The 72,089-nt window shown below is 33.4% G+C and overlaps 1 protein-coding gene and 2 pseudogenes across 1 annotated transcript; 2 read left to right on the top strand and 1 right to left on the bottom strand.

Moving 5' to 3' along the window:
• The first annotated feature begins 46,942 nt into the window (after nt 1-46,942).
• LOC120172814 (inositol 1,3,4-trisphosphate 5/6-kinase 4-like) lies at nt 46,943-53,344 on the top strand. Its single transcript, XM_039180177.1, has 12 exons — nt 46,943-47,294; nt 47,389-47,424; nt 47,741-47,934; nt 48,141-48,219; nt 49,245-49,313; nt 49,514-49,716; nt 49,970-50,123; nt 51,032-51,145; nt 51,403-51,465; nt 52,037-52,182; nt 52,301-52,433; nt 53,129-53,344. Exons 1-12 carry the CDS (start codon nt 47,157-47,159, stop codon nt 53,267-53,269), a joined length of 1,470 nt encoding a protein of 489 aa, XP_039036108.1. The 5' UTR covers nt 46,943-47,156; the 3' UTR covers nt 53,270-53,344.
• A 1,419-nt stretch (nt 53,345-54,763) lies between these two features.
• On the bottom strand, nt 54,764-55,948 carry LOC120172808 (annotated as a pseudogene).
• A 6,836-nt stretch (nt 55,949-62,784) lies between these two features.
• On the top strand, nt 62,785-66,455 carry LOC120172842 (annotated as a pseudogene).
• Nucleotides 66,456-72,089: the final 5,634 nt, after the last annotated feature.

Here is a 72,089-nt window from a genome sequence, read left to right as displayed (position 1 = left end):
TATACATCAGTAGTTTCATCATATCAATATGTCTTTACAAACTTCTTAGCCAACTTACAGGGTCAATTCTTATCCTTATTACAATATAAGGGTATTTTTGTAATTTTACCTAATCGAAGTATTCTCATAATTTATCACTTAAACCGTATTCGATTCGAGTCCATCCATAAACAAACATGCATAATAGTCCAATCATATACATCCATGCATTTTTCCATTTTCAACATGTTCTATAAAGCACAAAGAGGTAGTAATGTATTACTTTGACCATAAAAATTCCATTTGAACGCCCTCAATCTTTAATTCAACTTCCAATAATTCCTCAAATACATAACAATAGAAATTTCATAAAACAACGGAGCTTAATTTCCTAAAAACGGATCGAATCAGTGATAAATCAACTTACAAGGTTCGAATTTAGCGAAACGGACCCCAAAAATAGATTTAAAACATCAAAAAACATAATATACAACTTTTCAAGAAATTTGACTTTTTTGGATAAAGTCAACGGTCAACGGTAAATATTGGTCGACAGTCAACGATTTTACACAAATATCACCCTAACAGAAATTAATTACAAATTAGGCATCATTCAAAAAATATTTACAAACTAGCACTCGAGTTTTTACACAATATCACCCTGCGGCTAGGACTTTCCCACGCTTAAGGGGCAGCACGTGGGGCGCGTGCGGCGTCGTGGAGTGTCAAAAAATTCCCAGAAAAATTTTTAAAAATTATTTTCAGGCATTTTGAGACACTTACCAAGCTCGAATCACAATTTTGAATACTGGAGAGCTCGATTCCAAAATGTTGGAAACTTTAACTTTCTCACCCCTCCACGCGCCAGCGACGACGGAGAAACGGAGAACAACGATGGACTCGGAATAATGCAAGGAACACGATGGCGAAGGAGGTGTCGAAAATGGATGACCGACGTGTGAATCGACTAAAAACCAACGAAAATTGAGTTAAAACCGACAATACTTTCGTCTGAAATTACGACAAACAATAAATTCACGATGAAAGGTTTGAGGGTTTTTATTTATCGCGACAACGAACACGATGGTGGTTTCGTTCGTCAAACGGAGGTCAAACGGTGAGTAAATCGGAGTTGAAAGGTGGGTTGAAGGGGGAGAGAAACTGGGAAAAAATGAAATCTGCAACATGGGGAAAGAGTTTATAATTCTCTCCTAACAAAAATGGGCAAATCAAGAGTTTAACCACTAAATTTCCTGCACTTTATTAAATGGTCTGCCAACTTTACGATTTTACAATTTAATCCCCAATTTCTTCAAAATACCAATTAAATCCAATACTTTAAAATTCCTAAAATTTAGCCCCTAAATTGGGGTTACAATTCTTCCCTCCTTAAAATAATTTCGTCCTCAAAATTCATTCATGTCACATAATTGCAAAAATGAAAATTCCATCAATTCTTCATATCTTCAAGTAGATTTTAGAAGTACGAGTCCTCTACAATCTTTACCAGCTGATTTTACATTCTTATCAGAACTCTCCCTCAGTCCAATAAAAATTAGAACAAATTTATCCTTGAGGAAACAATTCAGCCTTGTTTACGAAAATAGGCTCATAGAGCAGTAATATATCTCAATTTCATTTCTGGAGTCGGGTCAGAATTTCTTAGATGAGTAACTCTCACATGGCTCATGAGGCACTTACAGAATTTAGATAAACATTTTCTGGTATTCCTTTATGCATAAGTAGAGCCTTAACGGATAAAACTTAGGTTTACCCATTACAGATAGGGACTCAACCTTGGAGTTCCGGTTAAGAGAGGTACGATTGTAGTCTGGGTATGTACTGATAGACATCTTTTGACATTCGATCGGCCGGTCTATCTTGAAAAATTTGACTCAAATATAAGCTCTGATACCATTAAATGTAACCCTCAGATCGATGTGGTTAACCCGATCCGATCTGGAGTGTCACATTAGGGTCACCAGAGCAACCCACTGTAAAATATCAGAAAATTTAAAACTTTTTATCAGAACATGTAAACTCATACATCATTATTAGTATTCAGAAATAAAATAGATTTCATACTCGTATTTAAACAAAATACGATTACATGCCCCCTAATCACATGTACCATACTTTGCAAACAACGCCGGAAGAACTCCCTTACTGAAGTCGATAGTTACACTGGTACAATTCTTTTAACCTGCAATGGTGAGTAATAGAGAGCTTCGGAAAACTAAGTAATACAGAACTACCAGATGATGCTTCATGACATGCAAATAAATGGGAAGCCATATTTCCTTATTGAATCAGACGTATACCAGTTGGCGGAATAATATGGGTTCCATAGAAGTTCATCGAGTCAAAACCATGAATATTATAGTTCATAGGAAGCATTCATAGTAACACGCTTTCATAAGGTCAAATAGGATGTCTAGTGTGTTCCAATCAAAACCAATGAAAATATATAAATCTTTTAAAACCATAGCGAAACCCTCCAACCAAACTCCATTATGCAGTTCTCATAACTGCGTCTGTGGGGCTTACTCTAAGCACACAGCAGAGAGAGCCAACCTAAGGATATGCCTTGGGGCCCATAGACCTACCCAAGGGTATCCTTAGGTCCGTAATGTCTTATCAGTTGGATCAAGGCTGTGCCTCCATACTCCAAAATCCTATCCACATAAAAATCCGGTATAAATTAGTTTTAGCCATAAAACGTAATACCTGGACCGTTATCCAGTAATATGTCATAATCGTAATAATGAAATAAATCGTATTACTGATTCCACCTGTACACCATAAGTAGGCCAATGATTAACCTAAAGGAGCACCTTGGGGCCTGAGAGCCTACCCAAGGATTACCTTAGGTCCGTAAGAAATTTTCAGCTTGATCAGAGATGTATCTCCAATCTACCCATATAATATCCTAATAAAACAGTTCCATAAGTAACCAGTATATTTCATGGTCCATAAATCAATAATAATTTATAGTTTTCGATGAAAATCGAAATCAGATATCACATACCATGTTTCCATGGTTCATAAACCAGTAAATCAATAATTTTGTTAAAACTCATTTCAAAACATATAAAATTGTCATGTAGTACATGTGGAACAAACTAGAATATCCAAGTATTTTTCATAGGCATTTTATAGTTATCAGTATGAATAACATGAAGCTTGTGCAATTTGATCGAATTACATGACGAGGTTCTATTGGAGAGAATGATTACTAACCGATCTAATCGGACACTTAAAGTTGATACTTAAATCCCACTATGTTTCATGTGCATCAGTGATTTGAGTTGATAAAAAGAAATGAAGATTCAGGACATTTACCATTATAATAATCGATCGAATTATCAAACAACTCTCAGAACTAGTGCTTGTCGATAGCTCAATCATTATCCTTCTATGGCGTTAACTCTTAATAACAAAATGCATATACATTGATCATCTCCAAAATCATCGTTGAATATCCTCCAATAGTCTCTATTTCATTTCCACGTTTCAACAGTATCAAGAAATACTGATGTATTTGATTTATGGTTCGTTACCATAATAACAATACATTATGCAAGTTCATTAGCGTTCTCATACTCACCCAAATCACTTATTTAAGTCATAAAAGATTACTTAATTCCTTTAGCAGTCAAGTTATCTCGGTTACTTCAGAGTTTTCCAAAGTAATTCGGACGTTTCTAAATTTCGGATACATATAATACTTCCGTTCAGTTCAATATGGTTTCTTGGTAGATTTGTCTAACGAATATCCACTTCTTAGTATCGAATGCGCTGTAGAGTTGAGATGGGCTAAGTACTTACAGAATTATCATCGATCCAAACTTGAGAAGACCAACACACATTCAAGTGATATATATGTCATTCAAGTACTTATATAGTATTATGTTGATCGACCCGCGTAAGGTGTTTTCCATAACCTTTTTAAGGCAATGCCACATCCATACTTATTTGAATTCCATAATGAATCCAAAACATTTACTTATTCTTGGTCATAAGGGTATTTTGGTCCTTTTAGTGCTCAATGTTTTTCCATTCATTTCAAAGCTTGAGGATATGCATTAATTCCTGGGCTTGGTGATATTCTTGATTCATTTCCATTATAGGGGTATTTTGGTCATTTTACAAATCCAGTGTATTTCAATCATTTCCTTCATCTAATCTTATTATTAATTTAAATGCATCATTTTTCATCCTTTCGATCAATTCTGACCAAACTGCACACTCGATAATTTATTCTTCAAGTATTTACTCATAACTCGGAGATTTACGGATTATCAAGAATTTTATGTATAACGTGTGAACTTAACGATGAAATTAGTAATTCATCGATTTAAGCAAGACTTTCTGGAGTACTTTTCCATTCAGGATCAATTCGGGTTATTTTTCTCTCTCAAGGGTAATCTCGTAATTTCTTAACCATATCATTTCGGTATTAAAACTCTTAAAAAAGATAATTATAATTTAGAGATTCTAGGGTTAATCGCTTTCCCGGATATCTCTAAACTTTAAATTATTCCTTATCAACTTCTAGTATCTTGTCAAGCCATATTGGATTTAGAAATCAATTATCCAGATTTCCTAAGCAAACTACTATTTTCCATATACATCAGTAGTTTCATCATATCAATATGTCTTTACAAACTTCTTAGCCAACTTACAGGGTCAATTCTTATCCTTATTAATATATAAGGGTTTTTGTAATTTACCTAATCGAAGTATTCTCATAATTTATCACTTAAACCGTATTCGATTCGAGTCCATCCATAAACAAACATGCATAATAGTCCAATCATATACATCCATGCATTTTTCCATTTTCAACATGTTCTATAAAGCACAAAGAGGTAGTAATGTATTACTTTGACCATAAAAATTCCATTTGAACACCCTCAATCTTTAATTCAACTTCCAATAATTCCTCAAATACATAACAATAGAAATTTCATAAAACAACGGAGCTTAATTTCCTAAAAACGGATCGAATCAGTGATAAATCAGCTTACAAGGTTCGAATTTAGCGAAACGGACCCCAAAAATAGATTTAAAACGTCAAAAAACATAATATACAACTTTTCAAGAAATTTGACTTTTTTGGATAAAGTCAACGGTCAACGGTAAATATTGGTCGACAGTCAACGATTTTACACAAATATCACCCTAACAGAAATTAATTACAAATTAGGCATCATTCAAAAATATTTACAAAACTAGCACGAGTTTTTTACACAAATATCACCCTGCGGCTAGGACTTTCCCACGCTTAAGGGGCAGCACGTGGGGCGCGTGCGGCGTCGTGGAGTGTCAAAAAATTCCCAGAAAAATTTTTAAAACTTTAACTTTCTCACCCCTCCACGCGCCAGCGACGACGGAGAAACGGAGAACAACGATGGACTCGGAATAATGCAAGGAACACGATGGCGAAGGAGGTGTCGAAAACGGATGACCGGATCGACGTGAATCGACTAAAAACCAACGAAAATTGAGTTAAAACCGACAATACTTTCGTCTGAAATTAACGACAAACAATAAAGATTCACGACGAAAGGTTTGAGGGTTTTTATTTATCGATCGACAACGAACACGATGGTGGTTTCGGTTCGTCAAACGGAGGTCAAACGGTGAGTAAATCGGAGTTGAAAGGTGGGTTGAAGGGGGAGAGAAACTGGGAAAAAATGAAATCTGCAACACGGGAGAGAGTTTAAATTCTAAACAAAAATGGGCAAATCAAGAGTTTAACCACTAAATTTCCTGCACTTTATTAAATGGTCTGCCAACTTTACGATTTTACAATTTAATCCCCAATTTCTTCCAAAATACCAATTAAATCCAATACTTTAAAATTCCTAAAATTTAGCCCCTAAATTGGGGTGTTACAATTCTTCCCTCCTTAAAATAATTTCGTCCTCAAAATTCATTCATGTCACATAATTGCAAAAATAAAATTCCATCAATCTTCCATCTTCAAGTAGATTTTATAGAAGTACGAGTCCTCTACAATCTTTTACCAGCTGATTTACATTCTTATCAGAACTCTCCCTCAGTCCAATAAAATAGTTAGAACAAATTTATCCTTGAGGAAACAATTCAGCCTTGTTTACGAAATAGGCTCATAGAGCATAATATATCTCAATTTCATTTCTGGAGTAGGGTCAGAATTTCTTAGATGAGTAACTCTCACATGGCTCATGAGGCACTTTACAGAATTTAGATAAACATTTTTGGTATTCCTTTATGCATAAGTAGAGCCTTAACGGATAAAACAGTTTACCCATTACAGATAGGGACTCAACCTTGGAGTTCCGGTTAAGAGAGGTACGATTGTAGTCTATGGGTATGTACTGATCAGACATCTTTGACATTCGACCGGCCGGTCTATCTTGAAAATTTGACTCAAATAAGCTCTGATACCATTAAATGTAACCCTCAGATCGATGTGGTTAACCCGATCCGATCTGGAGTGTCACATTAGGGTCACCAGAGCAACCCACTGTAAAATATCAGAAAATTTAAAACTTTTTATCAGAACATGTAAACTCATACAATCATTTATTAGTATTCAGAAATAAAATAGATTTTCATACTCGTATTTAAACAAAATACGATTACATGCCCCCTAATCACATGTACCATACTTTGCAAACAACGCCGGAAGAACTCCCTTACTGAAGTCGATAGTTACACTGGTACAATTCTTTTAACCTGCAATGGTGAGTAATAGAGTGAGCTTCGGAAAACTAAGTAATACAGAACTACCAGATGATGCTTCATGACATGCAAATAAATGGGAAGCCATATTTCCTTATTGAATCAGACGTATACCAGTTGGCGGAATAATTCAGACGTATACCAGTTGGCGGAATAATATGGGTTCCATAGAAGTTCATCGAGTCAAACCATGAATATTATAGTTCATAGGAAGCATTCATAGTAACACGCTTCATAAGGTCAAATAGGATGTCTAGTTTTCCAATCAAAACCAATGAAATATATAAATCTTTTAAAACCATAGCGAAACCCTCCAACCAAACTCCATTATCCAGTTCCTCATAACTGCGTCTGTGGGGCTTACTCTAAGCACACAGCAGAGAAGCCAACCTAAGGATATGCCTTGGGGCCCAAGACCTACCCAAGGGTATCCTTAGGTCCGTAATGTCTTATCAGTTGGATCAAGGCTGTGCTCCATACTCCAAAATCCTATCCACATAAAAATCCGGTATAAATTAGTTTTAGCCATAAAACGTAATACCTGGACCGTTATCCAGTAATATGTCATAATCGTAATAATGAAATAAATCGTATTACTGATTCCACCTGTACACCATAAGTAGGCCAATGATTAACCTAAAGGAGCACCTTGGGCCTGAGAGCCTACCAAGGATTACCTTAGGTCCGTAAGAAATTTTCGCTTGTCAGAGATGTATCTCCAATCTACCCATATAATATCCTAATAAACAGTTCCATAAGTAACCAGTATATTTCATGGTCCAAATCAATAATAATTTATAGTTTTCGATGAAAATCGAAATCAGATATCACTACCCATGTTTCCATGGTTCATAAACCAGTAAATCAATAATTTTGTTAAAACTCATTTCAAAACATATAAAATGTCATGTAGTACATGTGGAACAAACTAGAATATCCAAGTATTTTTCATAGGCATTTTATAGTTATCAGTATGGATAACATGAAGCTTGTGCAATTTGATCGAATTACATGAACGAGGTTCTATTGGAGAGAATTGATTACTAACCGATCTAATCGGACACTTAAAGTTGATACTTATAATCCCCTATGTTTCATGTGCATCAGGAAAGTGTTCAAGAATGCCTGGAGTGATTTGAGTTGATAAAGAAGAAATGAAGATTCAGGACATTTACCATTATAATAATCGATCGAATTATCAAACAACTCTCAGAACTAGGCTTGTCGATAGCTCAATTCATTATCCTTCTATGGCGTTAACTCTTTAATAACAAAATGCATATACATTGATCATCTCCAAAATCATCGTTGAATATATCCTCCAATAGTCTCTATTTCATTTCCACGTTTCAACAGTATCAAGAAATACTGATGTATTGATTTATGGTTCGTTACCTAATAACAATACATTATGCAAGTTCATTAGCGTTCTCATACTCACCCAAATCACTTATTTAATCCTCAGTCATAAAGATTACTTAATTCCTTTAGCAGTCAAGTTATCTCGGTTACTTCAGAGTTTTCCAAAGTAATTCGGACGTTTCTAAATTTCGGATACATATAATACTTCCGTTCAGTTCAATATGGTTTTCTTGGTAGATTTGTCTAACGAATATCCACTTCTTAGTATCGAATGCGCTGTAGAGTTGAGATGGGCTAAGTACTTACAGAATTATCATCGATCCAAACTTGAGAAGACCAACACACATTCAAGTGATATATATGTCATTCAAGTACTTATATAGTATTATTGTTGATCGACCCGCGTAAGGTGTTTTCCATAACTTTTTAAGGCAATGCCACATCCATACTTATTTGAATTCCATAATGAATCCAAAAACATTTACTTATTCTTGGTCATAAGGGTATTTTGGTTCCTTTTAGTGCTCATGTTTTCCATTCATTTCAAAGCTTGAGGAATGCATTAATTCCTGGGCTTGGTGATATTCTTGATTCATTTCCATTATAGGGGTATTTTGGTCATTTTACAAATCCAGTGTATTCAATCATTCCTTCTATCTAATCTATTATTAATTTAAATGCATCATATTTTTCAATCCTTTCGATCAATTCTGACCAAACTGCACTCGATAATTATTTTTCAAGTATTTACTCATAACTCGGAGATTTACGGATTATCAAGAATTTTATAAACGTGTGAACTTAACGATGAAATTAGTAATTCATCGATTTAAGCAAGACTTTCTGGAGTACTTTTCCATTCAGGATCAATTGGGTTATTTTTCTCTCAAGGGTAATCTCGTAATTTCTTAACCATATCATTTCGGTATTAAAACTCTTAAAAAAGATAATTATATTTAGAGATTCTAGGGTTAATCGCTTTCCCGGATAATCTCTAAACTTTAAATTATTCCTTATCAACTTCTAGTATCTTGTACAAGCCATATTGGATTTAGAAATCAATTATCCAGATTTCCTAAGCAAACTACTATTTTCCATATACATCAGTAGTTTCATCATATCAATATGTCTTTACAAACTTCTTAGCCAACTTACAGGGTCAATTCTTATCCTTATTACAATATAAGGGTATTTTTGTAATTTTACCTAATCGAAGTATTCTCATAATTTATCACTTAAACCGTATTCGATTCGAGTCCATCCATAAACAACATGCATAATAGTCAATCATATACATCCATGCATTTTTTCCATTTTCAACATGTTCTATAAGCACAAAGAGGTAGTAATGTATTACTTTGACCATAAAATTCCATTGAACGCCCTCAATCTTTAATTCAACTTCCAATAATTCCTCAAATACATAACAATAGAAATTTCATAAAACAACGGAGCTTAATTTCCTAAAAACGGATCGAATCAGTGATAAATCAACTTACAAGGTTCGAATTTAGCGAAACGGACCCCAAAAATAGATTTAAAACATCAAAAAACATAATATACAACTTTTCAAGAAATTTGACTTTTTTGGATAAAGTCAACGGTCAACGGTAAATATTGGTCGACAGTCAACGATTTTACACAAATATCACCCTAACAGAAATTAATTACAAATTAGGCATCATTCAAAAAATATTTACAAAACTAGCACCGAGTTTTTTACACAAATATCACCCTGCGGCTAGGACTTTCCCACGCTTAAGGGGCAGCACGTGGGGCGCGTGCGCGCGTGCGGCGTGGAGTGTCAAAAATTCCCAGAAAATTTTTAAAAATTATTTTCAGGCATTTTGAGACACTTACCAAGCTCGAATCACAATTTTGAATACTGGAGAGCTCGATTCCAAAATGTTGGAAACTTTAACTTTCTCACCCCTCCACGCGCCAGCGACGACGGAGAAACGGAGAACAACGATGGACTCGGAATAATGCAAGGAACACGATGGCGAAGGAGGTGTCGAAAATGGATGACCGGATCGACGTGAATCGACTAAAAACCAACGAAAATTGAGTTAAAACCGACAATACTTTCGTCTGAAATTAACGACAAACAATAAAGATTCACGACGAAAGGTTTGAGGGTTTTTATTTATCGATCGACAACGAACACGATGGTGGTTTCGGTTCGTCAAACGGAGGTCAAACGGTGAGTAAATCGGAGTTGAAAGGTGGGTTGAAGGGGGAGAGAAACTGGGAAAAAATGAAATCTGCAACACGGGGAAAGAGTTTATAATTCTCTCCTAAACAAAAATGGGCAAATCAAGAGTTTAACCACTAAATTTCCTGCACTTTATTAAATGGTCTGCCAACTTTACGATTTTACAATTTAATCCCCAATTTCTTCCAAAATACCAATTAAATCCAATACTTTAAAATTCCTAAAATTTAGCCCCTAAATTGGGGGTTACAATTCTTCCCTCCTTAAAATAATTTCGTCCTCAAAATTCATTCATGTCACATAATTGCAAAAATGAAAATTCCATCAATTCTTCCATATCTTCAAGTAGATTTATAGAAGTACGAGTCCTCTACAATCTTTTACCAGCTGATTTTACATTATCAGAACTCTCCCTCAGTCCAATAAAATAATTAGAACAAATTTATCCTTGAGGAAACAATTCAGCCTTGTTTACGAAAATAGGCTCATAGAGCAGTAATATATCTCAATTTCATTTCTGGAGTAGGGTCAGAATTTCTTAGATGAGTAACTCTCACATGGCTCATGAGGCACTTTACAGAATTTAGATAAACATTTTCTGGTATTCCTTTATGCATAAGTAGAGCCTTAACGGATAAAACTTAGGTTTACCCATTACAGATAGGACTCAACCTTGGAGTTCCGGTTAAGAGAGGTACGATTGTAGTCTATGGGTATGTACTGATCAGACATCTTTGACATTCGATCGGCCGGTCTATCTTGAAAAATTTGACTCAAATATAAGCTCTGATACCATTAAATGTAACCCCTCAGATCGATGTGGTTAACCCGATCCGATCTGGAGTGTCACATTAGGGTCACCAGAGCAACCCACTGTAAAATATCAGAAAATTTAAAACTTTTTATCAGAACATGTAAACTCATACAATCATTTATTAGTATTCAGAATAAAATAGATTTTCATACTCGTATTTAAACAAAATACGATACATGCCCCCTAATCACATGTACCATACTTTGCAAACAACGCCGGAAGAACTCCCTTACTGAAGTCGATAGTTACACTGGTACAATTCTTTAACCTGCAATGGTGAGTAATAGAGTGAGCTTCGGAAAACTAAGTAATACAGAACTACCAGATGATGCTTCATGACATGCAAATAATGGGAAGCCATATTTCCTTATTGAATCAGACGTATACCAGTTGGCGGAATAATATGGGTTCCATAGAAGTTCATCGAGTCAAAACCATGATATTATAGTTCATAGGAAGCATTCATAGTAACACGCTTTCATAAGGTCAAATAGGATGTCTAGTGTGTTCCAATCAAACCAATGAAAATATAAATCTTTTAAAACATAGCGAAACCCTCCAACCAAACTCCATTATGCAGTTCTCATAACTGCGTGTGGGGCTTACTCTAAGCACACAGCAGAGAGAGCCAACCTAAGGATATGCCTTGGGGCCCATAGACCTACCCAAGGGTATCCTTAGGTCCGTAATGTCTTATCAGTTGGATCAAGGTTGTGCCTCCATACTCCAAAATCCTATCCACATAAAAATCCGGTATAAATTAGTTTTAGCCATAAAACGTAATACCTGGACCGTTATCCAGTAATATGTCATAATCGTAATAATGAAATAAATCGTATTACTGATTCCACCTGTACACCATAAGTAGGCCAATGATTAACCTAAAAGAGCACCTTGGGGCCTGAGAGCCTACCCAAGGATTACCTTAGGTCCGTAAGAAATTTTCAGCTTGATCAGAGATGTATCTCCAATCTACCCATATAATATCCTAATAAAACAGTTCCATAAGTAACCAGTATATTCATGGTCCATAAATCAATAATAATTTATAGTTTTCGATGAAAATCGAAAGCTTGTGCAATTTGATCGAATTACATGAACGAGGTTCTATGGAGAGAATTGATTACTAACCGATCTAATCGGACACTTAAAGTTGATACTTATAATCCCACTATGTTTTCATGTGCATCAGGAAAGTGTTCAAGAATGCCTGGAGTGATTTGAGTTGATAAAGAAGAAATGAAGATTCAGGACATTTACCATTTATAATAATCGATCGAATTATCAAACAACTCTCAGAACTAGTGCTTGTCGATAGCTCAATTCATTATCCTTCTATGGCGTTAACTCTTTAATAACAAATGCATATACATTGATCATCTCCAAAATCATCGTTGAATATATCCTCCAATAGTCTCTATTTCATTTCCACGTTTCAACAGTATCAAGAAATACTGATGTATTTGATTTATGGTTCGTTACCATAATAACAATACATTATGCAAGTTCATTAGCGTTCTCATACTCACCCAAATCACTTATTTAATCCTCAGTCATAAAGATTACTTAATTCCTTTAGCAGTCAAGTTATCTCGGTTACTTCAGAGTTTTCCAAAGTAATTCGGACGTTTCTAAATTTCGGATACATATATACTTCCGTTCAGTTCAATATGGTTTTCTTGGTAGATTTGTCTAACGAATATCCACTTCTTAGTATCGAATGCGCTGTAGAGTTGAGATGGGCTAAGTACTTACAGAATTATCATCGATCCAAACTTGAGAAGACCAACACACATTCAAGTGATATATATGTCATTCAAGTACTTATAGTATTATTGTTGATCGACCCGCGTAAGGTGTTTTCCATAACTTTTAAGGCAATGCCACATCCATACTTATTTGAATTCCATAATGAATCCAAAACATTTACTTATTCTTGGTCATAAGGGTATTTTGGTCCTTTAGTGCTCAATGTTTTTCCATTCATTTCAAAGCTTGAGGATGCATTAATTCCTGGGCTTGGTGATATTCTTGATTCATTTCCATTATAGGGGTATTTTGGTCATTTTACAAATCCAGTGTATTTCAATCATTTCCTTCTATCTAATCTTATTATTAATTTAAATGCATCATATTTTCAATCCTTTCGATCAATTCTGACCAAACTGCACACTCGATAATTTATTCTTCAAGTATTTACTCATAACTCGGAGATTTACGGATTATCAAGAATTTTATGTATAAACGTGTGAACTTAACGATGAAATTAGTAATTCATCGATTTAAGCAAGACTTTCTGGAGTACTTTTCCATTCAGGATCAATTCGGGTTATTTTTCTCTCTCAAGGGTAATCTCGTAATTTCTTAACCATATCATTTCGGTATTAAAACTCTTAAAAAAGATAATTATATTTAGAGATTCTAGGGTTAATCGCTTTCCCGGATAATCTCTAAACTTTAAATTATTCCTTATCAACTTCTAGTATCTGTACAAGCCATATTGGATTTAGAAATCAATTATCCAGATTTCCTAAGCAAAACTACTATTTTCCATATACATCAGTAGTTCATCATATCAATATGTCTTTACAAACTTCTTAGCCAACTTACAGGGTCAATTCTTATCCTTATTACAATATAGGGTATTTTTGTAATTTTACCTAATCGAAGTATTCTCATAATTTATCACTTAAACCGTATTCGATTCGAGTCCATCCATAAACAAACATGCATAATAGTCCAATCATATACATCCATGCATTTTTCCATTTTCAACATGTTCTATAAAGCACAAAGAGGTAGTAATGTATTACTTTGACCATAAAAATTCCATTTGAACACCCTCAATCTTTAATTCAACTTCCAATAATTCCTCAAATACATAACAATAGAAATTTCATAAAACAACGGAGCTTAATTTCCTAAAAACGGATCGAATCAGTGATAAATCAGCTTACAAGGTTCGAATTTAGCGAAACGGACCCCAAAAATAGATTTAAAACGTCAAAAAACATAATATACAACTTTTCAAGAAATTTGACTTTTTTGGATAAAGTCAACGGTCAACGGTAAATATTGGTCGACAGTCAACGATTTTACACAAATATCACCCTAACAGAAATTAATTACAAATTAGGCATCATTCAAAAAATATTTACAAAACTAGCACCCGAGTTTTTTACACAAATATCACCCTGCGGCTAGGACTTTCCCACGCTTAAGGGGCAGCACGTGGGGCGCGTGCGGCGTCGTGGAGTGTCAAAAAATTCCCAGAAAAATTTTTAAAAATTATTTTCAGGCATTTTGAGACACTTACCAAGCTCGATTCACAATTTTGAATACTGGAGAGCTCGATTCCAAAATGTTGGAAACTTTAACTTTCTCACCCCTCCACGCGCCAGCGACGACGGAGAAACGGAGAACAACGATGGACTCGGAATAATGCAAGGAACACGATGGCGAAGGAGGTGTCGAAAATGGATGACCGGATCGACGTGAATCGACTAAAAACCAACGAAAATTGAGTTAAAACCGACAATACTTTCGTCTGAAATTAACAACAAACAGATTCACGATGAAAGGTTTGAGGGTTTTATTTATCATCGACAACGAACACGATGGTGGTTTCAGTTCGTCAAACGGAGGTCAAACGGTGAGTAAATCGGAGTTGAAAGGTGGGTTGAAGGGGGAGAGAAACTGGGAAAAAATGAAATCTGCAACATGGGGAAAGAGTTTATAATTCTCTCTAAAAAAAATGGGCAAATCAAGAGTTTAACCACTAAATTTCCTGCACTTTATTAAATGGTCTGCCAACTTTACGATTTTACAATTTAATCCCCAATTTCTTCCAAAATACCAATTAAATCCAATACTTTAAAATTCCTAAAATTTAGCCCCTAAATTGGGGTGTTACAATTCTTCCCTCCTTAAAATAATTTCGTCCTCAAAATTCATTCATGTCACATAATTGCAAAATGAAAATTCCATCAATTCTTCCATATCTTCAAGTAGATTTTATAGAAGTACGAGTCCTCTACAATCTTTTACCAGCTGATTTTACATTCTTATCAGAACTCTCCCTCAGTCCAATAAAATAATTAGAACAAATTTATCCTTGAGGAAACAATTCAGCCTTGTTTACGAAAATAGGCTCATAGAGCAGTAATATATCTCAATTTCATTTCTGGAGTCGGGTCAGAATTTCTTAGATGAGTAACTCTCACATGGCTCATGAGGCACTTTACAGAATTTAGATAAACATTTTCTGGTATTCCTTTATGCATAAGTAGAGCCTTAACGGATAAAACTTAGGTTTACCCATTACAGATAGGGACTCAACCTTGGAGTTCCGGTTAAGAGAGGTACGATTGTAGTCTATGGGTATGTACTGATCAGACATCTTTTGACATTCGACCGGCCGGTCTATCTTGAAAAATTTGACTCAAATATAAGCTCTGATACCATTAAATGTAACCCTCAGATCGATGTGGTTAACCCGATCCGATCTGGAGTGTCACATTAGGGTCACCAGAGCAACCCACTGTAAAATATCAGAAAATTTAAAACTTTTTATCAGAACATGTAAACTCATACAATCATTTATTAGTATTCAGAAATAAAATAGATTTTCATACTCGTATTTAAACAAAATACGATTACATGCCCCCTAATCACATGTACCATACTTTGCAAACAACGCCGGAAGAACTCCCTTACTGAAGTCAATAGTTACACTGGTACAATTCTTTTAACCTGCAATGGTGAGTAATAGAGTGAGCTTCGGAAAACTAAGTAATACAGAACTACCAGATGATGCTTCATGACATGCAAATAAATGGGAAGCCATATTTCCTTATTGAATCAGACGTATACCAGTTGGCGGAATAATATGGGTTCCATAGAAGTTCATCGAGTCAAAACCATGAATATTATAGTTCATAGGAAGCATTCATAGTAACACGCTTTCATAAGGTCAAATAGGATGTCTAGTGTGTTCCAATCAAAACCAATGAAAATATATAAATCTTTTAAAACCATAGCGAAACCCTCCAACCAAACTCCATTATGCAGTTCCTCATAACTGCGTCTGTGGGGCTTACTCTAAGCACACAGCAGAGAGAGCCAACCTAAGGATATGCCTTGGGGCCCATAGACCTACCCAAGGGTATCCTTAGGTCCGTAATGTCTTATCAGTTAGATCAAGGTTGTGCCTCCATACTCCAAAATCCTATCCACATAAAAATTCGGTATAAATTAGTTTTAGCCATAAAACGTAATACCTGGACGTTATCCAGTAATATGTCATAATCGTAATAATGAAATAAATCGTATTACTGATTCCACCTGTACACCATAAGTAGGCCAATGATTAACCTAAAGGAGCACCTTGGGGCCTGAGAGCCTACCCAAGGATTACCTTAGGTCCGTAAGAAATTTTCAGCTTGATCAGAGATGTATCTCCAATCTACCCATATAATATCCTAATAAAACAGTTCCATAAGTAACCAGTATATTTCATGGTCCATAAATCAATAATAATTTATAGTTTTCGATGAAAATCGAAATCAGATATCACATACCATGTTTCCATGGTTCATAAACCAGTAAATCAATAATTTTGTTAAAACTCATTTCAAAACATATAAAATTGTCATGTAGTACATGTGGAACAAACTAGAATATCCAAGTATTTTTCATAGGCATTTTATAGTTATCAGTATGATAACATGAAGCTTGTGCAATTTGATCGAATTACATGAACGAGGTTCTATTGGAGAGAATTGATTACTAACCGATCTAATCGGACACTTAAAGTTGATACTTATAATCCCACTATGTTTTCATGTGCATCAGGAAAGTGTTCAAGAATGCCTGGAGTGATTTGAGTTGATAAAGAAGAAATGAAGATTCAGGACATTTACCATTTATAATAATCGATCGAATTATCAAACAACTCTCAGAACTAGTGCTTGTCGATAGCTCAATTCATTATCCTTCTATGGCGTTAACTCTTTAATAACAAAATGCATATACATTGATCATCTCCAAAATCATCGTTGAATATATCCTCCAATAGTCTCTATTTCATTTCCACGTTTCAACAGTATCAAGAAATACTGATGTATTTGATTTATGGTTCGTTACCATAATAACAATACATTATGCAAGTTCATTAGCGTTCTCACACTCACCCAAATCACTTATTTAATCCTCAGTCATAAAGATTACTTAATTCCTTTAGCAGTCAAGTTATCTCGGTTACTTCAGAGTTTTCCAAAGTAATTCGGACGTTTCTAAATTTCGGATACATATAATACTTCCGTTCAGTTCAATATGGTTTTCTTGGTAGATTTGTCTAACGAATATCCACTTCTTAGTATCGAATGCGCTGTAGAGTTGAGATGGGCTAAGTACTTACAGAATTATCATCGATCCAAACTTGAGAAGACCAACACACATTCAAGTGATATATATGTCATTCAAGTACTATATAGTATTATTGTTGATCGACCCGCGTAAGGTGTTTTCCATAACTTTTTAAGGCAATGCCACATCCATACTTATTTGAATTCCATAATGAATCCAAAACATTTACTTATTCTTGGTCATAAGGGTATTTTGGTCCTTTTAGTGCTCAATGTTTTTCCATTCATTTCAAAGCTTGAGGATATGCATTAATTCCTGGGCTTGGTGATATTCTTGATTCATTTCCATTATAGGGGTATTTTGGTCATTTTACAAATCCAGTGTATTTCAATCATTTCCTTCTATCTAATCTTATTATTAATTTAAATGCATCATATTTTTCAATCCTTTCGATCAATTCTGACCAAACTGCACACTCGATAATTTATTCTTCAAGTATTTACTCATAACTCGGAGATTTACGGATTATCAAGAATTTTATGTATAAACGTGTGAACTTAACGATGAAATTAGTAATTCATCGATTTAAGCAAGACTTTCTGGAGTACTTTTCCATTCAGGATCAATTCGGGTTATTTTTCTCTCTCAAGGGTAATCTCGTAATTTCTTAACCATATCATTTCGGTATTAAAACTCTTAAAAAAGATAATTATAATTTAGAGATTCTAGGGTTAATCGCTTTCCCCGGATAATCTCTAAACTTTAAATTATTCCTTATCAACTTCTAGTATCTTGTACAAGCCATATTAGATTTAGAAATCAATTATCCAGATTTCCTAAGCAAAACTACTATTTTCCATATACATCAGTAGTTTCATCATATCAATATGTCTTTACAAACTTCTTAGCCAACTTACAGGGTCAATTCTTATCCTTATTACAATATAAGGGTATTTTTGTAATTTTACCTAATCGAAGTATTCTCATAATTTATCACTTAAACCGTATTCGATTCGAGTCCATCCATAAACAAACATGCATAATAGTCCAATCATATACATCCATGCATTTTTCCATTTTCAACATGTTCTATAAAGCACAAAGAGGTAGTAATGTATTACTTTGACCATAAAAATTCCATTTGAACGCCCTCAATCTTTAATTCAACTTCCAATAATTCCTCAAATACATAACAATAGAAATTTCATAAAACAACGGAGCTTAATTTCCTAAAAACGGATCGAATTAGTGATAAATCAACTTACAAGGTTCGAATTTAGCGAAACGGACCCCAAAAATAGATTTAAAACATCAAAAAACATAATATACAACTTTTCAAGAAATTTGACTTTTTTGGATAAAGTCAACGGTCAACGGTAAATATTGGTCGACAGTCAACGATTTTACACAAATATCACCCTAACAGAAATTAATTACAAATTAGGCATCATTCAAAAAATATTTACAAAACTAGCACTCGAGTTTTTTACACAAATATCACCCTGCGGCTAGGACTTTCCCACGCTTAAGGGGCAGCACGTGGGGCGCGTGCGGCGTCGTGGAGTGTCAAAAAATTCCCAGAAAAATTTTTAAAAATTATTTTCAGGCATTTTGAGACACTTACCAAGCTCGATTCACAATTTTGAATACTGGAGAGCTCGATTCCAAAATGTTGGAAACTTTAACTTTCTCACCCCTCCACGCGCCAGCGACGACGGAGAAACGGAGAACAACGATGGACTCGGAATAATGCAAGGAACACGATGGCGCAGAAGGTGTCGAAAATGGATGACCGGATCGATGTGAATCGACTAAAAACCAACGAAAATTGAGTTAAAACCGACAATACTTTCGACTGAAATTAACAACAAACAACGACGATTCACGATGAAAGGTTTGAGGGTTTTTATTTATCAGTCGACAACGAACACGATGGTGGTTTCAGTTCGTCAAACGGAGGTCAAACGGTGAGTAAATCGGAGTTGAAAGGTGGGTTGAAGGGGGAGAGAAACTGGGAAAAAATGAAATCTGCAACACGGGGAAAGAGTTTATAATTCTCTCCTAAAAAAAATGGGCAAATCAAGAGTTTAACCACTAAATTTCCTGGACTTTATTAAATGGTCTGCCAACTTTACGATTTTACAATTTAATCCCCAATTTCTTCCAAAATACCAATTAAATCCAATACTTTAAAATTCCTAAAATTTAGCCCCTAAATTGGGGTGTTACAATTCTTCCCTCCTTAAAATAATTTCGTCCTCAAAATTCATTCATGTCACATAATTGCAAAAATGAAAATTCCATCAATTCTTCCATATCTTCAAGTAGATTTTATAGAAGTACGAGTCCTCTACAATCTTTTACCAGCTGATTTTACATTCTTATCAGAACTCTCCCTCAGTCCAATAAAATAATTAGAACAAATTTATCCTTGAGGAAACAATTCAGCCTTGTTTACGAAAATAGGCTCATAGAGCAGTAATATATCTCAATTTCATTTCTGGAGTCGGGTCAGAATTTCTTAGATGAGTAACTCTCACATGGCTCATGAGGCACTTTACAGAATTTAGATAAACATTTTCTGGTATTCCTTTATGCATAAGTAGAGCCTTAACGGATAAAACTTAGGTTTACCCATTACAGATAGGGACTCAACCTTGGAGTTCCGGTTAAGAGAGGTACGATTGTAGTCTATGGGTATGTACTGATCAGACATCTTTTGACATTCGACCGGCCGGTCTATCTTGAAAAATTTGACTCAAATATAAGCTCTGATACCATTAAATGTAAACCCTCAGATCGATGTGGTTAACCCGATCCGATCTGGAGTGTCACATTAGGGTCACCAGAGCAACCCACTGTAAAATATCAGAAAATTTAAAACTTTTTATCAGAACATGTAAACTCATACAATCATTTATTAGTATTCAGAAATAAAATAGATTTTCATACTCGTATTTAAACAAAATACGATTACATGCCCCCTAATCACATGTACCATACTTTGCAAACAACGCCGGAAGAACTCCCTTACTGAAGTCGATAGTTACACTGGTACAATTCTTTTAACCTGCAATGGTGAGTAATAGAGTGAGCTTCGGAAAACTAAGTAATACAGAACTACCAGATGATGCTTCATGACATGCAAATAAATGGGAAGCCATATTTCCTTATTGAATCAGACGTATACCAGTTGGCGGAATAATATGGGTTCCATAGAAGTTCATCGAGTCAAAACCATGAATATTATAGTTCATAGGAAGCATTCATAGTAACACGCTTTCATAAGGTCAAATAGGATGTCTAGTGTGTTCCAATCAAAACCAATGAAAATATATAAATCTTTTAAAACCATAGCGAAACCCTCCAACCAAACTCCATTATGCAGTTCCTCATAACTGCGTCTGTGGGGCTTACTCTAAGCACACAGCAGAGAGAGCCAACCTAAGGATATGCCTTGGGGCCCATAGACCTACCCAAGGGTATCCTTAGGTCCGTAATGTCTTATCAGTTGGATCAAGGTTGTGCCTCCATACTCCAAAATCCTATCCACATAAAAATTCGGTATAAATTAGTTTTAGCCATAAAACGTAATACCTGGACCGTTATCCAGTAATATGTCATAATCGTAATAATGAAATAAATCGTATTACTGATTCCACCTGTACACCATAAGTAGGCCAATGATTAACCTAAAGGAGCACCTTGGGGCCTGAGAGCCTACCCAAGGATTACCTTAGGTCCGTAAGAAATTTTCAGCTTGATCAGAGATGTATCTCCAATCTACCCATATAATATCCTAATAAAACAGTTCCATAAGTAACCAGTATATTTCATGGTCCATAAATCAATAATAATTTATAGTTTTCGATGAAAATCGAAATCAGATATCACATACCATGTTTCCATGGTTCATAAACCAGTAAATCAATAATTTTGTTAAAACTCATTTCAAAACATATAAAATTGTCATGTAGTACATGTGGAACAAACTAGAATATCCAAGTATTTTTTCATAGGCATTTTATAGTTATCAGTATGAATAACATGAAGCTTGTGCAATTTGATCGAATTACATGAACGAGGTTCTATTGGAGAGAATTGATTACTAACCGATCTAATCGGACACTTAAAGTTGATACTTATAATCCCACTATGTTTTCATGTGCATCAGGAAAGTGTTCAAGAATGCCTGGAGTGATTTGAGTTGATAAAGAAGAAATGAAGATTCAGGACATTTACCATTTATAATAATCGATCGAATTATCAAACAACTCTCAGAACTAGTGCTTGTCGATAGCTCAATTCATTATCCTTCTATGGCGTTAACTCTTTAATAACAAAATGCATATACATTGATCATCTCCAAAATCATCGTTGAATATATCCTCCAATAGTCTCTATTTCATTTCCACGTTTCAACAGTATCAAGAAATACTGATGTATTTGATTTATGGTTCGTTACCATAATAACAATACATTATGCAAGTTCATTAGCGTTCTCATACTCACCCAAATCACTTATTTAATCCTCAGTCATAAAGATTACTTAATTCCTTTAGCAGTCAAGTTATCTCGGTTACTTCAGAGTTTTCCAAAGTAATTCGGACGTTTCTAAATTTCGGATACATATAATACTTCCGTTCAGTTCAATATGGTTTTCTTGGTAGATTTGTCTAACGAATATCCACTTCTTAGTATCGAATGCGCTGTAGAGTTGAGATGGGCTAAGTACTTACAGAATTATCATCGATCCAAACTTGAGAAGACCAACACACATTCAAGTGATATATATGTCATTCAAGTACTTATATAGTATTATTGTTGATCGACCCGCGTAAGGTGTTTTCCATAACTTTTTAAGGCAATGCCACATCCATACTTATTTGAATTCCATAATGAATCCAAAACATTTACTTATTCTTGGTCATAAGGGTATTTTGGTCCTTTTAGTGCTCAATGTTTTTCCATTCATTTCAAAGCTTGAGGATATGCATTAATTCCTGGGCTTGGTGATATTCTTGATTCATTTCCATTATAGGGGTATTTTGGTCATTTTACAAATCCAGTGTATTTCAATCATTTCCTTCTATCTAATCTTATTATTAATTTAAATGCATCATATTTTTCAATCCTTTCGATCAATTCTGACCAAACTGCACACTCGATAATTTATTCTTCAAGTATTTACTCATAACTCGGAGATTTACGGATTATCAAGAATTTTATGTATAAACGTGTGAACTTAACGATGAAATTAGTAATTCATCGATTTAAGCAAGACTTTCTGGAGTACTTTTCCATTCAGGATCAATTCGGGTTATTTTTCTCTCTCAAGGGTAATCTCGTAATTTCTTAACCATATCATTTCGGTATTAAAACTCTTAAAAAAGATAATTATAATTTAGAGATTCTAGGGTTAATCGCTTTCCCGGATAATCTCTAAACTTTAAATTATTCCTTATCAACTTCTAGTATCTTGTACAAGCCATATTGGATTTAGAAATCAATTATCCAGATTTCCTAAGCAAAACTACTATTTTCCATATACATCAGTAGTTTCATCATATCAATATGTCTTTACAAACTTCTTAGCCAACTTACAGGGTCAATTCTTATCCTTATTACAATATAAGGGTATTTTTGTAATTTTACCTAATCGAAGTATTCTCATAATTTATCACTTAAACCGTATTCGATTCGAGTCCATCCATAAACAAACATGCATAATAGTCCAATCATATACATCCATGCATTTTTCCATTTTCAACATGTTCTATAAAGCACAAAGAGGTAGTAATGTATTACTTTGACCATAAAAATTCCATTTGAACGCCCTCAATCTTTAATTCAACTTCCAATAATTCCTCAAATACATAACAATAGAAATTTCATAAAACAACGGAGCTTAATTTCCTAAAAACGGATCGAATCAGTGATAAATCAGCTTACAAGGTTCGAATTTAGCGAAACGGACCCCAAAAATAGATTTAAAACGTCAAAAAACATAATATACAACTTTTCAAGAAATTTGACTTTTTTGGATAAAGTCAACGGTCAACGGTAAATATTGGTCGACAGTCAACGATTTTACACAAATATCACCCTAACAGAAATTAATTACAAATTAGGCATCATTCAAAAAATATTTACAAAACTAGCACCCGAGTTTTTACACAAATATCACCCTGCGGCTAGGACTTTCCCAAGCTTAAGGGGCAGCACGTGGGGCGCGTGCGGCGTCGTGGAGTGTCAAAAAATTCCCAGAAAAATTTTTAAAAATTATTTTCAGGCATTTTGAGACACTTACCAAGCTCGATTCACAATTTTGAATACTGGAGAGCTCGATTCCGAAATGTTGGAAACTTTAACTTTCTCACCCCTCCACGCGCCAGCGACGACGGAGAAATGGAGAACAACGATGGACTCGGAATAATGCAAGGAACACGATGGCGCAGAAGGTGTCGAAAACGGATGACCGGATCGACGTGAATCGACTAAAAACCAACGAAAATTGAGTTAAAACTGACAATACTTTCGACTGAAATTAACAACAAACAACGACGATTCACGATGAAAGGTTTGAGGGTTTTTATTTATCAGTCGACAACGAACACGATGGTGGTTTCAGTTCGTCAAACGGAGGTCAAACGGTGAGTAAATCGGAGTTGAAAGGTGGGTTGAAGGGGGAGAGAAACTGGGAAAAAATGAAATCTGCAACACGGGGAAAGAGTTTATAATTCTCTCCTAAACAAAAATGGGAAAATCAAGAGTTTAACCACTAAATTTCCTGCACTTTATTAAATGGTCTGCCAACTTTACGATTTTACAATTTAATCCCCAATTTCTTCCAAAATACCAATTAAATCCAATACTTTAAAATTCCTAAAATTTAGCCCCTAAATTGGGGTGTTACAATTCTTCCCTCCTTAAAATAATTTCGTCCTCAAAATTCATTCATGTCACATAATTGCAAAAATGAAAATTCCATCAATTCTTCCATATCTTCAAGTAGATTTTATAGAAGTACGAGTCCTCTACAATCTTTTACCAGCTGATTTTACATTCTTATCAGAACTCTCCCTCAGTCCAATAAAACAATTAAAACAAATTTATCCTTGAGGAAACAATTCAGCCTTGTTTACGAAAATAGGCTCATAGAGCAGTAATATATCTCAATTTCATTTCTGGAGTCGGGTCAGAATTTCTTAGATGAGTAACTCTCACATGGCTCATGAGGCACTTTACAGAATTTAGATAAACATTTTCCTGGTATTCCTTTATGCATAAGTAGAGCCTTAACGGATAAAACTTAGGTTTACCCATTACATATAGGGACTCAACCTTGGAGTTCCGGTTAAGAGATGTACGATTGTAGTCTATGGGTATGTACTGATCAGACATCTTTTGACATTCGACCGGCCGGTCTATCTTGAAAAATTTGACTCAAACATAAGCTCTGATACCATTAAATGTAACCCCTCAGATCGATGTGGTTAACCCGATCCGATCTGGAGTGTCACATTAGGGTCACCAGAGCAACCCACTGTAAAATATCAGAAAATTTAAAACTTTTTATCAGAACATGTAAACTCATACAATCATTTATTAGTATTCAGAAATAAAATAGATTTTCATACTCGTATTTAAACAAAATACGATTACATGCCCCCTAATCACATGTACCATACTTTGCAAACAACGCCGGAAGAACTCCCTTACTGAAGTCGATAGCTACACTGGTACAATTCTTTTAACCTGCAATGGTTAGTAATAGAGTGAGCTTCGGAAAACTAAGTAATACAGAACTACCAGATGATGCTTCATGACATGCAAATAAATGGGAAGCCATATTTCCTTATTGAATCAGACGTATACCAGTTGGCGGAATAATATGGGTTCCATAGAAGTTCATCGAGTCAAAACCATGAATATTATAGTTCATAGGAAGCATTCATAGTAACACACACTTTCATAAGGTCAAATAGGATGTCTAGTGTGTTCCAATCAAAACCAATGAAAATATATAAATCTTTTAAAACCATAGCGAAACCCTCCAACCAAACTCCATTATGCAGTTCCTCATAACTGCGTCTGTGGGGCTTACTCTAAGCACACAGCAGAGAGAGCCAACCTAAGGATATGCCTTGGGGCCCATAGACCTACCCAAGGGTATCCTTAGGTCCGTAATGTCTTATCAGTTGGATCAAGACTGTGCCTCCATACTCCAAAATCCTATCCACATAAAAATCCGGTATAAATTAGTTTTAGCCATAAAACGTAATACCTGGACCGTTATCCAGTAATATGTCATAATCGTAATAATGAAATAAATCGTATTACTGATTCCACCTGTACACCATAAGTAGGCCAATGATTAACCTAAAGGAGCACCTTGGGGCCTGAGAGCCTACCCAAGGATTACCTTAGGTCCGTAAGAAATTTTCAGCTTGATCAGAGATGTATCTCCAATCTACCCATATAATATCCTAATAAAACAGTTCCATAAGTAACCAGTATATTTCATGGTCCATAAATCAATAATAATTTATAGTTTTCGATGAAAATCTAAATCAGATATCACATACCATGTTTCCATGGTTCATAAACCAGTAAATCATAATTTTGTTAAAACTCATTTCAAAACATATAAAATTGTCATGTAGTACATGTGGAACAAACTAGAATATCCAAGTATTTTTCATAGGCATTTTATAGTTATCAGTATGGATAACATGAAGCTTGTGCAATTTGATCGAATTACATGAACGAGGTTCTATTGGAGAGAATTGATTACTAACCGATCTAATCGGACACTTAAAGTTGATACTTATAATCCCACTATGTTTTCATGTGCATCAGGAAAGTGTTCAAGAATGCCTGGAGTGATTTGAGTTGATAAAGAAGAAATGAAGATTCAGGACATTTACCATTTATAATAATCGATCGAATTATCAAACAACTCTCAGAACTAGTGCTTGTCGATAGCTCAATTCATTATCCTTCTATGGCGTTAACTCTTTAATAACAAAATGCATATACATTGATCATCTCCAAAATCATCGTTGAATATATCCTCCAATAGTCTCTATTTCATTTCCACGTTTCAACAGTATCAAGAAATACTGATGTATTTGATTTATGGTTCGTTACCATAATAACAATACATTATGCAAGTTCATTAGCGTTCTCATACTCACCCAAATCACTTATTTAATCCTCAGTCATAAAGATTACTTAATTCCTTTAGCAGTCAAGTTATCTCGGTTACTTCAGAGTTTTCCAAAGTAATTCGGACGTTTCTAAATTTCGGATACATATAATACTTCCGTTCAGTTCAATATGGTTTTCTTGGTAGATTTGTCTAACGAATATCCACTTCTTAGTATCGAATGTGCTGTAGAGTTGAGATGGGCTAAGTACTTACAGAATTATCATCGATCCAAACTTGAGAAGGCCAACACACATTCAAGTGATATATATGTCATTCAAGTACTTATATAGTATTATTGTTGATCGACCCGCGTAAGGTGTTTTCCATAACTTTTTAAGGCAATGCCACATCCATACTTATTTGAATTCCATAATGAATCCAAAACATTTACTTATTCTTGGTCATAAGGGTATTTTGGTCCTTTTAGTGCTCAATGTTTTTCCATTCATTTCAAAGCTTGAGGATATGCATTAATTCCTGGGCTTGGTGATATTCTTGATTCATTTCCATTATAGGGGTATTTTGGTCATTTTATAAATCCAGTGTATTTCAATCATTTCCTTCTATCTAATCTTATTATTAATTTAAATGCATCATATTTTTCAATCCTTTCGATCAATTTTGACCAAACTGCACACTCGATAATTTATTCTTCAAGTATTTACTCATAACTCGGAGATTTACGGATTATCAAGAATTTTATGTATAAACGTGTGAACTTAACGATGAAATTAGTAATTCATCGATTTAAGCAAGACTTTCTGGAGTACTTTTCCATTCAGGATCAATTCGGGTTATTTTTCTCTCTCAAGGGTAATCTCGTAATTTCTTAACCATATCATTTCGGTATTAAAACTCTTAAAAAAGATAATTATAATTTAGAGATTCTAGGGTTAATCGCTTTCCCGGATAATCTCTAAACTTTAAATTATTCCTTATCAACTTCTAGTATCTTGTACAAGCCATATTGGATTTAGAAATCAATTATCCAGATTTCCTAAGCAAAACTACTATTTTCCATATACATCAGTAGTTTCATCATATCAATATGTCTTTACAAACTTCTTAGCCAACTTACAGGGTCAATTCTTATCCTTATTACAATATAAGGGTATTTTTGTAATTTTACCTAATCGAAGTATTCTCATAATTTATCACTTAAACCGTATTCGATTTTGAGTCCATCCATAAACAAACAGGCATAATAGTCCAATCATATACATCCATGCATTTTTCCATTTTCAACATGTTCTATAAAGCACAAAGAGGTAGTAATGTATTACTTTGACCATAAAAATTCCATTTGAACACCCTTAATCTTTAATTCAACTTCCAATAATTCCTCAAATACATAACAATAGAAATTTCATAAAACAACGGAGCTTAATTTCCTAAAAACGGATCGAATCAGTGATAAATCAGCTTACAAGGTTCGAATTTAGCGAAACGGACCCCAAAAATAGATTTAAAACGTCAAAAAACATAATATACAACTTTTCAAGAAATTTGACTTTTTTGGATAAAGTCAACGGTCAACGGTAAATATTGGTCGACAGTCAACGATTTTACACAAATATCACCTTAACAGAAATTAATTACAAATTAGGCATCATTCAAAAAATATTTACAAAACTAGCACCCGAGTTTTTTACACAAATATCACCCTGCGGCTAGGACTTTCCCACGCTTAAGGGGCAGCACGTGGGGCGCGTGCGGCGTCGTGGAGTGTCAAAAAATTCCCAGAAAAATTTTTAAAAATTATTTTCAGGCATTTTGAGACACTTACCAAGCTCGATTCACAATTTTGAATACTGGAGAGCTCGATTCCGAAATGTTGGAAACTTTAACTTTCTCACCCCTCCACGCGCCAGTGACGACGGAGAAACGGAGAACAACGATGGACTCGGAATAATGCAAGGAACACGATGGCGCAGAAGGTGTCGAAAACGGATGACCGGATCGACGTGAATCGACTAAAAACCAACGAAAATTGAGTTAAAATCGACAATACTTTCGACTGAAATTAACAACAAACAACGACGATTCACGATGAAAGGTTTGAGGGTTTTTATTTATCAGTCGACAACGAACACGATGGTGGTTTCAGTTCGTCAAACGGAGGTCAAACGGTGAGTAAATCGGAGTTGAAAGGTGGGTTGAAGGGGGAGAGAAACTGGGAAAAAATGAAATCTGCAACACGGGGAAAGAGTTTATAATTCTCTCCTAAACAAAAATGGGCAAATCAAGAGTTTAACCACTAAATTTCATGCACTTTATTAAATGGTCTGCCAACTTTACGATTTTACAATTTAATCCCCAATTTCTTCCAAAATACCAATTAAATCCAATACTTTAAAATTCCTAAAATTTAGCCCCTAAATTGGGGTGTTACAATTCTTCCCTCCTTAAAATAATTTCGTCCTCAAAATTCATTCATGTCACATAATTGCAAAAATGAAAATTCCATCAATTCTTCCATAAACTTCAAGTAGATTTTATAGAAGTACGAGTCCTCTACAATCTTTTACCAGCTGATTTTACATTCTTATCAGAACTCTCCCTCAGTCCAATAAAATAATTAGAACAAATTTATCCTTGAGGAAACAATTCAGCCTTGTTTACGAAAATAGGCTCATAGAGCAGTAATATATCTCAATTTCATTTCTGGAGTCGGGTCAGAATTTCTTAGATGAGTAACTCTCACATGGCTCATGAGGCACTTTACAGAATTTAGAGAAACATTTTCTGGTATTCCTTTATGCATAAGTAGAGCCTTAACGGATAAAACTTAGGTTTACCCATTACAGATAGGGACTCAACCTTGGAGTTCCGGTTAAGAGAGGTACGATTGTAGTCTATGGGTATGTACTGATCAGACATCTTTTGACATTCGACCGGCCGGTCTATCTTGAAAAATTTGACTCAAACATAAGCTCTGATACCATTAAATGTAACCCCTCAGATCGATGTGGTTAACCCGATCCGATCTGGAGTGTCACATTAGGGTCACCAGAGCAACCCACTGTAAAATATCAGAAAATTTAAAACTTTTTATCAGAACATGTAAACTCATAAAATCATTTATTAGTATTCAGAAATAAAATAGATTTTCATACTCGTATTTAAACAAAATACAATTATATGCCCCCTAATCACATGTACCATACTTTGCAAACAACGCCAGAAGAACTCCCTTACTGAAGTCGATAGCTACACTGGTACAATTCTTTTAACCTGCAATGGTGAGTAATAGAGTGAGCTTCGGAAAACTAAGTAATACAGAACTAGCAGATGATGCTTCATGACATGCAAATAAATGGGAAGCCATATTTCCTTATTTAATCAGACGTATACCAGTTGGCGGAATAATATGGGGTTCCATAGAAGTTCATCGAGTCAAAACCATGAATATTATAGTTCATAGGAAGCATTCATAGTAACACACTTTCATAAGGTCAAATAAGATGTCTAGTGTGTTCCAATCAAAACCAATGAAAATATATAAATCTTTTAAAACCATAGCGAAACCCTCCAACCAAACTCCATTATGCAGTTCCTCATAACTGAGTCCGTGGGGCTTACTCTAAGCACACAGCAGAGGGAGCCAACCTAAGGATATGCCTTGGGGCCCATAGGCCTACCCAAGGGTATCCTTAGGTCCGTAATGTCTTATCAGTTGGATCAAGGATGTGCCTCCATACTCCAAAATCCTATCCACATAAAAATCCGGTATAAATTAGTTTTAGCCATAAAACGTAATACCTGGACCGTTATCCAGTAATATGTCATAATCATAATAATGAAATAAATCGTATTACTGATTCCACCTGTACACCATAAGTAGGCCAATGATTAATCTAAGGGAGCACCTTGGGGCCTGAGAGCCTACCCAAGGATTACCTTAGGTCCGTAAGAAATTTCCAGCTTGATCAGAGATGTATCTCCAATCTACCCATATAATATCCCAATAAAACAGTTCCATAAGTAACTAGTATATTTCATGGTCCATAAATCAATAATAATTTATAGTTTTCGATGAAAATCGAAATCAGATATCACATACCATGTTTCCATGGTTCATAAACCAGTAAATCAATAATTTTGTTAAAACTCATTTCAAAACATATAAAACTGTCATGTAGTACATGTGGAACACACTAGAATATCCAAGTATTTTTCATAGGCATTTTATAGTTATCAGTATGGATAACATGAAGCTTGTACAATTTGATCGAATTACAGGAACGAGGTTCTATTGGAGAGAATTTATTACTAACCGATCTAATCAGACACTTAAAGTTGATACTTATAATCCCACTATGTTTTCATGTGCATCAGGAAAGTGTTCAAGAATGCCTGGAGTGATTTGAGTTGATAAAGAAGAAATGAAGATTCAAGACATTTACCATTTATAATAATCGATCGAATTATCAAACAACTCTCAGAAATAGTGCTTGTCGATAGCTCAATTCATTATCCTTCTATGGCGTTAACTCTTTAATAACAAAATGCATATACATAGATCATCTCCAAAATCATCGCTGAATATATCCTCCAGTAGTCTCTATTTCATTTCCACGTTTCAAAAGTGTCAAGAAATACTGACGTATTTGATTTGTGGTTCGTTACCATAATAACAATACATTATGCAAGTTCATTAGCGTTCTCATACTCACCCAAATCACTTATTTAATCCTCAGTCATAAAGATTACTTAATTCCTTTAGTAGTCAAGTTATCTCGGTTACTTCAGAGTTTTCCAAAGTAATTCGGACGTTTCTAAATTTCGGATACATATAATACTTCCGTTCAGTTCAATATGGTTTTCTTGGTAGATTTGTCTAACGAATATCCACTTCTTAGTATCGAATGCACTGTAGAGTTGAGATGGGCTAAGTACTTACAGAATTATCATCGATCCAAACTTGAGAAGACGAACACACATTCAAGTGATATATATGCCATTCAAGTACTTATATAGTATTATCGTTGATCGACCCACATAAGGTGTTTTCCATAACTTTTTAAGGCAATGCCACATCCATACTTATTTGAATTCCTTAATGAATCCAAAACATTGACTTATTCTTGGTCATAAGGGTATTTTGGTCCTTTTAGTGCTCAATGTTTTTCCATTCATTTCAAAGCTTGAGGATATGCATTAATTCCTGGGCTTGGTGATATTCTTGATTCATTTCCATTATAGGGGTATTTTGGTCATTTTACAAATCCAGTGTATTTCAATCATTTCCTTCCATCTAATCTTATTATTAATTCAAACGCATCATATTTTTCAATCCTTTCGATCAATTCTAACCAAACTGCACACTCGATAATTTATTCTTCAAGTATTTACTCATAACTCGGAGATTTACGGATTATCAAGAATTTTATGTATAAACGTGTGAACTTAACGATGAAATTAGTAATTCATCGATTTAAGCAAGACTTTCTGGAGTACTTTTCCATTCAGGATCAATTCGGGTTATTTTTCTCTTTCAAGGGTAATCTCGTAATTTCTTAACCATATCATTTCGGTATTAAAACTCTTAACAAAGATAATTATAATTTAGAGATTCTAGGGTTAATCGCTTTCCCGGATAATCTTTAAACTTTAAATTATTCCTTATCAACTTCTAGTATCTTGTACAAGCCATATTGGATTTAGAAATCAATTATCCAGATTTCCTAAGCAAAACTACTATTTTCCATACACATCAGTAGTTTCATCATATCAATATGTCTTTACAAACTTCTTAGCCAACTTACAGGGTCAATTCTTATCCTTATTACAATATAAGGGTATTTTCGTAATTTTACCTAATCGAAGTATTCTCATAATTTATCACTTAAACCGTATTCGATTCGAGTCCATCCATAAACAAACAGGCATAATAGTCCAATCATATATATCCATGCATTTTTCCATTTTCAACATGTTCTATAAAGCATAAAGAGGTAGTAATGTATTACTTTGACTATAAAAATTCCATTTGAACGCCCTCAATCTTTAATTCAACTTCCAATAATTCCTCAAATACATAACAATAGAAATTTCATAAAAAAACGGAGCTTAATTTCCTAAAAACGGATCGAATCAGTGATAAATCAGCTTACAGGGTTCGAATTTAGCGAAACGACCCCATAAACAGATTTAGAACGTCAAAAAACATAATATACAACTTTTCAAAAAATTTGACTTTTTTGGTCAAAGTTAACGGTCAACGGTAAATGTTGGTCGACGATCAATGATTTTACACAAATATCACCCTAACAGAAATTAATTACAAATTAGGCATCATTCAAAAAATATTTACAAAACTAGCACCCTAGTTTTTTACACAAATATCACCCTGCGGCTAGGACTTTCCCACACTTAAGGGGCAACACGTGGGGCGCGTGCGGCGTCATAGAGTGTCATAAAATTCCCAGAAAAATTCCTAAAAATTATTTTCAGGCATTTTGAGACACTTACCAAGCTCGATTCACAATTTTGAATACTGGAGAACTCGATTCCGAAATGTTGGAAAGTTTAACTTTCTCACCCCTCCACGCGCAGACGACGACGGAGAAACGGAGAACAACGATGGACTCGGAATAATGCAAGGAACACGATGGCGCATGAGGTGTCGAAAACGGATGACCGGATCGACATGAATCGACTGAAATTAACGACAAACAACGATGATTCACGATGAAAGGTTTGAGGGTTTTTGTTTATCGGTCGACAACGAACACGATGGTGGTTTCGGTTCGTCAAACGGTGAGTAAATCAGAGTTGAAAGGAGGGTTGAAGGGGGAGAGAAACTGGGAAAAAATGAAATCTGCAACACGGGGAGAGAGTGTATAATTCTCTCCTAAACAAAAATGGGCAAATCAAGAGTTTAACCACTATATTTCCTGCACTTTATAAAATGGTTTGCTAACTTTACGATTTTACAATTTAATCCCCAATTTCTTCCAAAATACCAATTAAATTCAATACTTTAAAATTCCTAAAATTTAGCCCCTAAATTGGGGTGTTACAATTCTTCACTCCTTAAAAGAATTTCGTCCTCAAAATTCATTCATGTCACATAATTGTAAAAATGAAAATTCCATCAATTCTTCCATATCTTCAAGTAGATTTTATAGAAGTACGAGTCCTTTACAATCTTTTACCAGCTGATTTTACATTCTTATCAGAACTCTCCCTCAGTCCAATAAAATAATTAGAACAAATTTATCCTTGAGGAAACAATTCAGCCTTGTTTACGAAAATAGGCTCATAGAGCAGTAATATATCTCAATTTCATTTCTGAAGTCGGGTCAGAATTTCTTAGATGAGTAACTCTCACATGGCTCATGAGGCACTTTACAGAATTTAGATAGACATTTTCTGGTATTCCTTTATGCATAAGTAGAGCCTTAACGGATAAAACTTAGGTTTACTCATTACAGATAGGGACACATATAATACTTCCGTTCAGTTCAATATGGTCTTCGTGGTAGATTTGTCTAACGAATATCCACTTTTAGTACCGAATACGCTGTAGAGTTGAGCTGAGCTAAGTACTTACAGAATTATCATTGATCCAAACTTGAGAAGACGAACACGTATTCAAGTGATATCTATGTCATTCGAGTACTAATATAGTATTATCATTGATCGACTCGCATAAGGTGTTTTCTATAACTTTTTAAGGCAATGCCACATCCATACTTATTTGAATTCCTTAATGAATCCAAAACATTTACTTATTCTTGGCCATAAGGGTATTTTGGTCCTTTCGATGCTCAATGTTTTTCCATTCATTTCAAAGCTTGAGGATATGCATTCATTCATGGGCTTGATGATATTCTTGATTCATTTCCATTACAGGGGTATTTTGGTCATTTTACAAATCCAGTGTATTTGAATCCTTTCCTTCCATATAATCTTATTATTAATTCAAACGTCTTTTCCATTTCTTTCGAATAATTCTGACCAAATTGTACCCTCGATAATTTATTCTTCAAGTATTTACTCATAACTCGGAGATTTACGGATTATCAAGAATTTTCTATATAAACGCGTGAACTTAACAATGAAATTAGTAATTCATCGATTTAGGCATGACTTCTTGAGTACTTTTCCATTCAAGATCAATTCGGGTTATTTTTCTCTCTCAAGGGCAATCTCATAATTTCTTAACCATATCATTTCGGTATTAAAACTCTTAACAAAGATAATTATAATTTAGAGATTCTAGGGTTAATCGCTTTCCCGGATAATCTCTAAACTTTAAATTATTCCTTATCAACTTCTAGTATCTTGTACAAGCCATATTGGGTTTAGAAATCAGTTATCCAGATTTCCTAAGCAAAACTACTATTTTTCATACATATCAGTAGTTTCATCAGATCAATATGTCTTTACAAACTTCTTAGCCAACTTACAGGTTCAATTCTTATCCTTATTACAACATAAGGGTATTTTCGTAATTTTACCTAATCAAAGTATTCTCATAATTTATCTCTTAAACCGTATTCGATTCGAGTCCATCCATAAACAAACAGACATAATAGTCTAATCATATACATCAATGTATTTTTACATTTTCAACACGTACTATGGCATAAAGAGATAGTAATGTATTACCTCGATTTCTGTGCCATACTGATCGACCATAAAAATTCCATTCGAACACCCTCAATCTTTAATTCAACTTCCAATAATTCCTCAAATACATAACAATAGAAATTTCATAAAAAAACGGAGCTTAATTTCCTAAAAACGGATCGAATCAGTGATAAATCAACCTATCGGGTTCGATTTTGGTGAAACAGATCCCCAAAACGGATTTAGGACGTCAAAAAGCATAAAATATGTTTTTTCAAAAATTTTGACTTTTTTGGTCAAAGTCAACGGTCAATGTCAACAGTCAACGGTCAAAGTCAACAGTCAACGATTTTACACAAATATCACCCTAACAAAAATTAATTACAAATTAGGCACTATTCTAAAAATATTTACAAAACTAGCACCCGAGTTTTTTACACAAATATCACCCTGCGGCTAGAACTTTCCCATGCGCATGGGGCGGCACGTGGGGCGCGTGCGGTGTCGTGGAGTGTCCAAAAATTCCAGGAAAAATTCATAAAAATTATTTTAGACATTTTGAGACACTTACCAAGCTCGGTTCACAATTTTGAATGGTGGACTCGGAAACAGAGAATACCGGTGGACTCGGAACGTTGCAAGGAACACGATGGTGCAGGAGGTGTCGAAAAAGAATGGTTGGATCGACGTGAATCGACGAAAAACCAACGAAAATTGAGTTAAAACCAACAATACTTCCTACTGAAATTAATAACAAACGACGACGATTCACGATGAAAGGTTTGAGGGTTTTTGTTCATCGGTCGACAACGAACACGATGGTGGTTTCGGTTTGTCAAACGGAGGTTGGACGGTGAGTAGATCGGAGTTGAAAGGAGGGTTGAAGGGAGGAGAAACTGGGGGGAAAAATGAAATTTGCAACACAGGGAGAGAGTTTATAATTCTCTCCTGAACAAAAATGGGCAAATCAAGAGTTTAGCCACTAAATTTCCTGCACTTTATAAAATAGTCTTTCAACTTTACGATTTTACAATTTAATTCCCAATTTCTTCTAAAATACCAATTAAATCCAATACTTTAAAATTCCTAAAATTTAGCCCCTAAATTGGGGTATTACACTTATCATCCTTCTCGAGCACAGCCCCTCACTCACAACCCAACTTTTATTGAGAAAGGAGAGGAGAATAGTTTGAGGCAACTTATTTTTTCATATGGGGTTTCTGGCATAATCCTTCATCTTCTCGTTAAGATTCTTTCAGATCGATCAATTTCTTTCATTTTTATACGTTTGGTGAGTCTTCTGGGAACATTTTTAATGTTTATATGTGTTTGATGGTCAGATGAAATAAAAGATATCCTCTCTGTTTTTCCCTTTCATAAAATTTTTGGTTGTTTGGTTTGATGGGTTATTGTTTTTTTTTAATTTTTAATTTTTATGGTTTTTCCTTTTTCATTTTTTAAATCTGCACGTTCTCTGTGTTTAGACTCTGCAACTCTTTGTTGTTTTCACATGATAAAGACTCTGCAACCCAATATTTTATGTTACTTCACTGTTATTCTTTTGGGGTTGATTTTCAGGGTTTTCATTGCCATTTTTGTCTTAGCTCTCACTTCAATCATGGATCATAATTGAACTCATTCAAAGGATTTTTATTTTGAGAAGAGTATTCCAAAAGAATTGTCAAGGCGTGGTAATTGAATTACTACTTCTTTTAATTTCTTTTTCTGTCCTTTTTGAATGAAATTGATAGATTTGGATTAATTTATTATAAATTTAGTTTTTTAATAGTTTTTTGCTAATCAGTTTCAATTGCAAATTAATGTTCAACTACTGTATTTATTGAAAGAATACACTAGTATAAATAAAATGTTAACTAAGCTTGAAGTCTAAGTCACTCATCTACACAAATTATTTATTACTGATATGTGATTGGTGTTATTTGTGAGAGAACTATATATAGTACATTAAATGCAATTTTGATTTTACTCTCTTTTTTTAATGAATTTATTTATTTCATTGTGTTTGTAAATTGGTCTCTTTGGTATGTTCTGCTTACCATATAAGGCAAAAGGGTTTAATTTAAGTTCCAAAGAACGGAATGATTTCGCCTTTTTCATAATAGAATTCGTATTTGATAAGTGATTTACAACTCTGTTTGCTGAATTTTAGGGTGATTTTGTTTCTGAGTACTTGATTTTAATCTCTCTGTATGATGAGTTATCTCTGTCGTTTAGATTTTATTTATTTATAGGGTTGCACTTACATTATTATCTAGGCGAGTTTTTTTCCCTTTTATTGATTTTAATATGTTTATGTATGCTTTTGCAATTCTTATATCAACATTTGAATGCAGTAGTGTTGTTGTTGATCGCTTTTTAGTTATTCTTTGATGCATAAAGAGTAGTAACAAATGAGCTGATTCAACACTAGTATCTGAATCTGCTTCCTAAATCTTGTATTTCTTTTGGTGGAGACCTTAGGCTTTGATGCACATTACCAATACACTAAATGTTTAGAAAAGTGATTTCTGTTTTTGATAATTTTTTTGTTGGTTGACATTTATACTTATACCATTAGTACATAGAATTACATTCAATCAACCCTTTTTTTGATTTTTTAGTTTTGTTCTGTTGACTTGGTAGTGTATTTGGGGTTTAGAATTTGAACAATTTGCTGGTTTACTTTTACTCAGAGCAATTCTAAAGTCTGAATGGAACTATGTTAAGTTTGTTTCTAGTTCTTCGAACAATGTTGGACTTTGTACTTGCATATATGTGCTGTTTTGTATCCTAGAGATGCTACTGAAAATGGGAAGCTTTTACGTATGAAACAACAATTTTTCCTTTGTAGTGCATCATTGCAGGTTAGTTCATACAGTTATTGCTTTCTTTCTATGTCATTTTCGGTTCTTTGTTGCAGTGTTTTTAACTGTTGGCTAATTTCAAAGCTTGGATTAAAAAAAAGCAATGTGCTGACAGTGTTGTTGCTTTGAATTATTTTGAAAAATTAGAATCCAAAAACCGTAAAAATCCAAACCGAATCAAACCGCACTTAATTGGATCGGATCAGATCGGATTTTTTTTAGAAACATCCAAACCAACCCAAACCGCAAACATTTATACTTTCGGATCGGATGAATTTTTTTTCCAAAAACCGATCCAAACCGACCGCAAACACCCCTAATGATATCTTTTGGTTGGTCTGAAATTATTAAACCTATGGTGTAAAGTGGGTAAAACAACTGCTTAACCATTAGGTCAAGCTGTAAATTCGTTTTTTGTGATATTATATATTTCATCTGTCCCATTAAATTTGTCTATTGTTGATTTTTTTAAGTTAAATTTTTTTTAACTTTGACTCATTATTATTTAAAATTTATTATTGATAAAAAATGAAAAAATATATTTTAAAAACCTTAAATCAAATAGATTTCAAATATATATTTTATAAAATTTAATTCTTTAAAATATTTAAAATAATTGTGGTCAAAGTTTAAAATTTTTTACTTTTTAAAGTCAATAATGGACACCTTTAGTGGAACGGAGGGTGTAATACATTTCAGAGCCCCCGTTTTATTATCATTTGCATTATTATCGTATTCACCCAACATCATCCTAATTTCTTCTTCATTCAACACCATCTGAAACTATATACATATACACACATACAAGAACAACAAGAAAATCAAATATTAGGAAGAATAAGGTGTCTAAGTTTAAAATAATAATGACTTATTATATATTTAATCTAAAAAGTTAGAGTGGACAAAAATAATTTTATTTAAATTTAAATGGATAAATATATAAAATATTATTAAACCAAAAATTTTAGCTTCATCCCTGTACACATATGTTGTGCTCTATAATCTAATGTGTTGAGAATGAAGATAGTTATTTTGAAATGTCACATTTAGATTGAGGTATGGTTAAGTGTAATTGACTTCTGAATATGGTTTTGATTATTGAAGTTACTTACTTTCTCCTAAAGTTTTTGTGGATTACTAACAAGGATTGTAACCCCTTAGACCCGACCTAGACGGTAGACCCAAATCTAGACGGTCACATATCGTATTCAGAGATCATTTTTAGATTCACAAATCTAGACGGTAAAATAAAAAAAATACATAACCATTGGAAAAGTCCATACGGTAAATATACGGAGATATGAGTGTTAGAAAACAAAATATCAGTAATACAGATGCGTGAAGACAATAGTAAAAAACATGTGTAACCAAAGTATACAAAAGGGGCATACAAATATATACAGTGATATAAAAGTAAGGAGAGATTGATCTTCCTAATGTCAAGTCTTCTAGCCTTACTGTTTGGTATTATCTGAAAAGTTAAAATTTAAATAATGAGCTAAAAAACTCAATGTGCTCTTTATGGTGTATAAAAACATATAGATAAAATATTTCGGTAAAAGTTTATTTATAAAACATGATTTTTAAAACATGAACACTACCCCATTCGAACACCAAAATATGTAGGTCCCCCTGAACCATAATCTCATTTACGTCAGGTAAAGACCTTATGTTAATAACATAAGCCCTGCGGTAAGGTCTTATCCAATGCACAAAGCAAATGTGTAATGCCCCATACTCAGTCCAAGGTTCCGAGTCAGATACCTGAGTGTACATTAGGTTTCAATCGTGTTTGACATATCAGGATCCATATTACGCACATTTCGTAGAAGCAAACAAATTAAAATCTCTTATTATTCATCACCTACAACGTTCAATGTAACTAACATGCAATTGAATCTCAATTAAACATTCAAATATTACATTTAAATATTTAGGGGTATTTTGGTTATTTCACATCACATAATAAATCAACAATTAAAATCACCCAATTAAGGTTACTACATGTTAAACAATGTCATAAGGAAGCAGCACATAAAATTTCATACCAATCGGACATCAAATAACCACTCAATTGATCATACAAGATTAGAGACCTAAACGTAAATATGCAAAACTTATGTACCAAATAGTAACATGCAAATAAGGGTTCCATTATGTAATTAAGTGTGTTAAATATGTGATCACTCAAATCTCATCAAATTCCAATTTAAGTGTTTAAGTAATTAAGCAAATCAATTATTGGGTTAACTTGAACTCACATAATCATTCAGGGGTCAAATTAGAATTTAAAAATACTTCAGACCTTTAATGAATGCAATTTAACCTTTTTCCCTTAAGCAAAACAACGAAGGGATCAATCCTTTTTAACGGGGATCGATCCTTCCCCTAAGGGATAGATCTTTTTTCCTAAAAACTGCATATTTGCTATGAACATGCATATTTGGTCAACTAACCACCCACATAAAAGTAATCATGGACTAGGAACATGCTTGGACACTATTCAACCACTTATACATGTCAAAACAAAGGTGTATCATGCTCTATAACACAAGTCAACACATTAATTAAGGATTTGACACTAAAAGTCAACAATTGCATAAAAGTTCATTTCAAGCACAAGTCACATACTCATTTTTGGCATTTAAGGTCATTTCATCAACCTAAGAGCCTAACACGTTTAATTTACCAAGTTACACTTAGCTAAACACTCTAAACACTTCTTAAGGTCTAAATCAACTTTTAAGTAATCTCATGCTTCAAGCAACAAACTCATACTTATAAATCCAATGTCAACAAATCAAAACAACATCAAATCCCAAACGTAAATCCACTTATTACAAGCTAAAATCCAACATTATAAGTCCAACAAAGTGAATAATAGGTATAAGTCCCAAACGCCCCCAAATTTCCACACTAAGTTTTCGAAAACCACATACATATAACTTTATGCCTTAGCTTTGCTTGGTCACACCGATTCCAAGCTCCTCAGCTCCAAACCCAACTCTAATCCTCTAAAAAATGTTAATAATAAGTGTAATCTTATAAAGCCCAATGAATAACTAATATTCAAAGCAATGCACATAACCAAGATGAAGATCAATCCTATATGTTCATACGTAACTTGTTCCTTACTCTACACATATAATTAAACATCTCATACTTGAATGATCAACTAATATTTTCCAAATCACTTGATTTCCTGGTTAAACAAACATCAAAGGACCATATAGCTTAAAAGTAATCACAAGCATAAATGCACAATTATCTTCCTTGATAAGTCATACAATCACACATATTTTTTCCATTTTAAGATCAATGACTTTTGTTCAAAAACAACTCACTCATTGAATAAACAGACTCCATGCAACTTTCTTTTTTCTTATGGACTCACATAGATCCAAAACCGCTAATTGCAGAGTAAACTCAATGCCCAACCTTACCCTGTATCTTCTCAGAGCAAAGCTCAACGTACCACCCGAACCCCGTATAATCCCAAATCACACACTAATACAAAACACATAGAGTAATCTTTCCTAAACATGTATTTCATATCCAAAGGTCATATTAAGAACAATAGTTAATTAATCTAATTTACCAAGAGCGGTTATCAATGATGCATAATTTTCACATATTTATTCAAAATACACTTTGAAACACACTTACAAATTTGGTTGTCATGATCAACCCACATATGTGAACAATGAGAAAGTTTAGCTCATCCAATTCACATTCAGAATATGTATATATTTTCACAAAATCGTTTCCAAAATCTTATGCATCATTTGTAACACATCACATTCACAATTCATATTCTCATTTCCAACGTAAGTGGCATCATATGTAAATCTACATAATTCATATTCCATCATCACAATTAACCAAATAACACAATAATATATATATATATATCGAATTACAATGCAACACTATACAACCTCAAGCTTGAACCATGTTCATTTCCTAAGAATGAGAGTCACTCACCTTGATGTCCGAAAATTGAAAACCCTTCCAAACACTACCTCAACGTTCACCAAACTCAAAGCACCAAGTTTACTCAACCAACAACAAAATAGGAACATTTCAAAGAAAATTAACACATCAAAATCTAATCTAAAACGAAACAGAATCCTTTGTTTCCAAAACAGAGCGCAAACGTCGAAAACACCAAAAACCTTACCAAAATGTCATTCTAGAAGCTCCAAACCAAAACGCACGAATCTCCACACTAAAATCTAATAAACAACAACTATAATCAACATCTAACTCAGTTAGAACCACATAAAACAACATCTACAAACTTAAATTTTCATATTCCCAAAAATACCAAAAATCAACATTATTTTCAAGAAATCAACTTTTAAATCATTTGCAATCGAAAAACTGGTTTAATATGATTATAATAACTATAAAAACAACTCAAGTTCATTAAGAAAACCTCAAAAACAATTCAATAAATTAGCACATTAATTAGCTCAAAAAATCAATTAGAATCTTATAAATCATTTCAATTAAATCAACAATTCAATAAAATCATTAACATTTAGTCGCTTGCCCTCGAAGCTTGAAAGAAAACCAAGGAAAAGATCCTTACCTTGCTAAAAAATAGATTGAAATTGAGATCATCAATATAACTCCACATTATGTCAAGTTTTAAAAATAAGAAGAGAATAGAAGAAAAACTTGAGAATTAAAATCAAGATTAAGATGAGTGAATTTAGAAATCAAGAAGAAAAAGAGAAAGAATTGATCAGCTTGTTTAGGAGAAAATGAGAAAAATTGGAGAAAGTTACGGGAAGTTACCAAAATACAAAATACAAAATAAGAATGAAATGAAAAGCACGTGGATGAAAACAAGTAAATAAGAAAATATAATTTAGATTAAAATAAATCTAGATGGAAAAATGGTAAAAAATGAAAATTAAAACATTTAATTTAGGAGGGAAAACTCTAAACATAAGTCTTGGTTTAATTGCTTCATAGACTTTGGATATTATGAAAATTTACAATATGATCATTGAAATTATAATTTTCAATTCCTTCAATTCAGTCACCAAATCATTTAATTAAACTTTCATACTTAAAATTAATCATCTAAAATCACTTAAAACCTTTCCAAAATATTTTTAAAACAAAAATATAAATTTTAGAAATTTTCTTCATTTTTATCAGAAATCGACCTAAACCGACCCTAACTACCAAACCCAATTTCAGAAAGTTATAAAATGAGTCTGCAGTAAGGTCTTACAAGTCAGAGTGTAACACCCCAACCCATACCCGACCCGTATACGGATACGAGGTGTCACATTGACTTTTCAAAACCTTTACACTTATAAAGATCATAGAAAATTTTGCTTTCATTAACATAAAGTTAACAACTTACATAAATACGATCAAAATATTACAAAATCGATCAGAGCATATGTAATTTACAACTTTGTTTACATGCCAACACACTTGATACAACAAAATACATACTATGTAAATTACTTCTGATATGATCTTCTGGTAGAGGTATGTTGTCTCTACAAACCTTAGTTTTGATCCTCCTGCTTCTTCGTACCTACGTGTGAAACAATCACACGCTAAGTCACAGACTTAGTGAACCATATAATACAATAATGCATTTCCTAAATTATGAACATACAACCCAAATTATTTCATATACAATCACAACTATCATATCACTATTCAATCATGTCACATATGATTCATAATTAACAATAATAACATAATGTTGTATAAGAAAGCAAACTCTTTTTATATATTTTATGTGCCCATGTACATTACTGAGAACTTAATGTATGCGAGTAAATTGAGGTTGTGAACATATATGCTGTCATCACAGCTCATATAATTTTCAACTGAATGACATAATACTGTAGGTAAGTTAGAGGGGTGCATGAGCTCCGAGATGTAGCCCTTCAACTGCACCATGATGCTTACCTCAACTAAGTGTATATGTTTATGTTTATATGGTACATAGTAGAGTTAGTCACACATTTAGATAATACGTAATAGTCATGGTTATTAGAGTTGGAGACTAAGTGATGTATTAATGTCTAAGCCTTATCAGAGAAAATAAGGAAGCATGTACCTACTTCTTAGTACCATAGTTTAATATGCTTGCGTTTATGAAATTCTTATGTTGCTCGAGATTAGCGATTATACTGCTGAGTTTTGTAAGCTTAACATTCAGATGTTTTCGGTGGGTAAGTTAGTAGCTGAGCAGCTTGTGGAGCACCATCGCAATAGGACTTCCAACATCTCATTCAGAGTATTGTATAGTAGTTTTAGAGGGCATGCATATTCACAAGACCTTACTTATGTATTTCTGATTTATAAGAAAGTGTTGTTTTATTTTGATTTTAAATTTTGTGTCATGAAGCTCTGATTTTATAAATGTTTTCATAAAGATTATTTATGTTTTAATTATGATACCGCTTGGCATGTTTAAAAAAGGAAATGAATAAGTATTTGAAAATCATGGGTTGCCTCGGTGGCCTAATGTGACACTTTAAACCTAATCGAGTCTAAGGTGTTACATTTATCTATTGTCAAACTATCACGTTAGTAAGAGACAATCCTACCTTATCACATTTTTCTTTGTGAACGGCTTTGTGCTTTTTGTCGAGACATCGATCTCTTAAAGGTAAGTCGCACAAAAACTAACATCTTTTTCTCACATAACATTGATATAGATATTCGTATGGATGTTGGCGATGGATCTCAATACACTCAAGTAGATGACTTTGATTGGAGTTCCTTTCTTTCACCAATGAGTCACGCGAGCTACCTACAGTTATTTAACTCAACGCATTAAAGAGAGGCTGTCTAGGTGGAAGGCGGGGACTTTTTCCTTGATCAGATGAGTGGTTTTAGCGAAGTAGTCGTATCGGTAAACGCATGTAACGCTAGAGTTTTGCATAGTGGACAGGGGATGCATCGTGATGTGTGGAGTGATCGACAAATCAAATGGTGTCCGCCCTCGAATGATTGGGTTAAACTAAAATATGGATGAGGTAAAGAAGAACGAGGCATGTATGGTAGCTTGTGGAGGGTTTTATGGGACTCCAATAGAGTTTGCATTACATGATTTACGAAGGCTGTTGGGTGTTACTCGATGTTGGATGCTGAATTATGAGGTATACTATCTGATCTCGAGGTCGTAAGTAATCTTGATAAGTGAAACTTGTGGTCGAGACAAAGAGTCAAGATGTATTTCGAATGCTTCAACAAGGGTCGAAGATGGATAGAGTTTCACTAATGGTGCCACATATAGTTAATCTGTAACCTTATTCCATATGCTTACGCAGAATTAGCATGGATGCTACCCTATGAAATCCATACATGGAATGTGCCGCCGGAGGAGATGAGGGTGTTGTATGATGTTGAGAGGCCACTAGTTCCTTAAAATGTTATAGACCAGTCTTTAGGTTTGACTATATCTAACTTTATATATATATAAAAGCTATGAAGCACGAAGACGACTGGGGTACGTACCGGGGATATACCACGTGGCAACGTACAGCTGAAGGAAATCGGGGACATTCGATGCTTATCTGGGGATGTTTCGGAGATTATTATGGCGCTACGAATGGCGACGTCGTGAACGACGATGATAGGGTGGCGAGGAATAATGAACGACAACTAGGGTTGTGAAAAGAAAGAAAGAAATAAAAGGAAGAAGAAATATGAAGTGACCGTGTGGGGGAGAAAATAAGAGTTATAACAAGATTTAAAGAATTTTTTGTCTAATTGTCGATTGATCCTTGAGTTTTCTATGGTTTTCAAATCTGGCAACAAGTTTTGTAGTATTATCAAATTGACCACCAAAATTAATTTAGGAATTTAGAAAAAAATTCCCAAATATTAGGATTTTTAATTAGGATTAAATTAGGATATTACACTAATTTTCTATGAAGTATTGACTTTATTTATATTTTTTATATCTATTTAAAAATTTAAATTTTTTTTATATGCCGTATCCTTACCATCCCCGTACCTTATAATTTTAGAAACTACTGTTCTCTGTCCCAGTCCCTGTCCCTGTATCCGTCCCTTTATCCATATCAGTGCAACATAGTATATAAGTACATCCTAAATACAAACTTGACAAAGAAATAACTTAGTAAAATAAATAGTAACAAATCAGTGAAAGAAACATAACTAGTTATAAGACAAATATCATAATAATATAGCTAAAATAGTCATATTCACAAAGAAAAAGGACAAAAAAACAATCGACCTTCAATTCCTAATATAGCTTTCCTTTCCTTATTTTATTTTGTTGAACTACTATATTTTCTTTAGACATTTTAAAAAAATAAAGATAAAAAATCAAATTATAATTATAATTTTAAAAACATTTTTATAATTCTGAAAATAAAATATGATTTTTTATATTTTTAAAATTTTAAATTATTTCTTAAAAAAATTTAAAAATATTAAAATAAAATTTTAATTATAATTGGGATTTCACCTATGATGTTACTCATTAATTTAATGTGTGGTATCATCTCATTAACAACATTAATTGATTGCTAAAAATATGCTCATTTTGTAACAAATTAAAAAAAATAATATAAATTTTATAATGTTTAAAATTTTAGTAATTAAAAAGATTATTTTATCGTAGTTTAATGATCATTTACATAATTTATCTAATTAAACTACGAATACCAAAATTTTAGTACAATAGAGGGACTGAATTTATTAATTAACCACTATAAACCATATAAAATAATCCCACCGGAAATTTCAGATTCCCCATGATTAAAAAGAAGAGCAGGCGCATCTGCTTTACTATAAATCTTGAAGCTTAAGATGAGAAAGAAGAATTAAACTGATCTAAGTCCACTTTCCTCTATTGTCCCTCAGATCTTCCGGCGACTGATTGCTCACCGGTATGCATGAATAGCGATGGTGTAAAAGAGATATGGTTGAAGAACTAGAGCAGCTGTGCAAACAACATCCATGGCGGCAATGTGGTAATCTTTCCGAGAAAGCAATTATATTTATTTTAATTTTATGCTAATGGGTAAGTTTGTGAGGGGAGTGATAGTAGACCATGCACTGCTTGAATATGGAATCGAACAGCTCGAGAATTTCAAGAGAAACCCAACCCTCTCCCTGCTCTGCAAGCTCCGATTTTCCAATATCCACACGGTATAAATTAATAAATCGGTTCTTTTAGTCTTTGATCTTACTTGTTTGTTTTGATTTGATTCGCATCACGCATTGCTCTCCTCTCTTATTGCAGGCCATTTCCTACGAGTTGCCTCTTTCAGCTGAGAAAGTAAGTCATATTTATTGGTTTGTTTTTTATGTTTTCTTACTAATAGGAAGTGCTACATTGATTTGATACTATAAATTAACGAATGGTTACTTCATATGTCTGTGTAAGACACATGCATGTATATGGTAGTAGTATGGTCTTCAAAAGATATGGAAAAAATAGAAAAAGAAATTAGTCATACCCTATTAGACACCGGTATCTAGGACTCACCCTGAGTCTGTCTGTCTAGCATAGATCGTCATTATCAATGCCATGAATAACATTTTCTCAGGCTGAATTATAGATATATATTTATTTTAAATTTTGTTTTTCTTAGGTTAATCACCTGCAGACAATGGCTGAGCTACATTCTTTTAAATGCCTTCCTTTGACTGCATTTTCCTCGGACATTGCACCACTTGAGGTTGCCCAAACTTGGGCTCATGTCTCAGGCACCATCTTGTATCTCATTCCTAACCAAGACAGCTCTCCCAAAATAAGTTGCACATACTTCTCAATTGCTCCTGATGAGCGCATTTAATCTTTTCATTCCTAAGTAAATTACAATAATCAGGAAAGGTATGTCAACTTTTGCACTGCAAATATGTATAACCATCTTTTTTGGTGACCAACTAGCGTTTATTGATGTTTTCTTGCATTCAAGGGGGATGACCCCTCTGTTTGACCCAAATTCATTTTCAAAGTTGCTTCCTTTTTTCAGATGCTGAAGTTACCAGTGCCCTGCAAAAGTCAAACAGGATATACATGGATAAATTGGAAGAGCTACCTTTGACTATTTGCCGCTTAAATAAAAAGGTCACCCTTATCATTCTTTTCTATGCATTTGCGAAATCTTAACATGCTGCCAAATCCTTGGCTCACTGTATTCACCAGCCACATAAAAACTTCACAGGTCATAGGGATTCTTAGCTAAGTTTGAAGATTCTGTTATTTCTATGGATTCTCTTATCAGTGACCCCTCCCTTGGGGATTCATGTTTCCCTCTCAACAAATCGATTGTCTCTACGATCCCTTGGTCCCCCCTCCTAAGGGCTTTGTCAAATTGAATGTGGATGCAGCTACCAGTTGTGATTGGAAGAGCAGTGGAATTGCGGGTATTTTAAGAGACGATGAAGGATTGTTTTTAGGTTCTTTTAAGGAGGCTTATGGTCCGGGTCCACCTATTTTGATGGAGTTAAAGGCTGTTCAGAAGGGATTAGATTTTTTTGATTCCTTGCGAGGAGGTATTAAGGGTCGGTTGATTATAGAATCATATTGTAAAATGGTAGTGGAATGAGTTAAGAATGGAGCTATTTGTCCTGATTTCCATGCCTTAATTGTTAGGGATATAGCGGTTAAGCTTAAAGAAGTGGAGGGTGTTGTTAGATGGGTTGCTAGGACAACTAATATAGAGGCTGATGGGTTGGCTAAGTCTCGTATTGGTTAATTTCAGTGTGTTTTTTAGGGGTATTTTATTTTGGGTTCTAAGGGTTGTTTGTAAGGGTTTTATACTGATGATGTAAATCTTATGCTTCTTCTTATTAATGAAGTATAAGGCACTCTTTTCCTCCTTCCTCTGATTAAGGAATTCATTTTGAGTTCCTTAATCATGAAGGGGTTTTTTAATGAGGCATTCAATTCCTATAAAAAAATAGGGATAATTATGAAGATCTAATAAAAGTATTGTTGTGTAAATGATATATATTTATAATATACTAAGATATCTCCTTTTATTATAACCAAATAGTAAGGATTTGCCTCGAGATCAATTTACTTTTAAACAAACTTTGGGTTCCTCAAAGGAAAACTACTTTTCATGACTTCTTTAACATTTTTCTCAGGCAATAAGCAATGATGTTGTAACAGTTGGTTACGTTATGAGGCCTTCTCGTGAGGAAGATTTTGCCAAGGTCAGCCCTTTGATAACAACTGAAATTATTCAGTTTTCTTTGGAAGAATTTTATTAAAAATAATTACAAACTTATAAGTTATGTTTTTTCCTTTCCTTTCAAATTTGCTAAAAACCAACTCAACAAGTTATGATTTTATTTTTGTAGTTCTTGTTATGATTTATATTGACCAGCCAAAGCTCATGTTCACATATTTGTAGAGAGGTGCCTTTCCAATGTGTCCAACTCCCAATGGGTTGATCTTTTTGCCCTTAACTTTTGATCTTCCTATAGCAACACAGTTAGAAGAGGTTGATGTGATTCTCCACAAAGCAACTGATGAAATTGTGTCCATTGAATTAAATAGCTCCTCAGAACCTTCCTACAGAATTGATTACACAAACGGAATGCAAGAAATGCAAAGGTGACTTTTAACATCAAAGTATGTGTCTTTTGTCTGCGTATACATGCTTACATGTGACTGCATAAAATATAAAGCTTTTGGGTTTCCTTATTGTGTGTCTGACTACATGGTCTTTATATTGGCCAAGAATCGTACTGTCTTCTTATTGTATTCATCTAAGAAAACGGTTATTTTATTATGTAGTCCTTGAATAATTTTAGTTTGATGATATAATCATAGAACTGCTTTCTAAATAGGGCTGATGGATGTACAGGTATATTAAAAGCCAAAATCACTGCTTCGAAGTTGATCCACTTAATAGCATTTACCCTGTACTTGATCGGTTAAAGATCCAACAAATTTTACTTGGGCTAGAGGATCTTATTGCTGCAGGAAGCTGCAAAGTCAGGGGCCCTCACTTTCTCAAGGTCTTTATGAGACTTTTTCTTAACTGTAATTTGCAGATAATGTTACTTTTATGATTGAACTGTATATACTACCTGAATAAAGCCTGTGTTAGGCATTGTTACTTATTTTCAGTTGCTTGCATGATGAAGTTTGTTATAATAGGAGTCAGTACTTCTAGTCTGAAGTTGGTTGATAGTTTGACTTGTCTAAATGTTTCCTAATTAGGAAATAGAATTGGCAATATGTAAGTGATAAGAGCAATTGGTATTTCTTTTTTTATTTTGGTAGATTGCAATCCGGTTGCCTTCTCTAGTTGCGATCGAGAAGATGCGCTGTTTCAATACTTCATTCAAGCTTTGAATGAAATGAGATCTATGTAATTCATCTTTTACATAGTCTTGCCTTGAGTCGGGTGCATAAATATTTGGTACGGTTTCAAATAGCATGCGGCAGTTATTATAAGTTGGAACAGTTTATGTTTCTCCTAATGATTACTTGTTTATTTAGATAATATTATTGTTGTTGTTGCACACATTTGCATAGAAGTATAAGTGAGTTTATGGAACCACCTTTGCGAAAACAATCTTATGTTGTGGTAATATTTTCTCATGAGACCGTTTTAGATTTTATTTTGGTGGATGACAACTTTGTGGTTGAATTAACATTTCCATTTGCAAAATAGTGGAGGTTCATAGATAACCTTCTCTCCCCCTAGGATTTAGGCTTATGTACACTCTAAATGAGCAAGTCCCCTTCCCCCCTTTATGCCTTAAAAAAGAAAAGAAAAGAAAAGAAAAGAGGAGGCTACAAATGCTTTCACACTACCTTTTGTCATTAGTTTAAGAACAATTAAACAATTATGTTTTAGCTTCTTCAATGTTTCGCCGAGTTTAATGGTTGTTTTGTTGTTTGCCTCTCAAATTTGCAGGTTAACAGTTTTGATGAACCTGATTTGGTACAAAGACTTCATGATGCAGAACTGTCTCCTCCAAGTATAGTGAAACCTCAGGTTGCTTGTGGTGTAGCTGATGCTCATAGTATGGTAAAAATGCAAATCCCTTCTGGTACCTTGAGTTTGGATAATTGTTGTTGAGAAAACACATTAGAGAAACCTGGATTATTTCATTACAATTTTACCCCTTATTTTTATAATTTTGGTCAACTTTATCCTTCAAACCAAAGAATTTACCGTATCTTCTTAAAAAGAAAATATGATTGTGACAATTAACCATTTCTATATGAGATGAAATTAATGAACTAGTTTATTTAAATTGAATTACTTATTTTTTTAATTAACAGGCAATTGTCTTTAGTGTTGAAGACTTCAAGGATTTGAGCGTTTCAGTACCTGCTGTCATTCAGGTAAGCATCCACTAATATTTCAAAAAGGGAACCATGGTTGCATGTTTTATTGTTAAATCTTGCTGCATGTTGCTTGAAGTACGAAATGAAGATTTAGTTCCTTGCATTTACGTGCTGCTGCCCTTTTCTTCTTATCAGACTATATTGTTAAATCTTGCTGCATGTCGCTTGAAGTATAATATGAAGTTTTAGTTCCTTGCATTTATGTGCTGCTGCCCTTTTCTGCTTATCAGACTATATTTTTAAATCGTGCTGCTTGTCGTTTGAAGTATAAAATGAAGATTTAGTTCCTTGCATTTACGTGCTGCTGCACTCTTCTGCGTATCAGACTCTATTTTTTTATTTGTTTGTTCTTGTCTTTTACTATGCCATGGAGACGATTACATTTTAAGGTACTAAATTTGTTATAGGAAAAGGTCAAAGAGTTCAGTTACTAATTTCATCAATGATCCATGGGAGACCTAACGGACTATGATGCTACATCAAAAACTATTTCTATGAACATTATGTGTGACAATCCTTTTGAAGTTTGAAATCTTGGCTCTAAAACGGGAAATGCCTTGGACTGCAGGAATACGTTGATCATTCATCCACTTTGTTCAAGTTTTATGTTCTAGGTGAGAGAGTTTTCCATGTCGTAAAAAAGTCGATTCCTAATTCTGACATTTTGATTAAATCATCTGAAAAGGATGGATCAAAACCTCTTCTCTTTGACAGGTAAACTGTTTCTGTTCACCCTTTTCTCCCTTGTAATGCAACTTTATATGTATATGTGTGTGTGTATCTGTAAATTGACTTATTCTTTAGAAATTTGCTGTTGTTGCTTCCTCCACAGCTTAAAATCTCTACCTACTGCCCCTGCAAACTCTGAAGGTCGGGATCTGTGCCTTGATCTTGGGCTAGTAAACAAGGCTGCTGAGTGGCTTTCAAAAAAGTTGGGTCTCACCATTTTTGGCTTTGATGTTGTTGTGAGTAGCTCGAATAAACTTTTCTTGCATATTTATTCTGTGAAAAACCATTATATTCTTATTAAAGCTGTTTTTCGGTGAATTCTTATTTAAGGCAATAGTGTTAACTGTGGAAAGCTGTGCTTATGGAAAATATGCAGACAAAATCTTTTGTTCTATAACTAGAATTGAAACTAAAGAGGAATGTTTGTCTGCCATATAATATCTATTTGGATCTTACTAAATCCTTGGTCACTGGCATGTTGCTCCAAGTCCCCATTTTTCTTGAAGTACTCGTGTCCGACACGGTCATGGATACGGAGATATGACTCCCTCCCTAAGCATGCTCATTTCAGATGCATATTTGTATTAGAGACTTGGGAAAATTAAAGATATCCATGTCAGATACATACTGGTGAAATCTTGCAAAGAAGCTCTGGGTCAAGAAGGATGCAAGAGATAGTGTAATATAACTTTTTTTTTGATAGAAGTAATATAACATTTAGTAAACATGGTTTCTATCGGTGATTCGACCGCGTTTGTGTTGTATGGATTTTAATACATTGATTCGACCGCGTTTGTGTTGTATGGATTTTAATACATTCATATATGGTCATGTTTTTGCATTTTCTTCGCATTCATGTTGTGTCTACAGTCATCAGAGGTCCAAGTAATCATTGCGGGCATGAGTTAATTGAGGATTGTTCTGATTTTAGATTCAAGAAGGTTCCGGTGATCATGTCGTTGTGGATGTAAACTACCTGCCATCGTTCAAAGAAGTTCCCGACGACGTGGCTGTTCCTGCATTTTGGGATGCTATTAAAAAGATGGCGGATTCGAAAGCGGTGAAACCATGAAGTGCTCCTCTTCCCATGGAGTCTCACAAAAAAAGCAAAGCGGGTTCGGGTCCTTTCAAAACAAAAACAAAACTATTTCCTATCCTGTCAGAACAAAAGCAAAGTGAGTTCGGATTTAACTTTGTTGAAAATTAGAAGTACATGGTTTAGTTTTCGAGTCAATCTATGCTGTAGCATTTGAAAATAATATAACATGAAAGTTTTGAACTGAGGGTGCACTGTTTCTATCGTATCAATTAACCCCTGAGTTTAGAAAGTTTTCTTAGTTTGGTAACCCTTTTTTTTAATTGATATATGAACTCAAATTGATACATGTGTTGATGTGGTGTTTCAACCATCAATGAGATTGCTCATGTGATATTTTCTTGTTAAAATGATTATCAAGTCAACATATAACAGTTTGTATTTGAGGTTGCATGTGTTTTCATTTGATGTGTTACTATGTTTCATGTGCTTCACTCACATTTCTATGAGCTGCTACCTTCTTTGGATTGTGTTATCCAGTCACTTTCCCCCCCTTTTTTGTCCTTGAATGTCGAGGCTGTGGGCACTCTCCTACATCTTCACATCATTCATCAATGCTTGTGTTCATCTCATATCATCCTAATTAAGTTGGATTAGGACAATATGTACGCATTTTACCCGCCTTGATCAAACACTTTTTTGGGTTGGATTTTGGAGTTAATAAGAACTTGGGAACGAAATTGTATGTACGAGTTTTTTTTTTGCTACCTAATTGATTCTTTCCGGCGAGAGAGATTCATGCTCGTTGTACCAATGTTGATGTACAATGGGTGAAGTAGTGGTTTACGACGGCTTAAATGGTGGGGAAAAAGTTAATTCAAGGAAAAAATTCAAACCTAATAACATCATAGATCAAATAAATAAATAAAACCATGCTTATTAGATCTACATAATCACATAGTTTTAGACTTCCATAGAACAACACTTTCCACAAAAATCATGCATAGAAAGGCATACATACATTAGAGTACGTTACTCCGATAATTACACTTTTTACGCATAATAATATACATAGAATGCAAATAGCAACACAATATGATTCAACCTAAGCGATACCCTACTTTTTAACTTTATAGAGTTTATGGGTTTTCAGATTGTATAATAAAAGTTACTATATTATTTGACCCTACATCGAAAGATTACAAGGAGCTATTTAATGTAAATCCAAAAGTATTATACTCAATTATTTATATGAACTTGACAACTCTCGATTACTCTAATTACAAGTTGCACAATTGTTACGATTTCAATAAAATTTTAAAATATTGTGGGCAGATTTTTTTTTAAATACAGGTGTTGAAAATTTATTTTGGTATGTAGTCTATTTGCTATCGTACGTGTGGAACTCGTCATGAGGAAATGACAAGTTCCATAAAATATATTAAAAAAATTGAACTTGTCATATAGACCGAAAGAAAATTGTATGGAACTCATAAGAGCATTGTAAGGATGTGGTTGAAACCTAACAAATTACATACTAGAGTAAGCTGCTAGGAGAAGTGCATTTTTCTTGTGTACTGCGAGACCAGGTACGGTAGCAAAGTCTATGTCTTCCTTGCTCATCTCGTTCGGCATTTCCCAATCAAATTTGTAAAGAAGATTAGCAAGAGCAGGCTCCATTTCTGCAACCCCCATAAATATTCCAGGACAAATTCTTCTACCGGCACCAAAGGGTATGAGCTCAAAATCCCGCCCTTTGTAATCAATAGAGTTGCCAATGAATCTTTCAGGACAAAACACTTCAGGGTTTTCCCAAGTTTCAGGGTCTCTTCCTATTGCCTATACATTCACATAGACCAAGTTTTTGCTGGTATTTTGTACCCACTTATGCTGCGTAGTGTTTCTCGTGGCAATAACAATGGCTCTGTTGGCAGCAATCTAAATGTTTCTTTTATTACGGCTCTCAAGTAAGTTAAACCTTTAAGATCATCTTCATTTACGAAACCTTTTCTCCCATTCAAATGCCTCATTTCAGCTTGTGTTTTGTTCAATCAATTTGGGTTTTTCATTTGGAAAGTCACGACCCAAACCACAGTAACCGCAACCGTGTCTGTTCCGACAATAAACACGTCCTGCATGCATAATAAATAAACGAGGTAACATGTGCATAAATTGTGAAGCTGATGGTAAAACGTTTTTGAGTGAATACGAAGTAGTGACCATAAGAACAGCTTTTATGTGATCCATGATAAGATCAAAGGGAAAATCACGATCCTTCCTTATTCTTAGTAACACATCCACTATGTCCTCTTGATCTGGTTTTGGCCTATTTGGATCAAGATGTTCATCAATGAGTTCTTGATACAAGGCAACATGTTCTTTGAAGGCTTTCTCAAGACGAGTGTGGAAGCCAGTGAATCTATCTGCCCAACCCCTGGAAGGAAAATAGTCAGAAAAACTAAAGCCTGTGAACATGGCTTCACTTTCTTTCAGCATCCCATGAAACCTGCTTCTTTCGGCTCCTTCTTCCTCATACCTTTTAGAATATAATGACATGTATAGTGATAGTACAGTAAAAGAGATATCAAGATTTTACGTGCAAAACCGTTTATGGAAAATCACAGGCGAAAAAGAAGAAAAACATTTGAGTCAAAATCCAACAATACCTCTTGCCAAGCCTACCCTGAAAATTATTGAGCTAGTAAGGCACATAATCGTCTCGCTTAAGTTGACATGCTTAGAACAAATAGATAATCTGCATATTTTTTTCAACCAGCCGAGAAACTTCGTCTTCTCGGATGGAACGATACTATGCACCCCGCTGAAGAGATGAACAACACATATTTTTCTCATCTCCTTCCAGTACTCAATGTATGGTGAAAAAGCTAAATCCAAAGCCTCGTAAGATAATTTGCGAGGACCACGAAGATTTGGCCTGCTGCAAAAATCGAGGTTATGTGTTTTCATAACCTCTACCGCCATTTTTGCAGAAAAAATTACTAGGGCCGGTTTAAATCCAAATCGCAAGGACATGAGAGATCCATACTTTTAAGAGAGTTTCCTAAGGAAAATACGAGGGCCGTAAGAGCCATCAAACATCTGCATATATAAGTGACCGTTTAATGGAAGACCTGCAGGGCCAGGGGGAAGAAGAGGAAGGTTGCAGTATTTGTCATTGTTGATAATTTTATGTTTTAGGAAAAAGAAGAGCAAGAACAGGAGAGCTAGAAGAAAGATATTGATAAACAATACCATTGGAATTCTAAGTTCTACACTTAATCTGTTTGAAACTTGAGAGGAAGAGGACCTTTATCCAACTCTTTTACAATAATTTTTAGGGTAAACTATATGTATCCCAACTATCACTTTATTCCATTTCAGTCATCCAATTAATTTTAAAAAAAAAATCCTACCTAACATTTAGTTTTGGTTTCATTTTGATATATGTCTTTAAAAAATTAATGGTGAAGTTGACGTGTCACCATAAGATAATTGAAAAAAATGTGACGTCAACAATTCTGATAATTTTTTAACGATGAGAGACCAAAATGTAACATTAGCAATGATTTTGGGAAAAAATAGCTAGGTGTTAAAACTAAATTTGTAGTTTACTCTAATTTTTATCATAAATCTGAAGAAATATCTTTGTACCATGTCTACATAAATATGTGTATCATAATCATATATTAAATTGAGTCGTGTTGAAAAAAATTGAGTCAATTGAGTTTACGAGTATAATATTTTATTTAAATTTTATTTAAATTTTATTTAAATTTATGAAATTTGAGTCGATTTCAATCAAATACATTTGTTCGAAATTAAGTTTAAATTTAAATATAATAATATATAATATTACGTTATCAACTTATTCAATTTACATGATTCTCTGTAATCATATACAATATGCATGTATATTTTCATATCTATATAACATTTATAATATTATTTCATAAATTAAGCATCATCTAAAACAATAAGATATATTTATAATAATTTTAAAGAATAAATTTTGAGCATAAAATACTGATATAATTATAAATAAGTCAGAGAATTGATAAAAAAAGTTTACATAGAGTTGCAGTTGTAAGATTAAATTGAATAAAAAATAAAATTGAGAGATTAAATTAAAAAAATATGTTTCAAACCAAAGAATTCAAGTTACATATATTTTAAAGTTATATATGATTATATGATTCAAATTTGATAAAAATAAAATAAAAATAAAATAAATAAAAAGTATAATAAAATATCTTCAATGGTAGATTTTATTTAAAAAGTATAATAAAATTTTAGGATTTTCATGTGATTAAGGGGTGGGATTTTTTTACAAAAAATATAAAAAACTAAAAGTTACAAACAGACCTTAAACTATGTCAAATACCATCAAATTTTAAATGTTGACTCATTTATACTTTTAAAATTTTAATTTTATTAATTTTATCATTAACGTTTATTTTTAAGTGCAATTATGTCACTTTAACCTCCGTTGTTAAATACTTTACGGAATGATGACATATCAGCTTTGCGTCATGGTGTTACTGATGTGGTTGCCTTATCAAAATGACGTCATTTTGGCACGACTATTTTGATACCTAAAAAAGCCTAAAACGATGTTATTTTGATTAAAAAATATATTTGGTGTTATTTGAACTCCAAATCTTTAGAAACTACGATTGAAGCTTCACCACTCGAATAACTTAAGATCTTTGTTATATTCTTACAAATGTAATATACATATCATACAATTCAGATTATTTATAATTTATGTATAAACGAGCCATCACTTAAAGTTTGGTGATATTTGACTTAGTTTAAATTTTATGCAATATCCGGGGTGAGAAACCCATTTAATATTAGCAAAAGAAACTTTAATTAAATTCATTAATACGTATTGACACGTCACTAAAATTATATATATATATATATTTAAATTTTATTCTTGTTTGTAATTTAACTAATGTGTTACAAGAGTTTTGACTTTTTATCTTAAGTCTCGTTTGATCTCTCTCTTTAATTTTAGGGTAAATTACAAGTTTAGTAACTAAATTATCAGTTTTGGTCCGTTTTAATACCTAAATTTTCAATTTTCAAAATCATACATAAAGTTTAGTTTTTGTTTTTTAGTACCCCATTAAAAACTTTAGTTTTGTTTCATTTTAGTACTCTCGTTCAAAATTCAATGTTAAGTTTTGAAAAAAAATGGAAAGTTTAGGTACTAAAATAGGTTAAATTTGATAGTTTAGGTACAAAACGCGTTAAGATTTTAACGGGTACTAAAATAAAATAAAAACTAAATGTTAGGTATGATTTTGAAAAAAATAAAAGTTTAGGTACTAAAACGGACTAAAATTGATAGTTTAAGTACTAAATGTGTAGTTTACCCTTAATTTTATTGATTGACAGAGATATTAACCTTAATGTTGGTTGTCGATTGCCGATATTATTTGTTTTTTTTATCTATTTTCTTATATTGCACCTTTATTTTTCTTCTATTTTTTATTTTTTAATAACGGCCTTCATGACACGATTTTCTCTACCTTTATAATATATTTTTCCTCTGTCTTTTGGAACGTTCTAAATCTTATCTATTGTTTGTTTTTTCATTCTTTTTTGTTTAGCTTTTTCAGGGTTGAATTTGACATCCTCTCGACTAGAAAGAAACCAGGATTGAATTATGAGGGGCAAGTTGTTTAACTTTTAAATAAATAGGATCTTTAAATTGAATAAACCATAAAATTTAAAGAAATTATTACTTAATTTCACTAATTTTAAAATTGAAGGGTCTTAAAGAGTAATTAAACTAAAAAATTAGAACTCAAAATTTCATTTTAAAACTATAAAGGTCCTAAAATATAATTAAACCAATAAATTTGGGAGAGGTAATGGCTTAATTATAATGATTTCAAAAATATTACGGGACTTGAAACCAATTAAACCATGAAGGGGGCAATTGCCCCTCCCACTTCCCACGTAGCTTTGTCTCTAGTCTTCGACTAATCAAATTGACTGTAACACCCTAGTCCAGTTAGACCCGAAGATCCTTGGATTGCAATGTTACACCAGACTACCGAAATAGTGACCCAAAAATTTTCTTTTAACACTGCTTGTAAATATCTGAAATTTAGACATCCATAATGTAATATAAAAAATAGAAATGAAATAGGTTTACAATTAATGGGGAGCTCCCAAAATACATCCACAAAATAATACAAAATACTGAGTTTCAAAAGAGTTACGACTAACTACATAACAAGGTCGATAACAGTACATGCCCTATAAAGATGACTCAAGACGTACTCTGAGAGGTCTCTAGAAATATGCTCTACTGCACTAGAATATCTGATGACGATAGCTCCCCACAATCTGCCCTCAAGAACCTGCGCACAGAAACACATTCCGAACGCTAAGCTTATGAGCTAAGTGTCTTACTAAAAACTGTACTATAATATATGCATTCACTATATGAAAATGGAAAGTAGCACAGGTTTAAGTATACAACTACTGGACTGCTAATCTGTGGCTGGCATAATGGTACGGCTGAGGGATTCTGCATCTCAGAGCTCTCGCACCCCTCTAGTACTGCCGAAGCACCATCGGGTACTCATGGGTAAGATTCAGAATTCTGCATCGAAACGTACACTCACTGACTTACTCCGTCGAGTCTTGGGGCATTTGCACCCAGTTGGCTGCTATAGTGTCGTAACACTAACTTGGATCTACTGACTGTCGTATTTCTGCTAAAATGGACTCAGGTGTCCTGATTATTTTCCCGAGCATTCAAGCAAGGCTAGTTTTATGTAAACCTAGTTATTTATGTTTCTGCTGTTCTGATATTAAATATTGTTCTCACTTTAAGTCTTATTTGAGGATATATTGAAGGGTTGGGGTACCTCGAGTCTAATTCTCTTAAAAACTAGTCTTTTTGTCCAAAACAGACTGAAAGTATCGATAGTAGCACAAGAGTATCGATACTCTTGAAAATTTTGTATACTTTATATAAGTACCGATACTTTTAAACATTCTGTTCTGCCTAGTTTCGAAACCTTCTGGGAGTTTCAAAAATATGACCCAAATTATCAATACTCTTTCAAGAGTATCAATACGCTTGCCCAGAAACTCACGAGTTTGCCCGAGAAGAAGAACAAATTTCGATATTATCCCTCTACTATCGAAACTCATCATGCATAAATCATAAAATAGGTGCAAAATTCCTATTCTACTAACCAAAGACCTTAGTGAGGTCCCCAAACATCATTAATGTTTTATGAATATACAAAGGAGCATAAATAGGGCTTTAAACATGTTTATAATTTTAAACCATGAAATCTACAACGGGGATGATTCAAGATTATGCAACCTACTACATTTCATCTAAATGACTTACATATGGTATAGTTGAGTCAAGAGTGGGTTACCTTTGATGCTAAACTGCTGAAAACACCCAATGCTCAACCAAGGGTGAATTTCTCCTTCCCTTTATCTTTGGAGCTTTCACCAACATCTCTCACTAAACATGATTCAAAAAAAAGATTATGAGCTGAAAGTGAAGGCTAAGAAGGGTTTAAAAACACTTTTTATAGCTAGAAAACACTGAAAACAAGCTGGATTCTCTGAATTCCTTAAACCCCTTCAAAAATCGTTTTTGGCATCTATCAACAAACCTTGCAAGAGCGGGCTTAAAATGAAGCTTGGGAATATTAGAATGTGGTTCTTACCTTGGTTTAAAGGAATAAATTGGAGATAAACTAAAGCCCCCACCTTTGCTCAAGTTTTCTAAGAAGAAATGTGAAGATTTGGAAGAAGAAAATGACAAAGGAGAGTTGAGAAAAAGTGGAAGGGAAACAGACGTGAAATCAACTTCAATTAACAAATTTTAGCTTTATTTTTGAACAAGGGTATAATTGTTTCCTTGGTCCCTTTAATTATGACTCAAGATTAAAAACACCCTTTTTAATCTCCATTGGGCTTACCTCAAGAGTCAAAGCTTCCTACAAGCTAAAGAATTAAACCAAGGCCCATCTCGGATTAGCCCAATACTTCTAACCTGAGATTCGGGGGCTTTACAATGACACATACTTATTATCCTATATAGGATATGGGTTTGTGTTTGAATGAATTTGGACCATTAGATTAATTTGGATTTGGGTTTGTGTTCGGAGATAATTTTCTTGTGACACTCGACTTTGATTCGTGATTTTCAATGGTCTTTCAGTTGTTTGATACCTTGTTGTGGTTCGTTTGTCGATGCAATCATATCCATTCACATCTTTATTTTGTTTCGAGTTTCTCTATGAGTTTTTAATGTTTTCCTTTTATGGTCTTTAGATGATCTTAAATGGCTAGTTGTATATTAAGAAATGTTCTAATTATGTGTTTACCCTTATGATTATAAACATTGTTGTAATTTTTTTAATAAGGGTAAACTACATTAGATACCACCTGACTTTAGGCATTGTATCGTTAATTCCACTAACCTTTCAATTTTTCTAATTATAGTATTGAACTTTGATTTTTGTTTCAAATATACTACTAAACCGTTAAATCTTTAATGCCACGATGATGTGGTGACGGCTGTCAATGTAGAGACCTCACCAAAACGACGTCTTTTGATCCGACTATTAACGAGTTAATGGCCCAATGGTATAATTGAAACAAAAATTAAAGTTCGGTGCTATAATTGGAAAAACTAAAAGTTCAGTGGCATAACCGATACAACACCTAAAATTCGATGGCATCTAGTGTAGTTTACCCTTTTAATAAAATTAGCAATTCTATTCGCATTAAACTAAACTTTACGTATCAATTTATCATAAATTAAAAACATTAAAATTATTTTTTCATTTCACCCAAACAGTATTTAGAATTTCTTTTGTAATGAATGTTTGTTCCTTTTTTACTTGCGATTACACTGTTAATCAGTCGACATTTCCTTGAGGATCCCACTAACATGAGAGGACTTTATTGAGGATAGAAATAGAGATTTATATAATCTATATGAATTTAAAAATTCATATTAAAAATTATGAATATAGAATTATGCAAATTTAAAAATTAAAATAAAATTATTAATAAAATATAAAAAATATTTCAATAATATAAAAATTTAAGAACTTCAAATAATACACTAATATATCTTTAACATCATTTGTTCCATCTTAATCATCTTATCGTATAGAAAGAGTAATTGAGAAATTTATAATCAGAAACGAACATAAAATTGTATATTACAGAAGATAAACTTCTAAAATTTTAATATGAATGAATTTTTATTAAAAAAATAAACTATTCCTGTTGTTCATCCCTGCCTAACCTATGAGCCGATGTGTAACTAAACCAAGGCAGCGTGATATAACCAGCACAGATGTCACCTAAGAATTGAAAACATCCCATACGTGATACACCATATATACGTGCATGTGTCAGCTTCAAACAAAATGGAAAATAACATGCAGACACGTAATCTAACTTACAATTTTCATTTTTTTTTATTTTTTTAAATGTAAAATAATAAGTCTTCCTCCCAAGTTTCCAAACAGATTGAGCTGATTAGAATGGCTGTATCACCGTTTATGATATTTCTCCTACCTCTCCCCTTCTTCCTCTTCGTTCTCCTAAAACGCAGCATCAACAACAATAGGAACCGTTATCTTCTTCCCCCGAGCCCTCCAGGTCTTCCCTTGATAGGTCATCTTCATCTGCTAATGTTCGATGACTCAGCCCCTCATGTTTTCTTTCATAAACTCTCTCAGAAGTATGGTCTTCTCGTGTTCTTGCGATTAGGGTTTAAGCCAACACTTGTGATTTCTTCGGCGAAAATGGCTGAAGAGGTTATGAAAACCCACCTAACCTACGTGGTGCTCGGAAACTATCTTACAACACCTCGGACGTGTCTTATTCACCATACAGTGACTACTGGAAGGAGATGAGGAAAATTTGTTCAGTACATCTGTTTAGTAGAGTGCAAGAGTTTTGTCCCGTTCGAGAAGACGAAGTTGCTCGCTTGATTGGAAAAATATGTCGATTATCTGTCGAGTCTAACCCTGTCAACTTGAGTGAGGCAATGGCGTGCCTTTCCAGTTCCATAATCTGTACAGTAGGCTTCGGGAAGAGGTATTGTTACTTGTTAGTAGTTTACCCTCAGGGATGTGGTTTACGGAGTTATCTTTGTTATTAAAATTTTATAAATTTATCTATGTCTATTACCTAAAATAAAATTATATAAAATTATGTATTCCTGGTTACCATGTTAATTGCTTTAGACTTTTTTCCCTTTAAATAATATAGAATGATTATAAAATAATATTTATTCATAATTATTTTAGTAATTGATAACATACACCTATAGATAAAATTGTTTAAAACAATTAAAGTACCTGTAGATATAATTGTTTAAAACAATTATAGCGAATAATTTTAAGGAGAATAATGTTCATTAAGGCTACTTGATTCGAAAATTTTGGATTGTCTTCTATCTTAAAGATGTTATAAATAGTTTTACAAAATCTTATTGTGTTGCTCTCCTTTATTTTTTTAATAGGTATGACGACCAAGGAGCTGAAATAGGCAGGTTCCATGGGTTGCTTAAAGAGAGTGAAGCCATGTTCACAAGCTTCAGTTTCGCTGATTATTTTCCTTTCATTGGTTGGATTGATGGATTTACTGGGTTTCTTACTCCTCTTGATAAAATTTTCAAAGAACTTGATACCTTTTATCAAGAACTTATTGATGAGCATCTTGATCCGAATAAGCCGAAATCAGAGCGCGATGGCATACTTGACGTGTTGCTAAGATTATGGAAGAATCGTGACTTTTCGTTTGATTTTACTATGGATCACGTAAAAGCTATTCTTATGGTAATCTCATCACTCAAAACCTTTGCATGAGCTATTCTTATGGTAATCCCATCATCATTCAAAACCTTTACCATTCAAGGATCGTCTCATCTTATCTTCACCTTAAGTTAGCATGGGTGTGTATGTTCATGGATATTGTTTTTACTTCCTATTTTTGTCATAAGTCGTACTTTTGCTGTGACTCCTCTATCCAAGTGTCTGAAGAAACTTTTTCATTTTTTAAAAACCTAAAAGTTTTTAAAGTCACATCTTATAATTAAAATCATTGATAGATTCAGTCATATTTTTTTATCATCTTAGCCTATGAATAACTATCATAGCATGGGTGTGTATGTTCATGGATATTATTGTATTTTTTTATCTTATTCTTTTTTTTTTGGATAATTCAAATTTTATGGGTGTGTATGTTCATGGATATTATTGTATTTTTTTATCTTATTTTTTTTTTGGATAATTCAAATTTTATTACCAAAGAAGTCAAAATGCTACAAAAATCAATATCCGATCACCTGGAATAATTACATTCTAAAAATACAAAAAAAATCGGTTTAATCTATACCCCGAGATATATAAAGTTTGGAATTGACAAGTCTATTGATGTTTTTCCCCCTCAATTTAATATCTACAAGATCTTTAATGCTTCTGAAGATGTCAGCTGGATTTTGAGAGCAATCTTTGAAAATTCTATGATTCCGTTCCTCCCATATAACATAAACGTTGGTGTTCCAAGTGATTTTGAGAATAGTGGTTAAGAGAGACTTGCCTTTCCATGATTTACTTGCTCAATCAACCATTTCTTCCCAGGATCGGAATGTCTTATTCAAACCACAAAGATGAAGGGTATTCTCTCTTAAATGAGCAGCAAAATGACAATCGACAATCAAAGAACAAGTGATTTCGATTTTCCTGCATGTCATTACAAAGAACACAAATCCCAGAAGAAATGATTCCTATACGTTGCAATCGGTCTCTAGTGGGAAGCCTATCTAAGATTACCATCCAACCAATTAAACTATGCTTGAGAATATGCTGTGGGAACTCAAAGTATGCCATGTCATTTTGTCTCCCTTGTGTCCAATCTCTTGCCAAATTTATCTTACTTTAATTGTTATTTTTTCGTTTATTAAAAAAATTGGAAAAATTTTCGTTTATTTTTTATAAAATTTAGAAATTTCATATCTTCCAATCAATTAAAATCTATTAACATAATTATTGACAAATTTATATAATCTCTTAATGTTAAATTTGTTATTAAATAATCATATCTATAATTTGTAGTATCAACTTATGAACAATCAGTCTAATATTAGGCTTTACACTTACATTAGATTGATATATAAGGTATCATGCATGATTGAAGAAGGTTTTTTTTCTCTCTCACAGTTTCTCTTTGAATTTGTCTCATTATTCATTAATTTTCTTTATATTATTTACTATTCACCTTACATATAAATATACCGACAATTTCTCATTAAAAGAAGTAAATAGTTGAAAACCGTGCACAATTTCATTTCTTCCGTCAACAATTATCAATTACATTAATAATTTTTTTTATTTTTTTTGGTAGGATGAGGACTGTCTTATCCACTTTAATCCTATATTGTCTGAATGTTGCAAACACGCATGTCCATGGAGATCAGTTATATAACCTCATTCTTATCGAAAATATGTTTTGTACCATAGAATTTTAGTTCGTCTTCTCTAGATTTTTGGTTCATCCCCTAACATAAAATCATAAGTCTGTTCTTGCATAGGACGTATTCATTGCTGGAACAGATACAACAACAGCCACTGTGATTTGGGTCATGTACTTTCTACTGAAGAACCCAGAGTGTTTGAAGAAAACTCAATAAGAAGTGAGAGATTCGATCGGTAAAAAAGGTTTCGTAAATGAAGATGATGTTCAAGCTTTAACTTACCTAAAAGCTGTGATAAAAGAAACATTCAGATTGCAACCAACAGCGCCATTGCTAGTGCCACGAGAAACGCTTCGAAAGTGCAGCATAGGAGGGTACCAAGTACCTGCAAAAACCCTAGTCCATGTAAATGCATGGGCAATAGGAAGAGACCCTGAAACTTGGGAGAAATCGGAAGAGTTTCGTCCTGAAAGATTCATTGGTAGCCCTATTGACTACAAAGGCCGAAACTTTGAGCTCATACCATTTGGTGCCGGTAGAAGGGTTTGTCCTGGAATGCATATGGGAGTTGCGGTAGTGGAGCTTGCACTTGCAAATCTGCTTTACAAGTTCGATTGGGAAATGCCGAAAGGGATGAATACGGAAGACTTAGACTTTGATGTCCTACCTGGTCTTACTACACACAGAAAGAACGCTCTAGTCCTTGTGGCTAGGAAAAGATCTGATGATTAATGTTAAAGTTCTGGGAAAATCTTTCTTCTGTGTCCTCGTAAAGATTTAGTCTAATTATAATCTTATAGATTAGGAAAATGTTATTGAAATATTAAAAATTCAACCAAAAAAAAAAAAAAACAGAAATCAAAATATGAGATCTAGTATCACATAGATCTATTCATTTATGGATTCAATATTTTCCATTCTTTTATTATATTTATGATGTCAGTTTTTTTCTTGATAAAAACAATTAATTTTACCAAAAAGAGTAAATATTTAAAATTTTAACAAAAACATAACAATCATAACCATAAATTTAATATGTAATTTTTATAATTTTTCTATAATTATTGACATTAAAATTATTCATTTGAAATCATTTTAACCAAGAAATTTGAAGATAAATATTAATAAATTTAATTAAATTGATAAACAAATCAAGAGGACCAAATCATTAAAAATCCACTAATAAAATTGTAAATTAAAAAGGAACGAGGTGAGAAGACTATTCACGAATATAAATATCGAATCCAAGTATAATTTTAGGCCTCATTTTGATAATATTGTTTAAAAGACTTTTAGCTGAAAAGCTTGTTTTGATCGCAAAACTAATGTCAAACGGGAAAAATTTAAAAAAAATGCGGTGGAAACGGTGGTTTCAAACTAACTACTAAAACTAGAATTCCTAATTTTTTTCATTTAACTTTTCTTTAGAAGAAAATTTATATTTTACCCTTACCACTGCATAGATTTCACTCAATTATCTATTTACATTTTATTTTAATAATTTAATACGAACGTCCCTAAAAATTATTACTTTTAATAATTTATTTTAATTATTTAAAAATAAATATAATTTATAATTTATATATTAAAATATTAACATTGAATTATATAAAATATATTTTTATTATAATTATATTTTTCATTAATATTTGTATATTTTTTTTTGAAAGATGAGTACTTTGTATTAATGAGAATACAAGGTGCACCACCCCATGAGCCTCATTAAAAAACCTCCCTAAACCTATTGGAGGAAAAAGAGTATACCTTGAGGTGGAAACAAACATAAAACCTGAACCCACAAATACAACAAACAAAAAGGCAATCCAAACCGGCAGTCAGACAAATTTTTGCCATGCATAAAGATCAAATAAGGAAGAACAACAATACAACTAGTCATATTTTTATTATAGTTTAAATTGATTAATTCATATATAAGTACAAATATAATCTAAATGTCATATTTTTTATTTACAACATAATGTTTATAATGAACATTTTATCTTTTAAAACTCACTTTTTAATAGCAATCTCAAACAGTTAAATTTTAACTAAATTTTTAAAAGTTTGTTTCTACATCACTTTTCAAAAGCGATATCAAACTGACCCTTAATCAGTTGAGGTTATGTCAATTCTAAAAAAGGATAAACAAAAGGATCAACTAGAGAAAAATATATCATAAAAATAGATTAAAAATAAAAATAAGAATAAAAAAAATAAGAAATATATACAATAAACGATCAAGACTGAAATTAATGTTACTGTATACTAAATAAAGAGAAGATGGGAAAAAGAAATAGACGACTTGGGAAAAGAAAATCTAAATCCTAGGCGGCTGTAATGTTTATATAATTTGTTATATTCATATAATATTTATAAGTTTTCTATAATCAAAGTCATCGTTTATACACCTTCAAAAAAAATAATTGTTTGTACTATTTATTAAATATATAATTAAATTCATATCACAAATTTATAAAATATCAATTTAATTATAAAATATATTCTTCTCCTTCAAATTATTTCAAATATAATCATAATCATAATTGTACTTTTTTCCATGAAACTGGAAGGCATTTATCTAGTCTGTTTCAAACGTATACCAATCGATTATTCTCTCCATGCAGACGTTGAAAATTGGTGGATTGACTATGGAGTCAACAAATTAATTATTATTTTGTAAAGAACAAATTAATTAACGTTGAGAGCTAGCCATGAAAATAAACTCAATACAAAAAGGAAATTACTCAAATTTGAAAATAAACTCAACCCATTAACCTTTAACTCTGTCACCGAACCACCCTTCTCCGACCGGTCATGGTGTACATCGTCGCTCTCACTGAACTCAACAGCAACTGGTGACCTTAACCCGACTCTCAAATCACCCGAAATCGATCACCGTCGAGCTTAATAGCAAGGTCGTCCACCTCCAACCTCGACAACCGCTCGTTGAGAGTCATCATCGCCTAGCCCAGTGGAAGCGCCGTCCCGAAACGGTCATAGCTCAGTCATCCACTCGCCTCCACTCGCTGCCATTCGTGGTGGAGTGACGTTTGAAAGTTCGACGAAAAATCCCCATCACCGTTTGATTTTTGCGATTTTCGGCCGAAACCACCGCCTTTTCGTCTCACCGCCACTGAAGCTGAGCTCGCCGGTCCTTTTTGACCAAATTACAACCGGTTTGGTAATCCATCGTCGCCAAGCGGACGAGCTTGGAAGAGGGGCGGCCGAACAGTTTAGGGGTTAAAATGAAAGTTTTTAAAGTTTTGAGGTTATTTAAAAAATTTTGTGTTTTCTTTTTTAAAATATATATATATATATATATAATTTTATTTTTTAATTTTAAATAATTTTTTTAAAATTACCAGATTGTGACACGTGTTACTTAACGGAAAAAACTAACAATCCGTCACGGCGTAACCCATTTTGAGTAACGGAATGAGACGTTACCAAACTTGAACGAAAAAACGTTAGGCAATAAACTGAAAAAAAGGGTATACGTTGAGCACCTTTTGTATATTTAAACCTTAAATTAAAATTGAGTTAAAATAGATTTGAATATTTTTATTTAAATTTAATTAAATAGATTTGAGTGGACGTGACTAATTATGTAATTAAAATATTTTTATTTAAATTTAATTATAAAATATACAAAGTATGTTGAATATTTTTAAATTTTTGTAGGATAATTATAAGTACAATCATAGTGAATATTTCTTTAGAAGTGTAAGATGCAATCATGCTTATCGTATTCTAATGCTATAAAAGGAATAATTAATGATAAATAATTAATTTAATAAGTTATTCAGAATATGAAAGTTGTTTGTTGCAACTTTCTTATATAAGTTATTTGATATATTATTGTTGTGTAAAATAAATATCCAGCTTCTATTAATTTTTTTTAAATAATATGAGATAATTATAAAATATTATCTATTTAGTAGGAGTATTAACTTTTCGGTTTGAATCGAATTAACCGATTGAACTGAACTAGTTCGATTGCGGAACAATTAATATTTTTTTAATATTCGGTTAACGGTTAATTCGGTTTGAAATCGGTTAATTAACCAAAATTATTAAATATTAAATATATTAGATACTTATTTTAAACTCAAACCCATTAAGAATTAAGACTCAATTATTTTTTAACTACACTATAATCATTAAATTATCAATACCTAACTAAATTTTAACACAAACAAAAAAAGTACCTCTATTAAATTCAAGTTAATCTAATTAAAAAATCATAAAATTTTAGTTAATTAGGTTAACTGATCGAAAAAAATCTGTTTAATTAACGGTTAAAGAAAAAAGTTTGGTTAATTCGGTTAATGGAAATTCGGTTCTCCGGTGGCTGAATTAACCGTTTGAACGCCTCTTTGTTCATAATCATTTTTAGTCATTGACAACACACATATGTTTAGGGAGAAACAATACTCTATTTAACCACTAAGGTCGTTTAGTAAATTTAGCTTGTAATATCGTTATTATAATATTTAGGAGATTATAAATTTTAAATACATTTGCTATTGAAAAATTAAATAAAATTAAATAAAATTAATTTTAATTTAAAAATTAAGGATGATACATAATTTAACATTATAATTTATATGAAAAATGCTACTAACAACAAGGATAGACCGAGGGAGGATGAAAATAATCGTTTTCCTATAAATTTAAAATTATCATATATTTAAAATTTTGTATATATTTTATGAGAGAATCGCCTCAGTGACCAAAAAAAAGTTATAATATACGATTTTAACCAACTTTTTTTGGATTTGCCAAAATGACCAACAAAATCGCAACGCGAAATAAAAATCGCAACGCGATCCCCAGAATCGCAAATCAGTTTCCAAAATCGCAACGCGATTCTTGAAAATCGCGATGCGATAGTACAAATTCGCATTGCGATTTTCCATAATCGCAACGCGAATATGAAAATCGCAACGCGAACACATAAATCGCAACGCGTATCCGTAAATCGCAACGTGTATCCGTAAATCGCAACGCGTATGGGTAAATCGCAATGCGTATCCGTATATCGCAACGCGTATCCGTAAATCGCAACGCGTATCCGTAAACTGCAACGTGTATCCGTAAATCGCAACGCGTATCCGTAAATCGCAATGCGTATCCGTAAATCGCAACGCGTATCCGTAAATCGCAACGATAATCCGTAAATCGCAACGCGTATCCGTAAATCGCAACGATAATCCGTAAATCGCAACGAGAATCTGTAAATCGCAACGATAATCCGTAAATCGCAACGAGAATCTGTAAATCACAACACTTAAATTTTGGGTATATAACACTGAAATCATAAACTAAATCCCTAAATCGCAACTCATTCCATCTCCATCTATCACTCTCTCCGGCGACATCCGTTCCTATATCCAACGACATCCTTCCCAATCGGCAACAGGTTTTAGTTTCGCAGCTCGTCTGTTTAGTAAATTAATTTACAACCATGAAATCATCTAATGTTGATCATGTTTGGATAGATTTGTGTTTTGGAGGGTCATGGGATAATGTTCATGGTGTTTTACAATATATGCCTTTACCCATGAATCTTCAACTAAAATTGTCTTTACAAAAGTTAACTTATGAAACTCTAATGCTACGTGTTTCAAATAAATTGAATTTAGAGCCCCTAAGTGGATTTAGGCTATCTTATCAGAGAAATGGTAAAGTTTATTTGTTAACCGACAATGAAGATGTTGAACGATTCATTGCTTACATTAGTGTTTCACAAGATGATGTTACATTGTATGTTGTTGAACCTAGAAGTAGTATTGTTGGGTCAGTAGCGGGTAGTAATCAACTAAGTTTTTCTCAAAACCCACAACCTTTCTCTAATCCAAATCCCAATCAACTTTCAGCACCAAATTCCGGTTTTCGTATTGACCAGTTAGACGATGATGAGCCAACAGAAAAAATTGTGAGTACTAGTCAGTATTCGAAATTTGGTCTTGGTCAATATCCGGACTTTGATATTGGTCAATACACGGATTTTGATGATGTTTCAGAAGAAGAAACAGACCATGCGTGTAATGATATTGATATTGGTCAATACCCGAATTTTGATGATGAAACAGCCGTTGCCGAAGAATGTAATGTTGATGATAATGAGGAGGAAGTTACGACTGTGAATGAACATGTTGAACATCCATTCTGTAATTCATATAATCCTGAAGAAGAAAAAGAAGAAGAAAAAGTCCCCGAAGAAAAGAAAATGCCACGGGCGTATAACTGGAATATGCCAGAATTACTTCAGATACCGGAAGAAGAGTTGATAAAGAAAGCAGTTGATTGTTACACAAAAGTTATTCGTATCAAGAAAGATGATTGTTTTGATACAAAGGAAGA

This window comes from Hibiscus syriacus, unplaced genomic scaffold (genome assembly GCF_006381635.1).
Source record: "Hibiscus syriacus cultivar Baekdansim isolate YM2019G1 unplaced genomic scaffold, ASM638163v2 tig00111881_pilon, whole genome shotgun sequence".
NCBI classification, from domain to species: Eukaryota; Viridiplantae; Streptophyta; class Magnoliopsida; order Malvales; family Malvaceae; genus Hibiscus; species Hibiscus syriacus.
Note: the sequence above shows the minus strand (reverse complement) of the source record. Positions and strands in the feature narration are given on the sequence as shown.

Coding starts and splice junctions, on each gene's coding strand:
- LOC120172814 (XM_039180177.1), top strand. CDS start 47,157: ATGCTAATGGGTAAGTTTGTGAGGGGAGTGATAGTAGACCATGCACTG. Junction 47,425..47,740: donor TGCCTCTTTCAGCTGAGAAA/GTAAGTCATATT, acceptor TGTTTTTCTTAG/GTTAATCACCTGCAGACAAT. Junction 52,434..53,128: donor TTTTTGGCTTTGATGTTGTT/GTGAGTAGCTCG, acceptor TTCTGATTTTAG/ATTCAAGAAGGTTCCGGTGA.